This window comes from Emydura macquarii, unplaced genomic scaffold (assembly GCF_026122565.2).
Source record: "Emydura macquarii macquarii isolate MOO-44397 ecotype Brisbane River unplaced genomic scaffold, CSIRO-AGI_Emac_v2 contig_1253, whole genome shotgun sequence".
Lineage (NCBI taxonomy): Eukaryota > Metazoa > Chordata > Testudines > Chelidae > Emydura > Emydura macquarii.
In genome coordinates this window covers 72,174,776-72,235,723 of record NW_027131390.1, presented here as the reverse complement: position 1 = coordinate 72,235,723, position 60,948 = coordinate 72,174,776, and the positions used below count along the sequence as shown (strand labels likewise).

The following is a 60,948-nucleotide window of genomic DNA, read 5'->3' as shown; positions in this document are numbered from 1 at the left end:
GCAACATTGTGGATTCTCAGTGAGTGATCGTTATTTTGGCTCTGACTTGGATTATGAACCTCATTTAGTTCTGACCACTGGTACTGACCTTGGCCTGGGAAGCTAACTTTGAATTGCCTTCACATCTTTCTGCATGGAAACCTGTGGCTCTACCACTATTAAATGGGATTGCAGGGTGGCATCCCTCCCTGTTTCCAACTATCATAATGCAACAGGCCCAACTGCATGCACAACTGGCACCTGCAAGACACTTTTTGGGTGCCTGTGACTAGTGGCTGATTAAAGGGACGTCAAACAACTCCTTCTAAACTGATGTATTGTCTGTTTGTCCAAAGATGTGCAGCAAGCACTGAGAAAGGGTTAAACCTGCCACAGGCCTCCATGCCTGGGCTTGTCTGCACCTCATCACCTCTCTCTCAAAGCTTAAGTGAGCCCAGCTGTCTCAGGCACATCCTGCAGAGTCCCTGCCTTAACTCTGCAGCCTTGCTGCTTACTCTGATATCTCAACACCTCTTCTCAAAAAGCTGCTGTCTGTTCGCTTCCTTTTTCTCTGTGTTGGGGTTTTTACCGTTGTGTGCTTTCGGTGGCAGACTCAGGGCTTGGAAAGATGCTGGTCACCTTCCTGGATTTCCCAAGGACTAGCTCAGCCATTTGTTTCCCCTGAAGGACCTTGGTATTTTCCCTGGCGATATCTTCTCTCTGTCATTGTTCATTTCCTGCTTGCTCCCCCCAAAGTCTCCTTTGATTTTATATTCAGCCAGGGTAATATAAAGCAGGTAAACTGAGGCACATAAAATACTCAAAATAATACCTGTGATGGGATAGACAATCCCTACCTGGAGAAGAAAGAGGTAAGGTGCTGCTTTGGGCACAGATAGCCCTGACCCTGCAAATCTGCACAAGCTGGAGGGAGAGCTTAAAAAGAGAAGCTGAGTAGCAGGCCAACAGGGAAGGTAGCTGACCTGTGCTTTGAACTCCTGGGAAGAAGCACCACAGCAGCTCTTGTAGTCTGAGCATAGTGACCTGAACCAGCCTGCAAAGGAGGGACTGGTGATTTTTAAAGGTCAGAAACTTTTTTTTTTTGTTCAGTTCTTTACTTTACCATGTGGGAAGAGGGAGTGTTGGTAGCCCATGATCCAGGGGGGCAGCTGCCTCACACCCCAAAGTGCAGGGCTTAGCTGCCTACCATTGGGCCTGAGATTGTAGCCCATGCTCCCCTACCAATTCCTACAGAGGAGACAATAACAGAAGTCTGTCCCTTGGCAGGGAACCTAATGGGGAAGACCCTGGAGGTACAAGCATCCAGAATCCAAGACCCTGACCCTGAAGCCCTTGCTGATATCTTAAAACTTCCACATTATTGAAGACTTTATGTGTACCCTGAAAGGGGTGGACTGGAATGTGTGACCCAGCTGGAGGGCTGAGTCACTAAAATGACAGACCATCACCGGTGGAGCTACCATGGGAAAAGGGAACACCCCGGGGGTGGGGGAAGGCAGCCTGCCCCACCCCAGCCTGACCATTTGGCAGCACCGGTGGTGAGTGGGGCCCTTCACATGCCTTAATTCTCCTCAGCATATTACAAGACTGTCTCCTGCTTTACTCTTTACTGTAGTCAGCATACATGTCATTGAATGGTGATTTTTTTTCTGTTGTAATATCTTTTAATTCCTCTCTCTTTTCCAGGTCATTGGCTTAGCTTTACTAATGAATAAATCTTGACTATGACACATTTTGAAAGTGATTTGTTTCATAACTTGGTATTTCCTTTGCTTTTTTTCGAACGAGAGTTGGACCCTGGGGAGATGCAGTGTCAAGTATAACCCTTTACGGTTATAATGAAGATAAGACAGAGCTGTTCCTGCTCTTTTTATACTCCGTTTTAGATATGGGAATATATTTTAATTCTAAATGTTCTGCTATTTCATATATCTGTGTCCAAAGGTAAGTCAGTATTCAGCCTTTCCAAAATATATGGAAGGGTAATCTTCATTGGCCAGTTTCTCCAGTATAGGTTATAGTCAATATTCTTCATTTTATATTTAAACTTTGGAAGCACTGATGGTAGCAATTAGGAGCTATGGGCCAAACCTTAACATATGAAGTCAATTTTACTTAGTCCTTTTTCAGACTAAATTGTTGAAATAGAGATCAGAATTTGGGATTTAGCCCATTTAAAAAGAATGGGGAAAATTCATCTCTGATGTAACTCCATTGACTCAATAGGAGTTACACCTGAATTGATTATTCCCCAGTGTACTGCCATTTTTGCCTTCAGTCAATAAAACATTGTACAGTAAGGGGCTGATTTTCAGAAATACTGTGCAACCACAAAACCATCTGAAGTCAGGGAAGGATTGGAAAAGGCCAAATATCTAAACCTTCCTCTAAAGAAAATAGAGAATGAAGAAATAAATGAGCAAGGGGACAGGAAGAAAACATGATGCATTTAGATACTGTTTTGCATTCAGAAAATGCTATTTTTGGTGCTTTTAAAAATATTATGAAAACCCTTTTGAAGTCCTAGCATACACTGTTGGAAATGCTTCAGCATACCTTACCCTCTAATTGATTTAATCAATTAAATACACACACTGTTCTCCACAAGTGCAAAGTGGCTAGAGTGCTAATACCCCTCAACTATTATATTTTTACAGAAGCGTGTTCTTAGAAATCATACGTGGTCCTGTATTTACAAATCAATAGATAAGTAGTTGAACTGTGCTTGATTAAGGAAATGATAGTAAGGTAGCAATTACTCACAAAAACACAGGAAATTTGCATCTCTTACTTTTAATGTAAAAATCTATTGAAAAAATACATTCAAGCTTAGAAGCAGTAGAAGCCGACCCTTAATTTTCACTCTAGGTCTATCCAACTTTTTCTAATGAGGTTGTACTTCTTCCCTGTTGAAATCAATGGGACTATATGTGTGATTAAGGGGTTTGGCTCACAATCCCTGCTTATGCAAAACTCCCATTGATTTTGACACTGCTTCTCATTTTAAAATGCCCAAAGGTGGTGGTTAGAACAGGTTGACAATTGCATATTTATTTATTTATTTATTTAAACATGTATTGAGTGTCCACTTAAATCTGTTAGAACATTTTAGCCCAGATTCTCCACATACCGGCTGCTTTACATATTCTGCAGGCACACAGCATCCATAAAGCCAGCGTCGCCATCCATAAGAGGATCACCCCAATGCAAGGGAAATTTCTGATGGCAGTGTCGCTGGACGGCTAACCGTCTTCCCTGTGCCTGCCATAAAGGGTAATGTTGGGGGAAAAGGGCATGGCCAGAATTTCCTTGCACCTCAGTGATTCCCAGTTGCCTCAGTGACCCCTTAGGGTATGCAAAGAAAAACCAGCACAGCAAAGAAGAACCAGGAGCTGGCTCGTGCTAGCCAACTCCAGCTCACAGGGCTTGGGCTGCAGGGCTGTTTCTTTACTGTGTAGACCTCGGGGCTTGGGCTGGAGCTCAGGCTCTAGGACTCTGAGGGGTGGGAGCGTCTCAGGGCTCCAACCCCAGCCCAAGCCTGGAAGTCTACACAGCAATGAAACAGCCCCACGAGCCTGAGTCAGCCAGGACAGGCCAACTGTGGGTTTTTATTTACTGTGTAGACATACCCTTAGGGGCCATTGGCTGCCAGCATAATTTAGAGCAGTCTTTTGGATATTTTAAGGCTCAGCTCCTTAAAGATATTTAGGCTCCTATTTTCCACGGCCCAGATCCTCAAAGGTATTTAGCTTCCAGTGGGCCTAAGTTATTTGGTGGGATCAGAACAGTAGTAGGGGAGTGCCATGTTGGATGGTTTGCATTCTCTCTGTCTCAGAACTCTCCTCGGTCGCTATCAGGCCTGGTCTCTAACACAACCATGTTACAAAAGTAGCATGATTTCCCATATTTTCAAGCAATATTGGGGTAAAATATTCTTTTAGTAGAAAGTAATCAGTTAGTCATTTCTAGACTGGGCCATAGCTATCAAAGCTTCTACAGCCTTTCATCAAGGTTCAGTTGCCATCAGCATGCTGTGTGGAGACAGAATGCTGCAGCATAGTTACGATATACCGCTGACTTATTGGAAAACTGCTGCCGCAGATCCTGAAGAAAACCCTAGGGGCCTACAAAGCTGCATGCAGCCTGAGCTAACTATAAGGGTAGGTAGAGAAGGGCTGCACCTCATCACAGGACTGCAAGACCTGGTAGCTTCTGACACACAACAAATGCATTCTTTAGTATCAATTAATTTTAACAGTGCTTTCAATATGTGAAGAGCTATCTTATTAGGGTGTGGGTATTAGTATGCACACAAAAATGGATTTAGATTAATATGTGTTTTTTCACACTTTAAAACATCATTTTGAAGCACAGTAGAACTTAAACACTGAGCAGCTATCATCAAACCCTTGCATCCTTTGTTCTTTGTTTTGGTCTTATTGTGCTGTCCATTTGCCAGCCAAACTTAAGAAAGCCCAATGATATCCAGTGTGATGTAATATCTTAAAAACTGGAGCAAACTAAAACAAACAACTCCCCCCAATCTTCTCCCCCCTACATACTTAAGCCTCCAAATGCTATCTGTGGAAAAATTTCCACTTAATGTAAATAGTATGTACTGTTGATAGCAGTTCCCGTATTTGTTCTATAAACTTTTTCATTAAATATTAATAAATAACAAGGGAAGAATGATGAAAATAATGTTCAATAATGTAGGTGTTAAAGAGGCAGTTTCATGTTCTAAATATCTAATTCTGAGAACAGCCTTGGGATTCCTTGGCCACTGGAACAGTCCTTAATCTAGCTCCATTCTGACATTTCAAGTGATGCAAATATATAGAGCTTGGACCTGCTACTATAATGGTTCAGAGTTTTAGACTAGTCATTAACTCCTTCATTGGCAAAGATAGCTCCTGTGGAGAGCAGAGGTCTGGAGAGCGTTACATCCCATCTCTTTGGGCTTGTCTACACAGGGAAATTGACTGGCATAGCTCTAGAAAAGCTCAAAGTTATATATTTGTACTGTGCCTAGCACAATGGGGCCCTGATCTCTAGACATTACTGCGATACAAATAATAAATAATCTGGCTCTCTTAAACCAAAAAAATAGTCATGACAATGTAGAGTTCTGAGAGAAGAAAGCAAAAACAAGGTTTGCAGGGCAGGGAAATTCTTAGGGATTCAAACAGGGGAAAAGTCCCCAGCATATATACTCTGTGCAACTTTACAGTTTTCAATCTTCATTTTGAGAATATCTTTTTCTTTGTAGTGAATTCTCTTTCAGCATGTTCTAGACAGCAATCTTGGTGTACTGCAGAAGTGTACTCCAGATACTGTAATACCTTCTCAGACACACAAGTGCTTGATTTGTAGAGAAGATAAGAACCCAACATTTAGATTAAATCAGTGGGAGCTGTGGGGCTCAGTACTTGTGCAAATTGGGCCCATAAATGACTAATCCCTCTTAAATTCTTGGCATTTATGGTGCCATAGATTTGTTGTTGCCAATTTACAATTTAGAGGCACTTTCTCAGATATCATACTTTGTGTCAATTAAAGGCTTTCACTACTTCTTATTTTATTATCTTAAAATGTTTCAGCAGAAGTTGATACACCCCAGAGATACTCTGTCTCTCAATTTATCTCATTTCATGTTCTACTTCCAGTATTCTCATTCCTTTCTTCAGCTCTCTGGACAGCTCAGGCAGTTTTCCACTGAGTTTTCCCTCTCTCTTTCCTTTCTTGTTATGATTCAGGTCACAATGTGAAGTTAGCTGAAATATTTCTGCTTAAGACTTTATATGATTGGTGTTACCATAGATATGGGTCACCTCCCTTCTTCCTCCAGACAAATGTAATGTGCTTAAGATAGTGCTAGAGCTCAGTTCTGCCCTTTGAGTTTACATTAAAGCAGATGCTCAATATTCAAGTCAGTATTGAAGTCAATGGGTCTTGCATCCTAGCATAAGGTGTTATCCCTTTAAAATCAGTTTCAATGGAAGCTAGGAGCCTAAATAACTGTGAGAAACTAGGCCTTAGTCTTTCTTTGCCTCAGTTCCCCATCTGTAAAATGGGATTAATAGCACTTCCTCTCCTCACAGAGGTGTTGCTAGGATAAATACATGAAAGCTTGTGAGATGTTCAGATGCTATGATGATGAGGGACCATACAAGTACCATAGATAGCATGCCATGCTACAGTGATAGTGCTAAGAAACTTCCTTTAATAACAATGCTTAGTGCTTCAGTAGCAGTTGTCATTTGAAGACTTTCAAGCACTTTGCAAATATGAATAAAACTCTGTATTAGTTCACAGCTATCTTGTAATGGTTATCAGCATAAGAAGTTTAAGATCTTGCCCTACAAGACTTAATAGATATAATTCCTTTCCCTAGCCCTGCCAGTATGTTACCAGACAGGCAGGAAGAGTGAATAAAGCAAAGATCCAGGCCCCACTACCCTCCCAGAGCCAATGGGCCTATCCCTCCCAACTCAACCAGTAGCAGATCCAAATTTATTTTAAGGACCCTTGGAAGTTCATTCCTTTACGGCATCTATCAGCCATGGACTCACGCGCAAGGAAATTATAGATAGTTTAAGATAAAATATAACAGTTTATTTAACAAATGAACACAGACATAGACCAGACACCCAATCAGCCTAAAACCCAGGGAACCAAACCACACAGTGTCCAAGGGAAAAGGTAGAGATAATAGTAATCAACAATTAACGGTCATAACTCTCACCCTCTGGGCATGGACAACACAGGTTGACAGGTGAACACAGGATTGGACACAGGAGACAACAAGGAACAGATGACAGGAACCACAGCAGGCGATGGAGGAGATGGGAACAGATAATAAGAATTGGAACGGATGACCGGATACAGGAACACACAAGCAGGTAAGGCCCCTTGATCTTCTCTCTCTCTCTCTCTCTCGATCCGACATGACAGGGAAAAACATGGACTGCCACCTGGGAGGACAGCACCTTGCCAGGGCTGCTCAAAATCTTATATACCAACAGTTCATCCAGTAGGGTGGTTCTATTTTCCCACTTAGTGCACTCAGCACTCAAGTTTGTACACTGCACCTTAGCGCGGTGCACATGGCACTACTAAGTCTATTTTGCACACGATACCAAATGTTTGCACTCAACTCTATACATGCATTCATAACTATAGTCCCTAATCTGCATTTACAAATTTTTCCCATCATCAACCAAGAATATGCCATGCCCTGTGTTATGTCTCCTAAAAATCATAAAAATCTATAACAAGTAGATGAAGTTTAACTTGACAAATAATGAGTTATTTCTTACTAAAGTATGGCTAAAAAAGAATGGGGATTAGATGGCATGGCAAAATAATGTAACAGTCTTTCATATCTCTATATCTCTATTATGTCATCTAAATAACAGATACACAATTGAATATTATGGCACTTTTTCAAATTTTACATATGCTCCCTATTATCAATGTCAGAATAAAATAAATGAATGTTAGCTGAACAGTAAGATGTATATCTTAACACAAGAGTCTTTTCTTATAGAGATCTTGACATTAGACCCTTCATGAGTTTACTTAAGTAAAGTTATAATATATCCTGTATAAGACACAAGTTGGAGAAATGTCCTTTCTTAGGATCTAGAAGCACTTATTAAAGTTAGTAAAGTTCTTGAGATCCTCAGATGACAACGTGACAATCTGGGGATCACCCAGGCCAGTAAGGGGTTTGGTCACCACCTGCCTTGTAACCCTGGATGTCTAGTGGCTGCAGATTATTGGAGTCAGAACTCTGGACCAAAGCTACACAGCCACAAGACATTGAAAACACTCTGACCCTACCCCCTCTAGGCCTTGAAATGCCTCCTCCCACCTTCTATGCCAGAGAGGGTAGTATAGAGCTAGCTATGCTGGCTTTCCCCCAGCTGAATATATCCCCATGACAGGGGGATTTTTGGCAGCCCATTTAGGGCATTATTAAAGTCCTTTTGTGCTGCTCAAGTGGTACAGTGCATTCCAGCCCCTGAAATGCCTCTTCTTACCATACACTTGGATCAGGATTATCTTCTAAGTTTATAATATGTTATATCAGGAAGGAAGACTTACGTTGCATATCCCAGATACAGGGAGCCCACACACTTATCTCATTTTCATACCAGAAACAACGTTAAAGTGCCGGCAGTATTTCAAAAGTCAACCATATTTACACTGTTGAAGGATTTTTCATCAGTCATAAGTTATGCAGTAAAAGTCATCACCTCCTAAAGATACACTTTACTTCCACTTACTGGATAGTGATGTGGTTAATATTCTAACCAACAATCCATCATAATAAACAGAATTATGATATATATTTTCAAACATTACATTACTGGCCAGTGGTTTTTTTATTCTACTAGATTGGTTCTAATTTTTACTTGGCTCTCTTTGTGACTATATGCCTACAATGAAAGAGTTATTATCCCCAGGATAAGTCTGCAATCATTTCTCAGTCAACATTTCCATTCAGTGGAAATTCATAGGAATTTTTCCTGAGTACAGGTTTACTAAGAAGGGTGTGATATGGCCCAATGAACAGCAGCTATTTTTCTGTTATTGAAGATATCTTTAAAGGATGCCTTCTTCCAATCAATATTTCTATTTTAGTCTTTTCAAAACTGTAATTTTGGAGGTAAGTAAATGTTCTATTTTGAATTGAAACAAACATTCAAAAACAAACCAAATACATTCTGCAACTGCTATACTTTCATGAGGCAAGACAGGTAGGCTTGTTTTTGTAGAGTCACTAGCTCTGTATTTACTGATACTCATATCATTGATGAAACATGGAATCTTGCTGCAGAATGATGACCTTCAATGTGCTATATATATATCATTAGGATTTTTTAAAATATGAGTTTTTCTGTTGACAGTACATGGCTGTACACACGCTGAATTTTGTGCTACCATTGTACACTTTAAGTAAAGCATTTTTGTTTGTGATTTTTGATGTGATACTTATGAATGGATAAAATCTAGAGCCTGGTTTTTTTTCTTAGGGCATCAATTCAGGGACAGAGTTAAGGTTGTTTGGTGCCCTTAATTGTGCATTTCAATATTTTCAAATGTTTGGGTTTAAATTTAGCTTTAACTGTGAAGTTCTTGGGTTTCCAATGTTAGCTCTGTTTTGATAACTACAATATTCCTGCAAGGTGTATGTTTTCCCAAACCCAATAGGTATTCTCAGCATTAACTCCAGCCTACTCAAGTTTGTCTGTGAATTCCTTTACTGTTTGTTTTTGTCTTTTGGTTTTGTTTTAAATTGGGACGTTTTACTTTGCCACATGTAGGTGAGAGCAGAAGACAGTTTCTTCACTCCTTTTGGATCCCCTCCACTGGGCCAGAGGAGCATCATGATGCAGCAAGTGAGAGGGAAAGAGAGTTCTTCCTGGGACTCCTTTCTCCTCCTCACTATACGGAGGATTCTTATTGGGCTCTTCAAATACAGTACCTGATTAACTTAATTTGGCTTGTCAGCCCTGTGAAGGCTGTGTTTTCTGCTCAGCTTCTACTTCCTACCAGCATTCCCCCTCTCCCTCCGTTTTCCTCCTCTTCCTGAGGTTGCCTCTACAATGCCTACACCCAACCTTTTCCAGCTACCAGGTTCCCCTCTTCACACCCCATTGTCTCCAGACCGCCACAATTACAAAGGAAGTAACAGACAGCTATGAGCCTGCCATCATGATGAAACAGGCATGTTTAGCCTGATTTCAGGTGCTCTCTATGGCTGTACCAGCTAAGTATTAAAATTTCTAAATAATTCTTCTCTGGACAATGCCTCACTCCCCAAGCCTGAAAAGCCCTATCTGTGTGTGCCTTTTGGAGCGCTGAAAAGCTACCAGTGCTGAGCACACGTGCAGAGCTACCAAGGATCATTCATTGTTCTCAATGCTCATATCTGCAGTGCTCCAGTTGCACAAGCAAGCAGCCCAGCTGCCAACTACTCACTCATCCAGCTGTAGGTACAAAGCAGAGTTTCTGCTGCAGGGATTCCTCCCAGCCAGCGGGGCCACTGTGCTGCCAGAATTGAAGGCAGCTAGGTGGGCATTTTATATCCCTTCCAGTGTGCCTGCTTCCTTCTCCACATTCCTGCTTTGATGCCACCATGGAGGAGCCCACCACCAAGCGAAAAGGAAGCAGAGGTGGTTGGCTGCCTCAGCACACTGCTGGCTGGAGAGGTAAGGGTCTAGTGGAGGGGAAGGGCAGAGGCAACTAGTGGGCAGGATAAGGAAGGGGCTAATGGAAGGGACAAGGGTTGACTAATAGGAAAGGACGGGCCATGGTTTGAATGAGGTGACAGAATGTGGTTGGCTGAATGGAGGGGGCTACTAGGGTGCAGAGGCACAATGGAGTCAGCTCTGTCCCCTCCCAGGCAACCTCTGTTCCTGGTGACTCCATGCTCATCTCACACACAGCAACCAGTCCAGGATCTCTCCAATAACCTCCAAACTCCCTCTCACCCAGTAATCTGCCAGTGATCCTCTGGTTACCTCCAGCTTCCCTCAAGCTGCATGTGGTTCCCCAAAACCTACCTTCACACCCGCTCCCGATTCTCAGGGAAACCCTCCGAGGGAAATCAGCGATTGTTGTCACCAGTAATGGAAATGTTACATATGGAGCTGCACAAATCTTGGTAGCTATGCAAGTGGACCCAAAATGCATAAAACACTGTGTTTTGTTTGATTTTGATTATTTGATAATCAATATTTGATTAAATAGCAAATAAATATATTTAATTTAGCACATCTCAGAAAAACATCTCCTACCTTATCATCTCCTTTCCAATGAGCAAATAAACCATTTAATTCTAGTAAAAAATTAGAGGGTGAAAATAGGGTATAGACTGAGTATAAACTATGGCATCACTAGTGATGTCTACGTAACAGTCCAAGGTCCCAAATACCCAAATAACCCCAAATCACTGGGGTTGGTGAAGGGCTGTAATAAAGGCAGAGTTTAAAAGTCCATCTGTTCATGTTTAAAGAGGATTTTAATATCATACAGAGCCCGCCTGGGCTAGAAATATAATTCTGGTTACAGACCTAGTTACAGAAAAGTTTACATTTGCATTGGGGATAACCCCTAACAGTACTGTAAGTGGGATGTGTCACTCAGCTAAAGCATAAGGGATGTTGCTTTGTGTGTTACACTTCACTTTCTCCCTCTGTAAAGGATTGTGGATTTTTACTATGTGTATTATTCTCTCTCTTTCTGGGGAGATTTTGCCACATGTACACTTTCTGCCTTTGTAGAGATGGGGAGTATTTTTCGGTGTATATTGTACTTTCACCGGCTGGAAGGATGGTAGGTTGCTAGGGATATCATTGTTCTCTCTCACAGAGCCCTCTATAAGCAGATGGTTGAATACACACTGAGTCATCTACCCAAAATAAGGCTGATTAGAGAGACAAGTGGATGAGATAATATCTTTTATTGTAGTGGTTCTCAATCTTTCCAGACTTCTGTACCCCTTTCAGTAGTCTGCTTTGCTTGCATACCCCCAAGGTTCACCTCACTTAAAAACTACTTGCTTACAAAATCAGCCATAAAAATACAAAAGTGTCACACCACAGTGTTACTGAGAAATTACTTCCTTTCTCATTTTTACTATATGATTATAAAATAAATCAATTGGAATATAAATATTGCACTTGCATTTCAGTGTATAGTATATAGAGCAATATAAACAAGTCATTGGCTGGATGAAATTTTAGTTTGTACTAACTTTGCTAATGCTTTTTATGTAGCCTGTTGTAAATATCTAGATGAGTTGATGTACACCCTGGAAGACCTCTGCGTACCCCCAGGGGTACATGTACCCCTGGTTGAGAACTACTGTTTTATTGGACCAACTTCTGTTGGCAACAGACAAACTTTAGGCTTACATAGAGCTCTTTTCTGGGTCTCGGTCTTTGATAATTAAGGACAATCAATTGTGTGGTGTGGTGTGTTAAAGGGACATTTGTTCATTGTACTTTCACTGCGCAAGGTGGGAAACTGATGCAAAGTACACCGCCCAATGTACTGTGGGTGTGGGGGTGTTTGCCTATGCGTACATGCTTTTGAAGCATTGTAGTAGTATTTTCCCAAATTAACTCTGGATTCCTTTTCCCTTTTAATAAAAAATGTATTTTGGTATACACATACTCAGTGCTTGTGAGTGGGGGAAGTAGTCCTTCTTGGAGGTAGTGTGGGGCGGGTGGTGTTTAGTTTTCCCAGATTACTGGGAGGCAGCTGGAGCCAGTTCAGTTTTTGTATTAAGAGGAACCTCTAAATATTGAACTTGGCCTTTGTTGCTGCCAACTCCCTCTGCCAGAAGGGCTACATTTTCCCAGACCCAAAGAAGAGGTCTGTGCAGCTCCAAAGCTTGTCTCTCTCACCAACAGAAGTTAATCCAATGAAAGACATTACCCCAGCCACCTTGTCTCTCTGATATCCTGGGACTAACATAGTTACAACAACAGGGTGCACAAAATAAGGCTTTCAGTGCAGATGAGACTGATCCCCAGGTAACGGAGCCTCTGTCCACAATGGGGCTTAATGCTATGCGTGGGGGTGTTTGATCCAGATCCACCCAAGAACTACCCAGACTGAGATGTGGTGCGTTGGGATTTGAGCCCCACTCTACGGGCGCCTCTGCTGGGCACGGGGCTGTACAGTGGGTGGGGTTTGATCCTCAGCGTAGGACAGGCGTCGCTCGGTGCCGGCTGCCGCCAGGGTCCTGCTCATAGCGCCTCGCCCATGCTGCCGTGAGGGGAGGCGCTGGCCGCACCCACCTGGGGACTGCGGCGGCGGCGCGCTCGGCCCTGCTCCGGCGGACTACGAGGACTGGGGGCGGGCTCAGCAGCGGGGGCGGGCCCGGGGGGCGGAGCTGGCCCCGGATGCACTTACCCCGGCGCTGCCCGGCCGCCGGCTCCCCCACTTCCTGTGCGTGCCCTTAACCTTGTGGGGCCCGTGCCGTGTCGTGCCGCGCCGTGCCGCCCCCTCCCCTCCCCTCCCCTCCCCTGGCGGGGCCGCGGCTGTCGCTGGTGCCTGTGGGACGCGCAGAGCGCGGCGGGCCCGCCCGGGATCATGTCTCTGGCGGCGGAAGCGTTTGTGACTCAAATGGCAGGTAATGGGGGGCAGGGCAGGGCAGGGCAGGGAGAGGTCGGGTGGAGAGGGACGCGGGGTGGCGGAGGGTGGCTGGGTGCGCGGGGTGCGGAATGGCGCTGGCGGGAAGCAGGCAGGGACGAGCAGGCTGGGGCGTGGGGGCCGGATTTCGAAAGCCCGCGGGCCCTGCCCAGCTGCCCATACGCCAGGAGCATCCAGCCGCCAGAGTGGGACCCGGCTCTGGCCGCGCATTGCCAAGTCTTGCAGCGTTACCTGCGCGGTGACCATCACTGATGGCGCTGTCGCAGGTCGTTTGGCGAGGGTGATTAAACAGCGGGGTTGTTTATTGCTGGGACTGTACCACGTGGCGCCGTGCGGTCTCTCACTGTGTATGTTGTGCTTTGGAAATGTTGGCAGGCAAACCTCAGAGTCTTTAATGGCCTGGTGTCAACAAACTGTGTATCCTACAGTGGCCCATTGCAATGATCTGTTGTTTGGATGTGCTCTTTTTTTAACATGCAAGGCCATTTTCCTTCATCAGAAATTGAAGTTCGTTTGTGTTTTATAAGGGGTCGAATGTGTTGTTTGGGAGTTGCTATACCATCACTTTAGAGGCCAACTTTTCCTCTTTTTTTTTTTTTTTTTGTTCTTCTTTTTCGTTTTCTAAAGATACAGACAATTTGAGATCTGTCACCAAAATATCAAGGTCACTGTTCCATTTTCAGTACCTAGAAAATAGATTTATTTTGATTTCTAGAAATGCTAAAAAGGTGCTTATCCATATGTTCTAACTGCCCTTGATATAATTAACTGCAGCAATTATAGATAACCCACAACAAATTTCCCTCCCTCAACAATTCCTTAGCCCTTCAGTTACAATCTTTTTTCCATTTTCAAATATAAGGAAGAAAGATGAGCTTTGCAATGAGCATCTGATTTGGATGTTTTTGGACTATGTTGAGGAGTGAACCTAATTTGTGACTTTTTTTTTTAAATCCATTAGATTTTCATGTACTTTCTCTTGTTTCCTTTCTCATTATTACACAAATCTCTTAACACTCTGTAAGTGTAATCATTTTGGTGGTCCAATAGCTACAATTAAGATAGTTTTCATATTAAGTCAACTTCTGGCACCTCTTTTTTTTCCACCATAAGCTTTGGGTGGGGGGACCATTTTTTGGGGGTAGGTGATTTGAAATCTTGCATATTTAGTCTTAGTCCAGATGATAATGTCTTGGGCAAATTGGAAGTTAGTCAGACAAGTTGTTCACAGTTTCAGATGGGGATTTGTGGAAGACATAGCTATATGGCTGTGCAAATAGCTGAAAAACTCCACTCTTAGCTAAGGTGTTGCATAAAACTCAGCACTAAATGAATTCCTCAGATGGCTACCTTCCTGCTGTCTTCCATAGCTTCATAGATGTTTAAGGGCAGAAAAAGCTTACGATCATCTAGTCTGATCTCCAGCATAACACAGGCCATAGAATTTAACCAAGTCTCTCCTGTTTCAAGCCCATAACTTCTAGCTGAGCTAGAGTGCATTTTTTACAAACACATCAACCTCGATTTAAAGATTTCAGAGGGTGGAGAATCTACCACATACCTAGGTAAATTGTTCCAAGGGTTAATTACCCTCTCTGATAAAAATGTGCACCTTTTTTCTAGTCTGAATTTGTCTAACTTCACCTTCTAGTTCATTAAATCTCATTATGCCTTTGTGAACTAGATTAAAGAGCCCTCTATTCTACTTTTTCCCATTTAGGAACGTCTCCTCCTTACTTTGTCTGCCTTCTATTTTAGGAGGCCTACAGAAAGGGGACTGTACTGCTGGCTGAGAAAGTAGGGTATTGGGTTATATCCTGCATCAACAGAAGAGGCTTATGCACTCTTGTGGAAGCAGGTAAAGGCAGGAGGAAGTGTCTGCCATGTATTGCTTCTAACATCTGTCAGAGCAGAGCTCTTCCTTCTGTGAGACTGGCAGCCCCAAAATAACAACTGCCTCTCAAGGTAGTGCTTCAGGCTCTTTTGTTTGGTTGTTTTTTTGGCCCCCTCAGTTTTGAAGCTGGGAAGTTTACCAAGCAATTTTATAATCTATTAAAGCTGACCTGACTCTGTGCAGTTCTGCTGCGTGAAATTGGAGGACCTCATCATAAAATACAAGGGGTGTAGGTCATCTGAATTCTTAGAAAGGGTTTCTTTTATTTTGTTTACAGGGAGAAAGTATATTGCACTCAAATAGGTTAGCCTAAGGAGTTCAAAATTGTCATAAACATTCTCTCAATTGAAAACTCGCTCTCTCTGTCCAATTTACAGATCTTTAGTGACATCATTGGTTTTTCTCACCACAAAAACTATAAATTTGGAAAGATATAGCATGTGATGATCTCTGTGAGCTCCAATGCAGGAAGATGGAGTGTTCATCTCCTGGGTGAGACCCTCCCTTCACCCAGTACGAGTTCTAATGCAGAAGTTCTTGGTGAGATGGAGTTTCTAACTGATGCATGTTGAAGGCCTAGACCCAACCTTCCCTCCCCCCATATTCTGGTTGCCAAAAAAAAAAAGGCTAGCCAGGATTGCCACACCACTCCTGTTGAAACAAATTATATGGCTACATTGTGAGATTATAACATAATCCTTCAACCCAAGAATTTGTGGAGTTCACAAACTCCAGTAATATACATCAGCCCCAGTGGTGTTTAAGTTTCATTGGCCAATTTGCCTCAGGATCAAGGAGGTTATGATCTCTATCAGCACGTTCAATTTTTGTGATGACAGTTTATGGTCTCTGTCAGTGTACTTATTCAAGTATTTACATTGATTTTATGTTTTAGTGAATGAAATATTGGTTGTAAATTATTGTATATTTTTATTGTGGTAGCTACTATATCTGTAATTGTAGTAAAATAGTCTGTTTCAGCAAGTTATCACTTTATTTTAAAGTACTTTATTAAAAAATAGAATATTCCCAAACACAAAACTTCATGAAGATGACATATAGACATCCCAATTACTTCTGCAGGAAATGTGGTTGGTTAGAATGTTGTAGTTTAAAAAAAAAAAAAAATCATTGCAAGTTACCAAAATTATAAATAAGGTTAAATGTAGGGGAGGAAATATACAAATGTTTGAAAATCTGGAAACTGTAAGATAGGAGTCCGCAAACAACCTTAACTCTTTCCTCTCCTTGTATGCCCAGGCATCCTAGATAGAGCCTTACACTTGTATGCAATATGTATATATTTCCAATGCAATCTCTATACTCCCCTGGTAACAGCCAAAATGGATTTTCACTGTCAGAGCTACCTGCCTGCTTTTAGACCCACTTCCAATCTATTCTTCTAGAATAAACCAGTCCCACAACACCCTGTATGTTACCTGTCAGGTACAGATAAGTACAGTTCATATTCTGACTGTAGTTGAGTACTGCTGGTACTTTGTGCTATCTACAGTTATGCTGTCCTATCTATACAGAATACAAAAAGCTCTATGCTTATTTTATTCTTCCTTTTTACATATATTTGATACCTGACTACTCATTGTGACCCCAAGTATTGTACAAATAGTAGTGGCAGACTGCAGTCTATTGAACCTTATTCTACAAAATAAACTTATGGCCTGTCTTTTGCTTTGTCAGAAAGTGCTTAGTCTGAAAGCATTTATCTGTTAATAAAATGATGATAGATATTTCAGCAATAAAAAGCTTTGGTTTTCGTAGCTGACCAGTGACTACATTACATACTGTACAGTTGTAGACTGAAAGTAAGTTAAAACAAAAACATGTATTTTGTTCATATTGGAAGATTTTCTGGAGATTAACTCATCCATATCCACTACTTTTCTTACCTTTCTCAAGATGTTACACAGTAAAGAAGGCCCCAAGGTATTACCTTCGTAATCTAGTATTTTAGAAGGGGAGATTTTAAAAAACAAAATAAAAAGGCTCAAATATGCTCCCTCAGATAATGTATGCTGAGCCATCTGAAGAGATAAAGTACATTCTTATGCCAAAGACCAGCAGTTGTGCACACATGTAAGAATATGTTTTTGTAGGTGGAAAAAAAGTGCTATATTAGAAAGAATACCATTTCAAATTATGATTGCTTTAAGATGTTCTTGTTTCCTTTGTTTCCGGTTGCGAGGACTGGTTTCCTATTATGTGTTCATGGGAAGGTAATCATGCCTGAGAATTTTTTACATCAGTAATAAAAATGAAATTTGATTGTTTTCATGAACAGGACCCTCTATTATTAGCCAATCATTTTGTCATGGCAATTCCAATTAACTCTAACTGCCCTAGCAATATAGCAGCCATAAAACATGGTTCTTTTCACATGTGCACTTAAATAGAATCATCCCAGCATAGTTTATTTTCTAGAAATGTATTAGAAGCAGAGGATTTTTTTTCTGTCAAAGAGTGTCATAACTTCTCTGAGGATGTCAACTTTTTTTTAAGTATTGCCTATCCTCACCTTTACTATACTTCATGCATTCCCATCAAGACTGTGGGTACAGCAGCTCATATTTAATCACTTGCCCACATGCTTGCATATCTGCAATATTTCAGCAGTCTGGTGAATGGTAATTTCTTAAGGCATTGGCATCCACTCTGTGTGAGTTGCGTCCATTTGAACATGCTGAGTGTAGTCTGCTGCTCTAATGCACTAATGATTAAATATAAAATGATGACCAAATCACTTATGAAGCTTTTTATGGTAATGTTGGCTGGGTAATGCTAAAACCATTCACTTACTCTTTTGAATATACAAGATGATGTTACTCTAACCCAGAGAAAAATAGCATTTTTCGGTAGCTTTATGAACTGTAAGTATAAATGTTTCATGCATGATAGATACTGCATATGCAAACAAATTACAGTAGTGCAAATCTATTTCTGAAATATATCCAACAATATATCCTCCCATGGATATAAAAGAGAATTTATGCAGAATAATCCTGCATCAATCATAAAATGAGTTCTTATACCATTGCAAAGTTTAGGAGCCAGCTTTGAAATGATGTAAAATATTACTCTCTTAACTCCAGCTGTTTTTGTGAAATATCAGATGCTAAAATAATCTAGGAAAGACTATTTCAAAGATGCTTACTTGATTTTCCAACCACTGGTTCTAGACTAATGTCTAGATTGTTAATTGCAGGTGAGCTTGTACCCAAATTCTTAGTCTAATTTTAATACTGGAGGAAATTAATATAGTTTGAAAAACATGTTCCCTCTGCCTCTATCTATTTTACACTCCCAAAAAGTCTACTCCCAGTGTAATAAAGGTGTGTGTAAAAATGAATAATTTATGTGCGTCTTTTATGTATTAAGGGGAGCCACGATTTTGCCCAAAACAAATATATAGAGAACAAAATGTGCCATATACATTGTTCTTACAGATAAAAATCCAAAGTCTAAATAACAGTACACCAAGTAGGCATTTTGTATAACAGAAATATGGGTATATGTAAATTTTAACAGTTCAAGCTTGTATATTGCAAAAGAGTAGTTGTACCTGCTTCAAACTAGATTTAAACAGTCTGTGCTTTAGTCAACATCAATGAAAGCTCCTTTAAAGGGGCACTGCCAGGTTAAATGTCACTTTTAATAAACAGGTATCTTACAATGCTAGTTTACAGCACTGTAGACTTGTGTAATTTCCATATGTTTTATAGCTATGTTTGAACCAATTGCTTTGTGGATTACCTGTCAAATTCTTCTAGGTCAGAGGAGAAATAATTTACTTTCTTTGTTTTGATACAGTATGCATTTCACCTGAGGTAGTGTTATTTCCTGGTTTAAGAGGTAATACAATTACAGCTCATAAATGTAAAATGCTTCCTGAGTTGTTTCTGGATCCATTAAGACTAAGCAATCTTTCTCTAATTGATATTTACTGTCTTGTGTTTTCTGTTAAAGTAACAGCTTCTCTTGTCTCTTGACAGACAAACTTGATTACTTTTAAAAATATAATTATAAAATTAGTAGAAGTGGAGTAGAGTAGATATAATATATTTCTGGATGTTAGTAACATTTGATACTCTCTTATTTGATAGTTTTATGAAAACTTACTTGCAAAATTAGGTTTTAGTTTTAAAAAGGCCTGGTATGAACAGTGTGGCCTTGGAGTTGAAAACAGGCAGAAAACTGCAACAAAGGTCAGCACTAGTCCAAAGTATTTTTAGAGAGAGAATTGCTTTGGGAAGGCATCTAGTTTTTCCAATCTCCCTTCCCCAATTTCCCCCTTCTGCCCCTTGGTGTACATACATGCACCTCCCCATGAAATTCCTATTGGTGGGTGTTCTTAGCCCTTTTCTCTTTCAAAACTAAAAGAACTGGAGTGGGGTGGGTGTAGGTATGGGAATTTTATTGCTGCCATTCCAAGATCCAGTGCTGTGGGCACTGAGCAGGTGCCACATGCCGCTACACTGTTGGCACATTCCTTGGACTGGCTTTCTCAAATTGTAATGAAAGATAAACAGTCATGTGCAGAGTTGGAGTGTGTATATATTGGGGGTGAAGGAAGCAGAGGGATGCAGGAGAGAGAGAATGTCCTGTGGCGTTCTATGGGGTTTGATTTTTAAGTCTAGTTGTATTTAACATCTTTATTAATTATTAGGAGGGGGGTGTAAATAGCATGTCAATCTGCACACTTAATTTTACTATGAACTGGAAGAAGGTGCGAATAACTGGTAAGACAAAAAGTGCAAAATGGATCAAAGAGATTAGAAGTGTCAAAAGAAAATAACAAAATGAAATTGCAAAGAATGTAGGGAAAAAATGGAAGCCTCATTTTGGAGAAAAATGATCCAAAACAGAGGTATTGAATTGAAGGGTGAAACGTGATAGGTAGAAATGCTGAAAGAGGTGATAAGTATTCCTAGGTTTCACTTATTAGCCTTTCTAGCTGTTGTATTGCAAATTTGTATCCCGTATGACTTTTGGAGACCATAGGTAGACACGTTGTCAGGTTGTCCTAGAATATTGCATTTGTTTCTTGGCACCGTATTACTAGAAAGATATTGACAAGTCGGAGGGTTTTCAGAGAAGTGTTTCCTCCCTCACCCCCAGAAATGATCAGGAAGCTGCAAAGAATGATATAAGAGGAAAGGTTTAAAGTACAGTAAAAGTAAAATAACTTCATTAAACTGAGATTTGGTCATTTATTAGCCAGGTATTTAAGTACCTGAATAGCCCCATTGATTTCTAGGGACAACTCATATGGTTAAAATTACACACATGTTTAAGTATTTTGCTGAATCGTAGCCGAAATGGGGCAGGTGACAGAAGTCTAAAGCCATGTCTACACTAAGGCCTGACCTATACTTACAGGGAAATTCGGCAGCAGTCGACGGGAGTTATGCAAGCTACCTAGAGTAGCTTGGGTGTAACTTACATTGACTTCCTAAATCCTCTTCTGTGCGTTGGCGCAGTGTAGTGGAAACGACAGGAAATGCATACCCATCAACGCAGCGCTACGCTTTTGGGGAGGTGGTTTTACTGAATCGACTTCTAGATCGATTTGAGTGGGTCTTCACTTCTGCTCAGTCGAGCTGGATAAATCAATCTAATGACAGCGAATTTGCTGCCATCAATGAAGAAATACCCTAAGTCTAGCCAGCTATGTTGCTCAGGGGTATGAAAAATTCATCCCTCTGAGGAACATAGTGAAGTCAACCTAATCCCCTGTATACACAGTGGTAGGTTGACAGAAGAATTCTTCTGTCGACCTAGCTACCGCCCCTCGCAGAGATAGATTAACTACCGCGATGGAAGAACCCCTCCCGTCACTATAGTGTGAGTGTCCACACGGAAGCGCTGTAGCTGCAGCACTGCTGCTGTGCTACTGTAGTAGTCACTCCCAGGAAAAAATTTAGATGTTGTTTTAGGAGCTGCTTATATATATATGTACTTCTTTTAATTTTGGGCTGGTCTTATCCTGACTGGTTTTGGTTCTTCATCCTGTCAAATACTCCTGTGAGGTGCTGAGCACACGCACTCCCTATAAACTTCAAGTGGGAGATGAGGAGACTCAGCTCTACTCAAAAGACTTCAGCATGCTGTAGGGTCAGCCCTCTACCCTTGCAGTAAATGCTAGCTAGAATGCTCAATTCAAAGATGGTTACTAAAGGTCACACTTATTTAGACATGTGCTGTTAGCAGTCTTTTTGTAGGACAAAATAGCAAATTCCATCACGTCAAATGTCTGCAAGAGGTTTTGTATGTGACACTTTTATACAAACCACTGGCAGCCAAAGTTCCAGAATTGCTGCTGAAATTGGGCTTTACCTTTGACCAGGTTGCTGATCAATATTCGTTGAACATACATGATCTATCTGTATTGTAAATTCTTGGGGGGAGGGGGCGGAAGAGTTATGGGCATGGATTTAACCAAATCATGTAATTTCTTGGTATATGATTTAATGCATGCACTTTAACTTGAGGAAGAATGATGGGTATTTGCACAGCTATGAATCCCTAGGATAACACATTTTTTCCTTCAGGTAATTAGTGTTCATTTTTAGCAGAGCCATGGAGTTACTGACACTATGAACTTATTTTCTTACCCTTGTTAGCCTACAATATTAGGTCAATTTTATGGAATTGATCCAAGTACCTTTTTTAAATTGATCTGTGTCTTCACATAGGTGGGTTGAATTGGCTGGTATTCAGGCAGCTAATTCATAAGTTGGTTATACATCTGATCCATTAGTAGTGATCAATAAAGGAAGTATCTTTTAACTGCTTTGGGTCCAATTTGACTGCAATATCACTGCATTAATCAAGGTTTATTTTTGCATTTTTTTGTTAAGGCAGATTTAAAAATGTATCAATTGCCAGCATTTCCATATTTATACTTAATAGTCCAACACCCACTAGTATCCTCAAAACTTAAAATGTTTACTATCCCTTTATGAAAGGAGAATAAACTGGTAAACTGCCTCCTTTTGATGTATCTTGATTAGGAAAGAGACTGACAATGGGGCTTTCTTTGGGATGTGTAAAGCTAGAAGATTCTAACTGGAAAGCAGCTTTTTCCCTGTGGCACCAACCTCAGCCTGAAATTGAGTAGGATCACGAGCAGTCTGTTCTACTGTTAAGTGTCAGCGTGGTTGAATGTTCTGATGTTTGTGAACTAATACTTAGAGAGTAAGATTGATTGATGTGGATATTGTCCAATTTTACAGATTCATTACTTTTTAGTGTTTGCATTGTTGTGATGAAATACTCTTAAGAAACCTGAGAGAATAGTATATAAGTTCACTTATCTCACCAGCTGCAGTATCTAAACGTTAAGGTGAATTAAGGACAAAATTGTTGGTCTTAATTCAGAATATTCAGCCTCTTGGCAATTTTAAGACAGGCTTTACTATTATGTGACCCTAACTTCTTATGCCTAATTGTTAACATACAGATGTTTTTCTTTTTCCTACTTTTTTATGCAAGTGTGCCATGAGAATATGGCAAAAATATATAAATGAGAATAATTAATGCAACCACTTCTTCACAGAGAAGGAACATTATTTTCTGTGCTCATTCTTTCTTCATTTGAGAGCTATGAACATTACTTAGTGCTTAGGAAACTATACTGGTTGAATGCACATGCGCCAAAATGACCAAGGGCTAGAATCTATCCTCAGTTATATAATTGCACGCAGTGAATCACATGAAATAGTTCGGTAGCTCACTAAGCAACTGTTATTTACGGAAGCAGAAGAAAGAAATTCAAGTGTGAATTTAGCGACATAATGGAAATATCAGCGAGTTAGTTTGTAGGCTTTTGGGGGAAGGGATTGTTTTTATTTGCATCTTGTTTGGCAGAAAGCGTAGCATCGTCACTTAACAAATAATGAATGTGCCAGAGGACAGCAGTGTGGTTAATTCTTTACCTTGATTGTAAATGGAGCTGAACTAGTGTGTAAGTAGGCACTATCGTAAATATATACATATTTAATAAAAACATTACATTTTTAAATTATATTTTGGTCTGCGGTGTTATTAGAAGCAAGGAACAAATCATTTTCAAGTTGGAAGTATTCTGTAACAAAATACCTTCTCTTCTTACTACTTCTATCTCCTCTCTGAGGTGAAGATCTTACAGGATAGATCTAGAAGTCTCCCAGGTTTAAGATATTTATAATATAAAAGAACGCTACAGTTGGGAAGTAAATTTTCTGAATGGGTGGCTGAGCAGCAGGCAAGCCATGCCACATACTATGGTATCTGACATTAGTTATACATGGTTACATTTTTCAAGAAAAATTATAAAATGGTGGTCTAGCCCATACTATTCCTCACTAAAACTCTGAGTCGTATTAATATCTTGTAGTTTCTTAAACAGTTTCTTATTTTTTTAAAGTAATAAAAGGAAACGAATAATTGTAAATAGTTTATGGAAGAGAATTGCTGCTAATGCTGGTTGGAACATGGATGAAGTTTTTTTTCCTTTCCCTTCCCCATTCCATGTCCATTCCATTTTGCTGGAAGTTTCCACTCTTGCTCATGGTTGCAGGACTGAAAATCCAGCGATTATTTCTCTAGTGTCAGGAGATACTTCAAAAATGAAAACAATTGCACTAAAAATGAATGGTCTAGAAAGGGAAATTCTTGAGCCCGAGACACTGGACTTGGACTCGGAATTTGAATTCAGGTTGCTGCTCTTCCAGACATTTTGGGTGAACTTGGGTGAGTCACCACACCCGATCTCTTTAGCTGCTTTTGTGTAGCGAGCACACACAAAGTCTGTATATCCCTCAAAGGCCCACTTGAACTCTGTTTTGAAAGCTTAATTGGGATCTGAGCATTGCATAGGGTTCATGTGGGCTCTCTGCACAGAGGTGAATTTCATTTTCTGTACCTGAATTTTCTATCTGTGCAATGGGGATAATACTTCCCTACCTGACAGGAGAGTCTTGATTATATTTACACAAGTGCTTGTGAGTTGCTCCTGTTATGGCAATGGGACAGGGGTATATAAGTGCTTAGATAGAGAAACTGTATTCTTGAACTGAAAATTGGAAGTGACTAGACATGATCATTTTAAATCTAAAAGCGAATTGGATAGCTGAACCAACCCTTAATGCTTCAGGAGTAAAATGTTCCATTACTGAATCTGAAAAGTGCACCGAATGCAGTATTTTTCCAGCAACCAAGAATTTGACAAGACTTTCATGTCATGTTGATTTATATGGATCCTTGTTTCTATCAAAAATGATATCAAGGAATGGTTAGGACAATATATGACAGAAGAGGAGCTGGGAATCAACTTAATATGTAGCCACTGTCCTCTGTAATTAAAGCCTCTAGAGTCATCTGATGACACTTAATTTTCAGGATTTTTTTCTGGAGAGTTTAATTTGGTACTCATGACCCCTGCCAACATATGTTAGTTCTATATGCTTCTGTTTCCCAAACCCACCAGTGATGAGTAAACAACTGAGATGGTTAATATGACATACATGACGTTTAGCAAAGTTTTCAATAACCAAATTTTATATTTAGTCTTTTTCGAAACCAAAGAAGCTTTTACATGTCAGGACTAACTGCTGTTTAGCTTCTTTGATCGTTGCAATGCTCCATCTGCTGAACTGTCCGTTTTAACTCCTCTGTTATGTCCATGTTCCTGAAGTTCAAGAATAGCTTGCTGTGCCTAAGGTATATGACCAGTCCGTTATTTCATACTGTAAGCTAGTGATGAAGACGGCTGTCTGTTCTATTGGGTCTGAGGCTGTTGAGACACCATAAAGTTCATCCTCTGCAGAAAACTTTGAAATTCGGGTATATGTCATATTTGTTGCTTTTCCTCTGCCCCTACCACTGGTAGGGTGGCCGTAGTTAGCAGGAGAACTAACATCTGCAGACCAAAAGAATCTAGTTCCTGCAGGATAAACTGGATTTGACTTCATTAGTGCACAAATGATAAGTTTATGTAGAGTTATTATAGCATTAATCAATTTGATGGATTGGAAATATGACAGAACTGAAGCAGCATGTAATATTAGTGCCTATTATTCTACAAATTATGTCTTCACCTACAGAAGCCAGGAGTCATGCTGTACATTAAAAAAAATACTATATCCTCTCTCCTCTTATCAAGACACATGGCATCTCTTTAAGGATTTTTCCTTGCTGTCATAAAATGGGCATCTAGTCTCCCTGAGCAGAAGATTTGGGCTTATGACTAATTTTAAGTAGGCTTTGGGACTCTAATAATACCATTCTGAATTAAATTTCCATCTTTCATAGCTGGTCATTTGTCAGATTTATATTGTGGTATTAAACCTCTCTCCAAAGCAAAATGTGAAATGATCATATGAAAGTATGAAATGATTACCTACATGATACAGAATGAGTAATAGTCAGAGTAGTGTATAGGTGTTTAAAAACATAATTCCCAGTCAAGTTAATGAGAATTGTGCAGACCTTTGAGAATGTACCCTTTGTATTGTAGTTTGGCTACTCTTCCAGCAAACTAGGGTCCAGTGTGTGAGAATCTAAGATAAATATTATAATATGGTTCTTTTGGGATATAAGTAATAGAATATGGAGCCCTTGTTCCAAGTTTGCTGTTTGAAATCTGGCCTAGGATAATCATGACCAAAAGCTGTTACTGTCCGATGAGTAGTCCATGTGAACTAAATTGCTTCCCTCCAAAAAGAAGTCCAGAAATCTGGCCAGGAAACTGAAAAATGGAAAGCCTCGGCTGCAGGCCTACAGAACCAATTGGAAATTCTTAAAAACATGTTGAGAGAATCTAGAACTCAAGAGAAAAATAACCTCGCAAAGGAAAATGAGCATTTAGAAAAAGAAAATCAAATCTTACAAAAAATGATAAAGAAACTAACTTTAGAACATGAGAACCCTGTTGATGAGATGCTAGTGAAAATGGTTGATATCTCTTTAAAACCTAGTCCAGACTGGAAAGGGATAGCAGTTAAGCGTCTGGGAACTAGTGAACTAACTAGTGGGGGTGTTGATGCATACTACCTGCCTGACGGGGGTGGGGGGAAGATCCACCCATAGCTGTTTGCAAGAAGAATTCCTCTCGGGTGTGGCCAGCTGAAAGTAAGTTGGGTGTGCCTGGATGGCTCTGCATTGGAGCCACATGTGGAATGAATCTGTTAGGGCTCAACAAAAAAATGTTTCTTTGGAGGGGGCCAAAGTGGGGGCCCAAAGCCTAGTCTGAGCAGGAGGGTAATGTAAATGTAACAGAACAACCAGTGGTGAAGTATGTGTCACCATTGAGCTAACTACACTATTATAACGGTTTGTAAAAAAACAAATAACATTGTTACCTCCATGATGAACCTTGCAAGGAAAAAGCCTGTTTTAACTAAACATGATTTTGCTAATGATATGTGTGCCATTGTTAAGTCTTGTAGTTAATTTGTTAGTGCGAGAAATGTAAAAATGTATCGTGTGCCTGATATTATGTAAAAGCCTTGAAACATGTTAAAAACTGAAGAGGGAAAGTTCCTATGATGCACCCCTTTCTGCATCAGTTTTGTGTGTGGGGGGGTGTCACACTGTCTGGATAAAGGGGGCCCCTGAGGTTTATTCAGGAGCTCCGATCACTCCTTTCTACACCAGTCTCACGTTGGGGGTGTCACGCGGGCTGGCTTGAGGGGGGGGGGGGGGGATTTTGTATATTGGGTGACATCAGTATGGCAGAATCATGATAATGCGTGTCAGATACGTCATGTCAGATACAATGTTTACTTGAGCATGTTTCAGGTATCCCTGTAAGGAGCTGAACTTCATAAAGTGTCCAGTAACAAGAAAAAGCTAAGCATTCATACCTGGATCGCCCTCCACACACCCTTATGGACAGTCTCAGTACAGTAACCTATTAACAAAAAGACATCTCTCCAGCGCAAGCGTTTCTTTCTCTTTAGGTGGACATCAGCAGCAGAGATGTGGACACCATTTCTGGGGCTACTAGTGCAATTAATCATTATAAAAACAACCAATGCGCATTGGGGAATCCAGTGGTTTAATTTCACCACATGGAACCAAATTGAAATAATACCTGTATATAATAACATACTGCATGGACCAATTCAGCTAATCACATTACAAGTATGGGTAAATATTACACCCAGTGATCATGATTGTGTATTTGAAGTAAGCACCCACATTGGACCTGTAACAGATTACAACCGTGCGTGTCATCCTGTGCCTCCTGGATATCATACAGTGTCACAACATTTCCATGAGCCTGGACTTCTACTGAATTAAAGAAATATAATCTAGATCGATCATTTTAACAATTAAGTCTGTGGTGGTAGGTTCACTGTGGTGTCTTCTTTTTTGTTAAATAAATAGAGTATACTTCATCTCAGATTTTTACTCCAGGACACAAACTTTAATGGATGGGTTTAAAAGCAATAAATGCTATAGAAAACATAAAACACTGTCATGACATGGGGATGTGATTACTTACCTTCTCATGCCCATACTGGTAGTTTTTTTGTGCTTGATGTTAAGGGTAGTGACCTTTGCAAGATTGTAAAGCTTGTAATAATGTATACACAATCTTGTCTGACTGCCATAAAATCTAAAGTTAACAGTGCAGTAGTAGAAGTAAAGAATATGTTAATTACAAAATCATGCAGTATTTTTCTTAGTGTTCTGAAGGCGAACTGACACAAAGAATGACCTCTTCTTAGCCAGTGGCAAGCTTCTGTTTTGCAGTACATATAGTCATTTGTAGACTTGAATGTTTTCAAAATATTTTTTTATGTGAGGTGGAATGAATTTTAATCAAAACAAGCCAATTTGGTTGTTACAAAAAAACTTCAATTAACAAGTTGAATTAAAAATGACATCTAAGATGTATTTAACAAAAAAATGTAATAGTTTATTGTAATGTCATTTTGTCTGTTATCTAATCTATATTAGTAATAGTACATCGGTACTAATGATTATTTATGCTACGCCAGAAATTCACATGGTGAATGATAGATTAAACACAGAGATTCTCATTTGGAATATATTGCCTTTTTTGAACGAATGATGATAGTCTTTCAAAAGAATACTGACAATTATCCACTTCAGTGCTGTCCCATATTGTGTGAGGCAAAATAAACCTCCAGTGCTACCTCCTGCTTGGTGAGATGCCTTCTGAAGTGCCCAAATACTCAGCTAGGTGATTCTGTTATAGAGGGGCTGAATCAAGAATCGGCATTCAAAGAACATAAGATTTTTTTTTTTTTTTTGTCCCAAAACAAACTCGTAAGCTAAGTTTTGTAGGTGCCAGTTGTGCCATCTCTCGTGTGTGTATGTGTGTGTGTCCTGTTCTTAGCAGAATTCTTTATCTTACGCCTTTTAAATTACTTGTCTTGTGAGTGGGCAGAATGGAGTATGGTGTGTTATGATGGGGTGTGTACAAGAACTCTAACAGTTAGGAAGAAGTCTGCTGTTATGGTTTTATAGCTGTAAGACCACCCTTTGGCATAGCTTGAATTTAAGGAATATTGCAGCCTTCATTTTTTTTTTTGGGAGGAATTCAATTTTCTTCCACCTCCTTCCATTCCCTTGGAAAAGGAGAGTAGTGTAAATAACAGGTCAAATTTTGCATCAGTGGGTCTACAATTCTAATTTCTGCTCTAGGTAACATTCATGTTCAGTTCACGTCCGCTAACACATGGTTGGTTATTTGCTTAATTATGAATTCCTTTTCTTTCCACAGCTGCAGAACCTTGGCCTGAAAATGCTGCGTTGTATCAGCAGCTGAAGGGTGGGTACATTATTTTCTGCAATTAATGATTTTATTTTTAAAAACATTAAATATACAGTAATAATTAACTTCAGGGAAAATAGAGGCTGTTAAGAAGAGATTTTCCTTTGTGTTTGTCTGGTCAGAGGTTTTAGCTAAGCTTGCATCTGCCAATATAAGACAGCTATTCATGGCCTATAAGGTCCTTGGTTTATTATTGACTCATTATATTGGCTGCTGTAGGCAGTGTAAAATGATGTGGTTGCAGGCACCGTTGGCAGATTTACTGCACCAATAGCTGAGGCAGCAGATTTTTGAAGTCTTATGGTAAAGTGGGCTCTCAGTAAAAAGGAACTGTTAAAATGTATAGGCTAGGATGGTTCAGGCTCCCTTTAGCAGCTCTTCATATATCATCAGATCACATTATGGCCCCCATTTGGGGCTCAGCAGCCTGCTACAGTTGTCAGAAGACTGCAAAGTAATGAAGACTAATAGGTAGCAGCCCTAGTCTTCTAAGCATGGAATTTTTATTGCAGCGAACTTGTCATCTTTCTTTTGTGTGACAGACCTAGACACAGTGTGCAATATTAACTGCAAGCTGGGTTTTTTTTTTTTTTTTTTTTTGAGGATTCTGAATGCTTTTACTTTTTAGCTGGAGAAGTATGAACATGCTATTTTACTTTGATTAGGAGAGGAATAATTGGCTTAAAATTGAGAGACAAATTTGTTTTTAGTTGGGGTTTCTAATTGTACATCTCTGTTAAAATAAGATAAATGGTAGAGCATTTCTAGAATAGATATTCCTGGTATATATTTGTATTCATATTTCAGGTTTTGTTGTCCAGAACCATAACATAAAATTAATGTAATGGTGCATATATTCTCTGAAGTTTTTGCTTTTTTAATTTATATACAAGAGATTTAGCACAGAATGTTATACAGTTACATATCAATCACTAAACAGGAACTATTTCTTGTAATTGTATTCTTTCATTTTCTTTCCACAGAGGAGCAAATTTTGCTTTCTGACAATGCATCGTCTCTTGCTGTTCAGGTAAAACATCACCTTTTCTCAACTACAGAGATGTTAATTTAATTTATTTCTCTGAAAGATTAAATCTTAACTAAATTACATTAGAAGTCTTCAAATGAATTATTTAGACATTTTCCAAGTACTTTTTAGATTCAAATTTTATGTTCTTGGACACAAGATAATTTTCCAAGTTGAAATAACTCCTGTTAGTCTTTATAATCCAGGTGTTATAGATTTTTGTTGTTGTTAAGAATCCTGATATTAGTGCCTGTGCATGTGTTCATATTTATGTCTGTCTTACCTGTTTATAATAGGAATTGAACACACTGCTGGCAGCTCATGTTTGACCTTTAGTTTTATCTTTTCTGCTGTAACCAGTCTGGTCACCTTTTGGGTTGCTTAGGAACAGGTGACCTCCCAAAGACCACTCCTTATATGCTTACTGGTCACCTAATCCTCAAAGCCAATACCCCCAAAACACAAGGAATCCAGTTCCACCATATGTAAAGAGTTTAAAATCCACTGTATATTGTACACTCCAGTGTATGTTAGAGGTATTCCACGTAATTAACAAATTTAAGGCTCTAATCTACTTAAAAATGCCTTGTGGCTGGAAAGTCTGTGTAAACTCCATTAACCTGTTAAGTTCAGTAACCCCAGAGGCTGCTCTTCATTCTGAAAGGACACTTTCCCCCATTAGTAGAGAGGAACTGGCTGGCAAAAAAAGTTCCCCATCCTCCAAAGCAACTCTACTACTTCCTGTGGAAGAGGGTTGCTTTATTCCCTCACTTCTACTTGCTCCCCTTATGTGGGCTAGTCCATTGCATAGCTAGTTCAGATAGCCTTTTGGAGGGCTTATGTACCCCAGAAGGCTGCATCTCTTTTGGTCTGAGTGGGACCATTTGAGGTATCATCATGTAAAAGGTTCACTAACCCGTATTTTGTAAAGACGCCAATCAAAAGTTCATGATTCTTTGGTCACTCTACCAATCCTCTAAGGACTCTATTCTATCCAAGATTTTTTTTGGCTGAGAATCTGGAAAATATCAGTGTTCCAAGAGTTAATCCTTTGGTAGCATGCCAAAAAAAAAAAAAAAAGTATCTTGTTTCTTTGATAGATGGACAAGTTTTCCATTTATTTTGGAAAACAGATGCTAGTGTTTTACCCCTGTTTCTCTGTGATACAGTATGTTTTAAATCATTCTTTGCAGTGGAAAGAAATAAGGAGTTTTGTTGAGCATTTGATCGCTTGATCTCAGTGTTGCTTTAGCTCCAGAAACCCTTATTTTTGTAGTTCTCATGAATCTTCTCTCCATCCATCAGGGTCACAGGTGTGGTTTTGGTCTCTTTCCAAACAAAACAGAAGTTTCTTTTTCTAATGTAGCATTTTGCTTGACCATTCCAATTCTATTGTTATCCTGCACATGTCACTTAGATGATATATTAACCATAATATATTAAAAATGCCTGTTTTTCTTCAATATTCTTTGGCTTGACAGCTGATAGTAGCCATGACTATAAATATGACTTTGGCAGATATCTGATTTAAACTTTATGGAACAATTTTCTTCTGTATGGGGGAATGGTATCAGTTTAGAAGAACCTGTATAAGGAATACAGTTGTGATTTCCCCCTCCCCACCCAAAAAAAAAAAAAGTAGCTGTCCACAAAATGTAAATTTTATTAGGATGTGTAATTTAAAAAAAATAACTTAATTTTAAAATTGCCTGATCATTAGCTTACCTGACACATGTTGCATTAGTCAATGTCAAAAACAGGAATAGTTGTATCTTTTTCTGATGAATATTGGGGGGAGGGGGGAGAGGGGAGAGGTTTAAGGGTTGATGGATGGGTATGTGTTGGGTGGAAAGAAAGGAGGCCAATACCTGGTACTTCTTTTTTCAATATATTTTTTCACTCCAGTATCTCTCAGCCACTGACCTATGGCACATGGATTTCCCATAGAAAAGGCACTCAAGTTGTTCATGGCTTGTTTGGGCTTCCACCCGGTGAAGATACATCACAGTTCTGTCTACGTCTTATTAAATGGAGTTGTAGGGGTGGCTGCTTCAGGGAAGAAGGCTTAAATAAAACCCTCCACTTGCCATAATTTGGCTGTCACCTACACCAAATCCTTCTAGAAATCTCTTTTCCATCATAGTACCTCTTTATGACGTCTGCCTTGGTTGACTCGCAAAGAAAACGTGGGTGGGTGTGTGAGAGAGCACAACAAATAACTTACTAAGCAATTACTTAAAATAAAAGCTGACCACAGTCTTTATAAGTGGTAACACTACCATGCATCTAGCATGTCAATTTCTGTTTGGCTGTGGGACAGATACTGTGGAAAGCAAAATAAGTTCTCCGTGTGTGTGAGTGAGTGATCATTGGAGATGTTTTCTTATAATCATCGGATAGTAAAGGCTAAAATTTCAATGTAAGGAACTGATTATGTAAATTCTTTTAATATTGATTGGAGTCACATGCCCTATTCCTTGCATACTGCAGTGTGAATTTAAGACTGTGTATATGTGATTGGGGGTAAGCTTTTTAGAAAGTGATGTGATTTGTAGTAATTATACTGAATATTAGTGCCTTCTTATACTTAATTAACAATTCCTATTGTGGAACTCCTTTGCTGATCCTGCTAGGAATTTTTTTTATGTAACCTGCAGTTCCTGAAAATAGATTTAATTGTGGAATCCCTTAATCTTTCAGTGTTCAGGTTTTGTACATTTGCTGAAAATGCAATGTAACTGCAAACACACAAAATGAGTCAATGCGTTATCTGTAATACATATTTCACCACTTGTCCATTAACCTAAAGTAGCACATTATACAGTCCTATTGGAAATGAAGATAATTTGATCATATGCTGCAAATTCTTGATATCCAATGTCCATTTACTTTCACAGCAAAGAAATTCATATAAAAGGAAAATGGTGTAATTTCAGTAATGATTATCTTGTTACAGGGTTGAGAATGTTATATGTAGAATAAAGTCTCTTTTCTTCTCATCTTATGTGCGGTCTTACTCCCATTAAAGTTAATGAAAAATTTCATGCACATTCAAGATAAGTGACATAACTCAGTGTTCCTATCATCCTCCCACCCTAGTCATTTCCCTCCCTTTATTTATAATGGAATTTTCCATTACTCAGTATTTTTTTCCTTCTACTCAAAGTTCCTATAAAATCGGTATCTCAATAGCTAAACCTCGGTATATCCAAAAAGGAGTGGATGTAGTTAACAATTAAAATCATTAACAGAATATTAATCAGTGGCATCCTAAATATATACAGTATTGTGTGTGCATGCATGTGCACACACTTTATACTGTATTACGAAGAAGTACATTCTATACTCCCTAGATAATTCCCTCTGGCAAACTGCAAATTTGTTGATTTTTAAAAAACAAAACAAAACAGTGGTTTTCTAATATTTTTTTTATTTTATTTTCTAGACCATTGTATACATGCAAGATTCTCTCCGCCTGCCCCAATTTATTTCATCCTGTGGGCAAGTAGAAAGGACTCCACAGACACCAAGCAATAAAAATAAAGATATAATGTTTGTTGTCCCCCCCAAAGCCTTCCCCAGATATGAAACTTGCATTTAAATGCCTCAAATTTTGCAATTTTTGCCTGCTGTATTCTGTTTACCGTAAACACACACTCTGATTTTGGAAGAAAAGTCTTAAGGATTTGACAAAAGGATTTTGTGTTGGTTCTTTATGGTATCATATTGCTGTGTTTGTGGGAGAGAGCAGCAAAATGGAAATTATAAATACTCGATTTTAATAACATACATGATACTATTTAAATAACGCTTATTTTTAACTATAAGCTGTTCAGGATGGTCTTCCTACATGTTCACACAACACCTACCACGTTTGGGCTCCAGTCTTTATTGATGTCTTTGGACACTACTGCACCACAAAAAGCAAAAGATTGTGTTTTCAAGTTCCTATATTTTATTTCCTTATAACAGTCTGTACGCTCTCAAGTCAACAAGGCATTTTACTGGTGAATCATGTATCTTATCCATGTAATGACTGAAACATATAAAAGAAGAGAAATTACAGAATTAAAACCTGACTGAATAAGGGTTATTTCAGTAACCTTTAAGTCTGGAAGCCAAATTTATTGAGATCTCTGTAATAAAACATTTAGCAGCCAGGGAGAAACCAGAAGTGGGGTAACTGGATCTGTACTTTTTTGGCCTTAAATAAGGTGACATGGAGGGCCTGCAGATTGTATTCCAACTTGTAGGATGGAATAGCAGACAGATTGCATTGCAGTTTGCCTGTGGACTGGAAGTAGATTCTGTCCCCACAGTCCCCATATTGTTTTCCACACAAAGTTCAATTACTCGAGCATTATGCTGGAAGGAAAGGGAGAGAGAATTTTGCTCAAGGTGAACCAGGAATTAAGACCTCTAGTATTCAGTTCTAAATTCCAGAAGTGAATCTTCTGTTATGACCTTATATAAAATGTGATGCTGAATATGTATGTATTGCTTTAAATACTGTGTATTGTATAACAATGATTCTCTGTTTGTTTCCTAACTCTGTAACACACACACACACACACACCCATATATAATATAAAAATGTTGTGTACACAAGCCTAAACATGTTGATACTTCAAAACCATCAGGCAGGTTACTACATAGTGGGCCCCACTATCTTGTGGTTCCAGAACCTGTACTAAGTGATAGTAAAATCCAGTATCAGTTGCAGAAACCATGCATTTGGTCTATATCCTATATTGCTGCAGGAAGGAGGTTAAAATTGGCTATTAGTATTGCATCAAAGAGGGATGTTTATGCAACAGATGTTTAAATTGCTCAGGCTAACTGCTTATTTGCACAATTATTTGATAACTTGTTGAGGTAAATCACCCTTGATTGATAGTTTTTACAGGCTTGTAATTTTAGCATATGAATTATGTAATTTTGTTTTTGAAACTAAACAGTAAACTGAATTTTAAGTTGTTTCCCTACACAAAACAAAGATTCAGTAGTGAAATGAAAATCTGACAATCCATTTTTAAACAGAATAAAAGCTAGAATTCTTCATGATGAGAAATATAGTATCAACATAATCGATCTACCGGCATTACATTGTATCTGAAAATACACTTAAATCCCTATCCATGCAACTACTGCATTTGAGTGAAACATCTTTCATATAGTTCTAAAATTAAATTACCCCTGAATGAATAGCATCTTCATTTATCTTCAAAACCTCCTCTGTGCTACCAGTGAATCTACTCTTTCCACATTCTACAACAAGAATTACATTATACCATTATAGCAGTGTTCTGCTGCAGTGTAAAATAGATTGTTTTGGAAAATGAACCTGGCTTTGCTATAAATTACATTCACAGGTACAAAGGAATTTGTTATTTTGTTTATAATAGTCACAAATATAATTAAACTCTTAATTTATGTTAAACTACAAATGTGGCCATTACCACAACTGGATTAGAAATTTAATCTGTCACTCAAAGAATGATACTGAACAGTTTTCATTTGTAGCCTTAGACACTATTTCAATTACAAGGTCTGCAGCTGTTTGATATAAAAACTGAATTATTTTGTAGATTTGTTCATGGTTTTTAGTTTTAAAACATGTCCCTTCAATAAGGCGAAGAATAATTCTTCAGTTGTCATCACAGATTCTCCTTTGTGTCTTGATGAAACAGACTAAGAATGAAAACACAAATCTCTTTCTTCACAATAGCATTCTGTGAATGCTTTTCAAATACAAGTCAATGAGATATTACTTACAATGGTTTGGACTTAATTATGAAATGGATAATGTGTATCTCCTCTGAAAGAAGTTTGTCATCTGAAAATAGGGTTTCTCATATAGGGACATAGAATGTGAACTGTTGGAATTCTGAAATAAGTAGGCGGGGGGGTGGTTCTGACCTTAAATACTAAAATCTTGATATTCTTTATATCCAACTGGAATTTATGCTTAGAGTATTGTGCTTAGTGGGTGTGTGTTCTGATTTGAGGTGGAAAAACCTAATGGATGATTCTCTAAGAGATTCTCTAGAGTTGTATTCACATTGTCAACTTGAAAAATAATATTTCTGCTTAAATTTTTTTTTGTATCTACTAGAATTTCAAGTAACACTTAGGATGACTAACTGAAAGGCTAAAGAGAATAAATCTTCTATTTTGTTTATTTTATTTTGTGCATTTGATAGCAGTGAAGAAGAGCTTTGTGTAAGCTTGAAAGCTTCTCACCAGCAGAAATTGGTCCAATAAAAGATATTACTCTGCCCACCTTGTCTCTCTAATAGCACTGTATATGGTCATTTTCACTTCCTATCTCATGCCCTAGTATGACATCAGTCTGTTACATTGCTTAGAGGGGAGCTTCCACAAGCAGCAGCAAAGGTGAAAATGGCAGGCATGTGTGAGCATACAGAGAAAGGAGAGGGACACTGAGTGAACCCTGCCATGTCCTCTTGGGCCTACCCCAAATCCCTTCTGAACATTAGCAGTGTGAGCGGGAAGAATAATCTCTGTTTAGTTTTAATGCTATTTAAAGGGAACTCTATAAGAAAATTGGATTTTCTGAAATTGGGGAAATAAAAAAAACAAGAAGTTGGTTCTCTTATTTTAAGCAATGTTGTTGTTTGTTATGCTTTTAACTGAATCAAACTGAACTTTAGAGCCCTGCAAATCTGCAGATATCCACTTAATATCCACAGATCATTTTTGTGGATCAGATGCAGATAAAAATTTTGTATCCACGCAGAGCTCTACTGATCTTGTGTCCCATTCAAATTCTGTCAAATAATATAGACTCATGTGCTTTCTTAGTTAAGAGTTTTCATCTAAAATCAAACTAAATTTATAGGTAAATCCATTTTCAAAAGCTCAGGGGGAAGCTGAAAATTTACTTTTTTCTGATTATTAACATTGTGCCACCATGTGCCCAGTAGCTTGACGTTGTAAGGCAGTATATAGGAGCATCTTAGAACTGACTGACATGGGTAATAATTCTGTTTTGCCAGGATGTGCCCCGTCCCTTGATTTAAATCAAAAGAGGTTTATTAGTTTCATAACACGTGTCATGTTAAAGCTTGACATAAGCCCTTTCTGCATATCTGCTGTTAGTTCATACTCTTGCAGTTAAAATGCACACTTTTTGAATCTCATTGATATTCAAAATAAAGTAGATACTGCTATTAAATGGAACCAAAAATGCATGTGAAGTCAGCAAATGAAGACCCTGTCTGGAGTACATTGTGCTGTAGGAGATGGGTTCTTTGTCTGCCACGAGCTTAATAACTTTATCCACAGAGAGCACAACATACCTCCAGTTTAGGAATAATTTTAAATAGCTTCTGAATCAATAGATTCTATGTTGATCATAGGATTTACCATATTGGATTGCATTGCATTGCAGGACCAGGTTGTTTGACGTTCACCTTCTGGCCGTGGGCAATATCATTGCTTCAGAAGAGAGTTCACTCTGGTCAGATGGGTGGATAGGGAAGGAATTCTTCTTGACGCCAGTGGCAATAATCTTATACCCAGAAATGTGCGATTTGATTACTGTTATCACAGCATGCTGAACTATAAATGCAAGCCATAAAATTATTGATTTTATTTTTTAAAACCCTGCCAGAGTGTTTGGATTGATACCTTCCTGTGACAATGAATTCCACATTTACTCTCATAGGAAGTTTCCTTTATTTTTATAAGCATGCTGGACACCAGTATTGTTGCTACCGTCCCTTGTTTTTGTTATACAGGCTAGGGAAATAAGGAGAAGGCTGATCAGTTTTCACTTTATTCTTCTTGATTTTAAATATTTCTGTTAATCTAGCTCATAAATCTTATGACCAGATGCTAAGAAATCAGAAAAAGACATTTTGTCCTCTCTAAGCTACCAAATAGGAGTTCAGTTTGTATTTTGGAGCTGTTCTCCTTTTTCTATTGGTATTCAAGTATTTTTGGCTCAGAGGATGATTTCTCTAGAGTGGGACCTGGAAGGCTATGAACATTTTTCACAGCTATTTTAGTCAGGAAAACTTCTTCATTTGAAGTTATGAGTAGCAGATGTGTTGCAAGGGGTGAATCTGCATTGTCTCAATTCGGAGTAGAGTGTCTCCCCTAAAGAGCTCATGGGCAAGATTGCTAAGATTTGGCTGCGGCTTTGGTAGTAGATCCATGCTGAGGTCAGTGGATGTGTGCAAATGCTGCATTTTTTCCTACATGAGGTTCTGAAGGCCTTGGAGGAATGCTAGGTTGTGGCATGCAAACTGAGCCACTCTTGGCTTGTAAAATCATTTATGGGGAAGTTGGATGCAATTTGATGTTTGTCGTCTTGCCTGTATTGCCTAGTTCCTAACCTTTTGGGGAGGGCGGGGGGTGTGCTTTTTTTTTTTTTTTTTTTTTTTTTTTTTTTTTTTTTAAAAGAAGGATTTGGCAAAGCAACCTTTTGTGTCATCTAGAATCCTCTAATTTCCTTGGCCCTTTTTTATTCTGGTTTTAGGCCTGAATATAGGACAGAGACTGCATAGGTTTGGCTGACTGATCTCTGTTGATGGATACTATGCCAATAGATATGTCTGCCTTTGCTTCCATTGACCATGAAGTGGAGTTGAGGTATTTGTGGACCTTAGCTGAATTGAGTTGGAGTGATTCCAATTTCTTCTTTGAAAAGTTTGAGAGTGTTGGGTAATCTCTTATCTGCTACAATGGCTCTTTTGTTAAGGGTGAACCAGAGATCCACCTGGTCACCCCTTCTGTTCATCATATAGGTAAGGTGCCATGGGGAGAAAATGAGATCCATCAATAGTCTATTACTTTTTTGTTCTCGCTAGGTATTGCAATGCATTCCAGTTTAGTATCATCTATAAACTTGGTGCTGTTCGCTCCTTCTTAGTCACTAATGAATGAAGATGTTAAATAAGATCAAGCCTAACAAAGATCCCTGCGTTGTCCACTAGACCATTCCTTCCAAATATCCCTAGTTCAATACATTGTTGCTTATTGTGACTCTTTGTTTGTGGTCTTTAGTCTGTTTTCTTTCCTCATGATTATTCAAATCCAAGCTAATTTTGACTAATTTTCCTGACACTTTATCAAATGTTTACTAGAATCCAAATATATTAGTCTACTGCTTTCTCTTCATATAGTAATGTTTACTGTATCAAAAAAGCAGTCAACATTTTCTGGCAATAAATACCTGTAAACATACGTTGCCTGTGATTCCCTTACCCTCTAATTATCTAGAGGATAATGTAATTGTCATTTGGCACTAACTGTGCCTAAAATGTTATTAATTGTGGGTTTTGGTTAAGTTTTTAATGCTAATAATTTCCCAACCCTGACAATCGCATTAATACAGGAGAATGTGAATGTTATGTTAGTGAAATAAATTGTCTAAGGCTATTTCTACACTTAAAATGCTATAGTGGCACAGCTGCAGCACTTCCATCATTATGGCGATGGGAGGGGTTCTCTTGTCTCTGTAGTTAATCAACCTCCCTGAGAGGCAGTAGCTAGGTCAACAGATGAATTCTTCCATCAACCTAGTGCCGTCTACCCTGACGGTTAGGTCAGTATAGCTGCTTCATTTCAGGGGTGTGGATTTTTTTCACACCTCTACGAAGCTATGCCTATGCAAATTTTCACTGTAGACCAACTCTAATGTTTATGAAGGGCTGGTGGAATCTGGGAAATTGTATAGTCACCCCCTTGACCTCAGCCCTCTCTGTGGCTGGGAGTAGTGTTATTCTTTACCAATTGTCACAGTAGGCACACCACACATTGTCACTAATGCTTACTTTATTTAAATTGTTATGTTTTGGTCAGAACAAAGTCCTAGAAAAAATATTTAAGAGGAATCCAAGATTACCACTTTGACATCACTGATGATGTGATAAACCTTACCAGTATTTCCCTCCAAAAAGAAACTTTGTTGAGATGCAGTGAAGACTGATTGATAGCTCGTATCCTTGTTTTGGGTGTAAATTTACCTTTCAAGAATATTGGTAGGTTTTGAGAAGTTGAGAAGTCCACAGATTATAGCATTGTTTGTCAAATGTGGAGACAACTCTGTACTGGTGGAGCATGCAGGTGGAATATAAAAAAATCTGCAGCACACTGAGCTGTAATAGGTTTTATATCCATCCCTTGTAGGCATGCTAGTTGTGTCTAATGGCACTTGATTAACTGGTTAGCACATACAATAGGAGCTCAATTCTCTGAGGTACTGAGGGTTCTCAGCACCTTCCAGGATAATGCCTCTCTCCCGTCGGCTTAGAGTGGCTACACAAGCAATCTTACAGTGGAGCAGCTGCATCAAGGAAAGCTGTGCTGCTGTAAGATCGCTAGTGTAGATATGGCCTTAGTTAAATCTTGTCTGTTAGCCCAGTTCAGCCAGTAGTTTGCCTGAACCATTGCAAATCTCTAGCACAGGCAGAGAAAGCAGCAATTCACAGTGAGTGAACTTACTCCAGTTTCAAGCAGGGGAAAACATTACCACTGTAAATCACATTTCTTGCCTATGCTAGGGATTTGTACCAATGAAGCTATTCTGATGATTCTACTCAAAGCTAATTCCAAGTGTAGGTATAGGCAGCTGGTGAAAATATTCTTTGGACGTTTTGAGCCCATCCCTCGGTCACTCCAAGGTGGCGGCTTCTGTCCCACTGCGCTGGGCCTGGCTCCCCACTTAAGCCTGTTGGCTTTCAGTGTAGATTTGGAGGAACCTGTCACAGTGTAACTTGACATACACATCCTCAAGCAGATGGGGCCCTTCCATTGTGATGCTCCTTTCTGGCTCTGGTGCCACTAAATATGGGGCCTCATGGTCTCTCCCTTCCCCCAGGACTCTCCTTTGCCATCCTCTTCCTGGCCCTGGTACAGCTGAACAGAGATTTGGGGGGGCTGAGCCTTCTCTAGCCCTAGCCAAGTGAAGTGAATCAAAGGAAGGCCTTAAGCTTGTTGGGATCTGATGATCCTGTTTACACTTGTATAGGAATTAGTGAGCCTACTAAAGCTTAGGGAAGGAGGAAACTATAAGGCTCCTGAATGAATCCAGTAAACTTTATCTGAAGTGATTCCTACTTCAATTCCTCCAGCTAAGATCTGGCAAAATGAGCATTAGAAGAACTTTCTAATTCTGATGGCCATTGCTGCTTGTGTGATCAGTTTAATTGTGTAGAAAAATTCTTCTTTCCATTGAAAAATCTCCTTAATCATTTGGCTTACATTTGTGAGGCATCTTAGTAAGGAAAAGACTCTGGCTTGATCTACACTACCAGTGACATAGTTATATCAACCTAACCCCCAATGTAGACAGCATTAGGTTAATGGGAGGACTTCTGCCATTGACATCGCTACCCCCACTTAGGGAGGTGGAGTAGCTATGCCAATGGAAGAAGCTGTCCCATCGGTGTAGGTAGTGTCTTCACTAAGCGCTTCAGTGGTACAGCAAGTGTGGACAAGCCCTCAGGCTCCGATCCTCAGAATGAATTTAGGCTCCTGAATTCCATCAGTGGAAGTTAGGAGCTTAAATACCTTTTGAGGATCTGGGTCTCACTTCTTAAAAAAAAATTCTTAGGCTTCCAGCATTCATCTGACATTCTTTTAACTCTACTGGAGCTAGCTTGCCATTAATGTTTTACTATTCAAAATCTTTATCTTTTTAAAATTAGAATTAATTCATTTAATATTTGGTCCTGCACTTGATCTCAACTAGGAAAGTCTAGTAAACTAAATCTTTTCCTTTTTCCTTTTCTGAGTTTCGTTCATAGAAAGTGGCAAAAAAAAGTTAGAATACCCTTATTTTTAGGCTGTCCTCATAGGAAGTTGTTGTCCAAATCACTCCACACTGGGTCAGAGGTTGAGGTAGAATTTTTCTGCTGAATTGAATCATTTTAAGGTTGATATTCATTTGTTTGTGGATTTTGTAGAGATAAGGGCCAAAATCAGGCTTTCAATGGAAATTTGTTTGCAAGTCCAACTTACTTATTGAAAAGATAAGGTGCCCTTGTTTTTTCTGAGAACTGTAAGGAGGATGATTTTTTAATGGCTTCTTCAGTAGCAAAAAATGACAACTTTATTATCACTATATTGAGGACCACATTTTTAATCAATCCCCAAACCAGTTTCAATAGTTATCCACTATAACGATGGCAGGGGGAACATAATACATCCCCAAATTGTTTTCTGTAAGCATTCAGCTGATGTAGTTTAATATTTCACATTAATACCTAAAAAGTTCAGTGATTGTTCTTTGGCATACAATCCTATCCTTTCATATACCATACCACTACATTTAAAAGCTTTACAATGACTTGCTTGCTGCACTAACTCCAAGATAATAACTTTCTTTTGAACCAGCATCGAGAACAGCACATGGCAGCTATAAAAATTCACCTCCGGCTAGATGTAGAATCATGAAGTTAATTTAGTGCCATATGCAAAGAGAATTACTGTGGCAAGTCTGGACAAAATTAAACTCCAGCTACTCTTCAAGAAGGAAATAAACAGCTAGGGAGTAAGAACATGGATTTGAGTTGTAATAAATTAATTTAAGAATGTTTGTTTGTTTTTTGCTCCTGAAACATAGTCTTTCTCAAAGCTGTCATTTGAGATGTACACTGTTAGTACTATAATGCTGTGTTGCTGATTGAATGCTATTTACATCTCTGCATGCCCACTGGTACAGCTTTGAAACCATGCAAATTTAGTAACCTAATTATGTGTATATCACCTGTATATTGTGTGTAGAATTCTGTATGTACTCATACTCTACCACTACATAGAATCTAAAACCAAATTTACCAAATTGTTTTTAATTATTTCACATGTATCTAGTACATATGGGGCCAAAACGGTCCCCAAATTCAAGAGTGTTTGTATTTGGGGTTACATTTAAGGCCCTTCTGTAGTGGACCATGCATATCTGGTTTTTTAAAGTATGTTAGACACCAGTCTTTTTAGAAGACCTTATGGAGAGATAATGGGAAAGGAGAACCAACCAGCGGGGTCCAGTTGTATACAAAATTACTTAAAACAAAATACAGAATAACAAAGAAAGGAAATTCAAAGTTCAAACCAAATTCCCTCTACGTTAAAGGCTTATAACAGTTTATTTGGTATTGGAAGGCTTATGCTGAAGGTTTCCAGCAGTTTTTAAATAAGTTTTTGGGGATTTTTTTAAATCTTATTTCCCAGCCATTGCCTCTGCTTCCTGGTTGAACACAGGAATTAGGAAAGGATAGAGCAGAACCAGTATGTTTAACAGACACTATCCCACCAGAAGGGGGGGTGGGATGAGACAACAGTTCTGATGTCATTTTATAGGGAGTGGAGCTGAGTGCGTAAAGGAAAGCAGGTGAGGACTGCCTTTGACAGGCAGCTGAGTGACTTTTCTTTTTTTTTTTTTATGATGATGAGAGCAAGTTGGTGAAGATATTTTTATTGCTGAGGTAGGAGTGTTGCCATATAAGAGCTCAGTTCCCTCCTCAGAGCTCTGCAAGGCAGAAGGGAACCAGTTAAGTTTAAGCATGCTGATTCAGTCTCTTGGAGTAGTGACCAAGGAAGAAGTTGGTTCTTGGACACAATCCCAGCTCCTGGCTGTCCTCCTGCTGGGGATAAGAGGTTCTTTTTCCTGCTCCCTACTCAGCGTGACTGGAGAAGCAGTCAGCCCATATTCTATGAGGGGAAACCCTTCCTTTGTGTCTCATTCAGTTTCTGTGCTTTTCCTAACTTTCCAGTGGGTTGCTGGTTATCTTCTTTAACTTCACTCTTACCCAGTCCTATCAAAGATCCTTGGTCTAACTTTGTTCTCCCTTCCCAAGCTAAACTCTTGGAGGAGATTAAATGAAGTGGAGGGAAGGAAATGCCACTAGTTTAGATGGTGTTTTAGCATAGTCTCTACTGCTTGAGACTGATTTGAAACGTACTATTCTAAGCTCTCTGGCATCATTCTAGCCCCAAAACATGAGAGCAAAATTTCCTCAACCCCTGACTTAAATCAGGAGAAAGAAACCAGGGCTTGGAATTGTGTTCTAAAATTAATCCTAATTTCAATATTTTTACTAAAGTGAAATTATAATAAAGAAAAGAGTTGTTTGGCCAAAAATATAAAGCCGTGTATTAAACTTGCCCCTTAGTGCCTGAGTATTGCAGAATATTTGGTATATCAAATCACATACTGATGGTGCACTTGTGCATAGCAGACAACAGGGCAAGTGTCAATTTAATAGTTGAATTTTTCTTGATTTATGTGACAAACTCAAACTAAAGGTAAGATTATTTTCATGTTAATTTATCCTTTAATGCAAGCAAAATTTCATTCAGTAGAGCTGAGAATTGCAAAAAATGTATATGCCTTTCAGATTGGGTTTGTTTCCAAAATAAAGGTAGAAAATGGCCGTTTTTCTTTCCTTGGGGGTTGGGTACTTTGAACCAGAAATAGCTCATTTCAGCTTGATCAATAAGTCAAAGCTGTTCTGCAGTGGCTCAAGACCATGAGTACCAACCTCTGGGCAGACTGTTAAGAACTTGGGCACAAACCCCAAATTGGTTGTGAGTTCTATAATTTCACCAACCAATTATCAAGCGTAAACTTGCCAGGCATTGTAACAGCCGTGACTCCATGTTCCCTTGGTTACTCCGATCTGTCTTGCCACCCAGGTAAACCTACCTTTGTGATAGATGGTTCCTTACATCAAGGATCATAGCAATATGATGACTTCCAGTCCCAAAGGACCAGTCTGTTACCCCTGGTCAATTGCACCTTAGGTCTTACACCAAAGACAACACTTGTAGACAATCCTGTAATAAACTATCTGCAGATTTATTAATAGGAAAAGGAAATGAGTTATTTACAAGATTAAAGCAGATAAACATACACACACAAATGAGTTACAATCTTAAATTATCAAAGGTAATAGAAGCTTCTATAATAAGCAAGCTCTGTATGTCCTTTGTGGCTAACCCAAGCTAAGCAGCTGGGGATTCCTCCCTTATTCTTAGAAAACCTTGCCCCCTAGAGTCCAAGTAGCATAGAGATACAGTTCCTTCTTGTTAGGGGTTTTTATTCTCTTCCCTCTATGTACTCTGAGCTGCAAACTCAGCTGATGAGAGGAATATACTTGTATGACTCATCTTCATGGGCAGGGCAGAGTGCAGAGCATCAAAATCTTTTGTTCTCTTTAATGTTCCACAATAATCTGTATGTCTATGGGACTTCCATGTTGGCCAGGATGTAACCTCTTCTGTTGGAGACCAACACTTTACACTAGTTAATGTCTCTCTCTTGTCTGGTAATTTACCCAGGCATGGAGGTTTACAATACAAAGTCTTAAATATTAATTTACAATATAGGATAAAGATGCTACAAGTGAGATTAATGCATGCAGCAACTCACAAGCCTTCAATAAAGTTTAAACAAATTCTTACAATCTTAACACCTATTTTACCAATGCTAATGCACAGTTGAGCCAGCCTGATTGCAGCTATTTTTTTTTGTCAGCGTTCAGTTGAGATGTGGGGATCCTGGCATGAGCTGGCATCTGGTCTGCCAGTGTCACACAATATAACAGATAGACCCTAGTGGTCTGCTGTGTCAGTGAAGCTGTTGTGCATGCGTGTTAAACCCATATACCATCCTTAAAATCATAATGAATCTTCTCTTCACATGCAATAGATTCTCGTTAAAACTAATTTAGTTGTACCTGCCTTTGTTCAGAGAGTACAGAAGGACTGCAGTCTGGATTAATAGCTTTCAGATTTGGAATGTGAGATTTTTGGTCTTTTGCTGGCAAAGGCGAATGCCAAATACATAGTAGGATTTAACGTGTTCCTTACCACTGAGTTTGAGAGGTTATTTACGCTTGCCAGGCTCTTGTTATCAAACGTGAGCGTTATCTTGTGGCAGTTATTTCATTCCTACACAGAAACATTCTTAAGTATTTTATGATGGCTGCTGCTGACAAAAATTAGTATCCTGTGGAACAGCTTTGTGCAGGGTTACAAACCGATACAAAAAAAAAAATACTATACCCTTGGTCATTATACCTCTAATAATTCCAATAAACTCCACAGGTAATAAACAGTCTTTTAATCTATCCCTATTGCAAATCAAAAATTGTGAAAATGTTGGCTAGTGAAAATATGGAAGGACTTACAGTATGTGGAGTTTTTTAAATATGCTAGAGATGTAGCACATGCTGGCGCTTGTTCTGTAAGTTATCTTGGTTAGTCAACAATAACCACAAGATATGTGTCCCAATGTTCAGGTTGACAAAATGTCACTTAGACTGATTACTATTGACTTACAAACATCAGTAACTTTGGTGGTCAAATGCCACCATCAAATGGTTTAAAAAAAGATGTAATTTGGTTAAACAGAAGAATTCTTACTAATGATTTTGGACAATATTCTTATACACTACTGTCCAGGGAAACTTCACATTTTTCTCTTTCCTTTTCTATTTTTCTCTAGAACAGAATACAAATACCTGTACTTTAGAAACATTTTGCTAAGTACTAGTTTAATATATTTAAAACAGATCCGTGTTTTGCCATCGGATAATACATGTTTTCCTTTTTCTGTGCTTCTCTTTGTTTTCAGGCCTTTTTGCAAATGTGCGATCTGCCAGTCCACGTGGTTTGTAGGGCAAACGCAGAATATATGTCCCCATCTGGTAAGTGTGGTGTTCATTTAAATTACTTGTTAGTACCTATGTTTGGATACCATGGCAACAGCACCTCATCTTGCAGATACACTAGCACTGACTGGCTGTTATGTGGATTGCCTCTTTATTATTTTTTTTCCTATTCTACTGCCATTTTTGTCTATAGAGAGCGAGAACAATAAAATACAAATATTTAAGAAGTCCTTTTTAAAATATACTGTATTGCACATTTTTAAATGCAGGGGTTATACTGTGAATTCATGTACTAAGTTGCAAACTGACTCAGAAGTGGTAACTCTCTCAAAAATACGTAGGTGCTCTTGGCCTTCTCAAGCCCAAAGATTTCTGTATTGCAGAAGTCTTTCTGCTGGTCTCCAGGGAAATACCCTGTTGGCCAATGAATTTTCCAGTATTTTAAGGGTGGGAAGAAATGTCATTTGTTACCTTAGCTGGCATGTGATTGTCAGCAAGTTAATAGTTGGGGATAGGTCAGGGATAAACTGTCAGTACCAAGAACAGGGTGGCACTTATGTCCTCTTCTGATTCAAAAGACTGTTTGCAAAAAATGCAAATTCAGTATTTGATGTGTATGGTATCCCAGATTCTGTTGGAGATTTCTGTACACTCTCATCTAAGAGGTTACTAGAAAAGAATTGCTGAATGCACAACATAAAATTCTGATATTCTAAAATTCTTCATTGCATTAGGATCCATTTGTGTGAATTAAATTAAGCTGCTTCTACAATTTTCAATTGAAGTATGCAGCAGTAAAAATGTCTGCCTACTTGGGTCTTTATTTGTATGCTGCATGGTTAGCTCTGCTTCTCCTTCTTGATGTTATGGGAAATCAGCTGGAATCCTGTCCTTTAATGGTTTAAAAATCAATGATTGGTATCACTGAAAAAAAGTACAGTTCTTGTAGCAAAACCAGGATTTATTTTGTATCAGTGTTCCAAAATAAACCCAGTTGTTTGGAATGCTGACTCCCTTGCAGAAACAAGGTCCTGTCTTACATTCATGGGAACAGGAATGGTGTTGCTTGTATTCTCCACAAACACACCCCCACCAGCCACATGGGCTAATATCTAATACCATTACTTTTCTGAAGCTTTTTTCTATATCACTGGCTAAATAATGTGCAAAGGCACATGATTGACATGGGCTGATGACAATTACACTGTACTGATCACATCTAGCATATTCTATATATCATACTGGTTCCGTTTTAAATATAACTCGGAGTGTAAATGTAGCAGTTTATTCATCCTCCTAAGAGCCCCTACTATTTTTGCATGGTGTGCTATTTGTTTTTCTGTTTACTTTAACATAGGTTTAATAACATTAAAATTAATCCCAACCAAACCAGGCTATTAATAAATGTTTTCATTCCTGGAAAAATTCTCAAACTGATTTCAGTGGTTCTCAGACTTACGTCTCAGCATTTGTGCAGGACACTTTGAAACAATGCTTACTTTCCACAACTAGAAGATCCTTCTGAGGGAGTCAAGTACTGAATATGGATGTAGGAATACCAAAAGATAGTCTTTATATGCTGGCGATGTAAACCATTGAGCTTTTGCAATTCAGAAAACCTTGCATTTCTTTCGTAACACTCTATCATATGGATGCAGATGAGGCTTTTGTTGGTGCAGCGCACCTCATCTGTTATCCTTAGGCTGACTGCGAATCAGAGAGGAGTAAATCTCATGATAAAGACCATGACTGAACCTGCTGTTACTGTGAACTCCCTTTGAACTAGGTATGGCAGTAGCTTCTTTGCATTTGGAATAGGATTGCACTTCTTAATCTTTTCATGAATATCTTTCCAATTATATTACTTTTAAAAACCCTGTAAATAATTTTGACTTCATTTAGTTCTTTTAAAATATTCTATGAAGACGCACTTTGCTATCCTCATTTTTCGTGTCTCTCCATGAGAGCCTATTGCGTATTGTAACTTGTTTCATTTATGGGCAAAACTCCGTTATTGTCTTATGTCAACTTCAGTGAACTATGTTTACTAATGTAAAACAAAAAACGCCCAACATCTCCTTATCCATGTTGAGGTGATTAAACAACGACATATAAAATACATACAATTTCTCAAATTTACGTAGTACTGTGTATGTACCGGTGTTTAAAGATGACATCTGTCAAATAGGTGTTTCATAAACCCAGCCAAATGTTCCATCTACTTCTCTGGATTTCCACAATTTTCCTTTGAGGAAACACTGAAGTAACAATCTTCCCAGCAAAGCAAGTTTAATTATTATTGGGTTGAGACCTATCAGTTTGTACCATAACTGTAAAAAATACACTTGCAAATATTTGTTAGAGTGAAAGCAAATTAGTGGGGGAGGTTGTAGCTTAAAAGTGTGAACTAAAGAGATACAGGATGGAGAGACACTATTTGTGAGTCTCTCTCAAATGAAACTGCTTGTTAACTGTCATATACAATCTGAATGCCATAGTTTTTCAGATGATATACTTTGTGCTGAAAGAATTCAAAGCCATGATTTCAACAGTAATTATTTGCATGTATAGAAAGCTTTAATTTATTAAAAATATATTCTCTCTCTCACCACAGGCAAAGTACCCTTTATTCATGTAGGAAATCAAGTCGTATCTGAACTTGGCCCCATAGTCCAATTTGTAAAAGCCAAGGTAAGGGTATTAAATGCACTTGATCAGTAACGGATAAATAAGGTAGTTACTCTTTTTAGCATTTGCAATCATTTAACTTCCTTTTATGAAAAGTTACAACATTAGTTTTAAGAGAGTAAAGAAAGTAGGAAAAACCTCATATGAATGTAAAGGTATCTGCATTTTTACAATGTGGCAAATATTTAAACCCAAAGGGAGTAGCCTTTTGCTTAAGGAAAATATGGTGAAATGAGAGTTTGTGATTGTATGATGAGGGGAGGTATTTTCCTCTGGCATTTATTCAAATTATAGAAATCAGCTGTAAATACAGGATTTCGTCATGTTAACAAGGATTGGAAAATAACCTAGACCTTGCAATTGCACTCCTTTCTTTGCTCCCAAGTATAGTACTCTTAAAAAAGACACACAATGTTTGCTTAAGTCTTTAAATTTCAGCTAATATATATATTTATATTTGCTTTTATTTTTTTATCCTTGTAAAGCAATGTCTGTTCATTGCGTAGCTTATTTTGATAAACTGTGTCTTCAACTTACTTCTTTACACAGAAGAAATCATAGTAATAGTGAAGCCATGAACAACATAACATTTTCTATTTAATATTTAAGGTAATTTTAGTATAGAAGGTACTTCATAGTATTTACCATCTATTTTATGATTTAGTGAACTATATAGGGAGATCGAGACCTGATTTTAAAGCTCATTGACTTCTGTGGGCTTTGGCTCAAGCCCTAGCTGAATATTGCAATATCCTTTCTTACAGGGTTGTATATTCTTTTGCCCCTCTTAGGGCCATTCACTCAGTGATGGGTTGGATGAAGTCCAAAAAGCTGAGATGAAAGCCTACATGGAATTAGTCAATAATATGCTATTGACAGCAGAGGTACAGCAAACCATAATAATTCGTTGACTTTGTAAGTAAGTGATAAGTGGGCAAAAATGAATTTTTTTTCCATATGAAAAGTAGTTGTATTTTATTTTCAAGTTCTTAGATTGAGAAATAGTTCATCAACTCATAGGCTAGTGTCCTGACAAGAACAGAACTCCACATTCTCTGTGGTCTCTTCACATAGTCATATGAAAATTTCATGAATGGGGCGTTTACTTTTGTTGCACAGAACAACAGTGAGTTTATGAAGACTAACCATGTAGCTGTAAAGGAAGTTGACTCATAATTTATATAGCATGTTCTGAACTCCATCTTAATTTCAAAACTGATCTGGTGCTATTCTGAAGAGAACTAGCAACCAGGCTTTTGTCTTGCAAGTATCATGAACTTCTCTTCTGTGTTCATAGAAGGTATTTTAGACTTAAAATATTTGTGGGATATGCTGTTAATCTAACTTAAAAGAAAGCATCAATAGTTAGAAATAACTATCTGTGCAGTTTAACTGAAATTCCATACTAAAGTTTTCTTTTTCCTAGTTGTATCTTCAGTGGTGTGATGATACTACAGTAGAGGAGGTGAGTGGGTCTGCAGCATTTATCTTAATTAAAATTTAATGAGAAAACACTTTTGCTCACAATTGCAAGTCCCTACTCATAAATGAAACATTGAGGTTCATACCATTAATGATACAGTTTTTCATTTAAATTTTGCTTGCATATGCATTTTAGAGAAGCTGTGTGTCATTACTGAATGTAGCTGGCTGTAAAGTAGATATGTTTTTATATATTTTTAAGGTAATAGAGTAAATGATTTGTTTTTCTTTAGCCTACGAACTATGATTTTCTATGTAGAATAACTTCTTAATATTTTACAAAAGCCGATGTAATATCCTCTGATCCATGGAAACCATAGCTAATTTGTAAATAACAGTATGAAGTCTTACTTGCTTTTTTAAAAAAAAATATTTTGTTTTGTAACAAAGATTACTCATCCAAGGTATGGATCCCCTTATCCTTGGCCTCTTAATCGCATTTTGGTTTATCAGAAACAATGGGAGGTCAGACGTAAGATGAAAGCCATTGGATGGGCTGGCAAGTCACTTGAACAGGTCAGTCAAATAATAGCCAGAGTGGAATTCTTCATTCTGGGGTTGTTTTTTTTAAATAACCTCCCTGCAATGAAATATATATAAATAAAATATAAAAAATGTCAAAATTCTAGAGAAGCAATATTGTATTTCCTATGTTTCATAAAATAAATATATTGTGCAACTCCATACATTTAAAACAATTGTCTATGGAATCCCTGTCTCTGGCTACAATAGCAATAAACTTTAAATCTCACACACAATCGGAGAAAAATGAAATATGTTTTCTCATGAATATGTATCTCTGTTCTGAATCTCTGTTTGTCAATTTAGACCAGGATCCTGAAAAGGGATTAGCAGCCAGGGACTCTAATTCCCATGTGAAGTTAATGAGGTCCCTTTGCAGGGTTGTGGCCACTGATCTTGAACCTCCAAGAAAAATACAAAGAAGTTCAGTGATAAAAGTTTAATGTATTAATTTTAACCCAGTTACTGACAATAAGGAAATTTTAACAACTTTCCTTCTGTCAACAATATACGTGTCATTTAAAGTCTGGCCATAAGATTTGTAATTGGAGTCTGTGTAATACCTGTGGACTATATAGTAATTTAGTCATTTATTACAAATGTCAACAGCAGTTATGTATGCAATAAGGGGAGCTACTTTGTAGATAATTGTGTTCTCCTCTGCCAATTTAGGTACTAATCTGTTGTGTGTTTGGTTAGGTGTTTGAAGATGTAGATCAGTGTTGTCAAGCTCTCTCTCAAAGACTGGGAACCCAACAATATTTCTTCAATAAGCAGTAAGTTACTTTGTATGGAAGTGTAACGTACTGTAGGGTATATTAGTCTCCAGAACATAGCTAAATGTGGAGTATTTTTGCCTTATTGCCTTATGAGTAGCTAAGGACCATGTGTGAATGAATCCATAAATTGCATATATATGAATTTCTGAAATTAGTAAAGTAATTGTAAATGCTAAAAAAAAAAAAACTTTCTATAAAATATTTCATATATTTTCGCTAGTGTTTTTAGTCTTACACCTATTTTTCACTGACTTGATACAGAATACACAGTAATTTGTCAGTTAAAAACATATAATGTAAAAACAGAAACCTGTAGTTCTAATAGGTAACTAAACAATAATCCACTTAATTACATTAGCATATGTTGGCATTTCATAGATGAAACCCAGTGCCCTAATACATCATAGGCAGAATGACTCATGTATTTTGATCAAAAACAGGTTAATTCAAGTGACATAGTTGTGAGGGAGGCTATGTCTACACTGCAGTCCAAGGTGTGATTGCTGTCCAGGTAGACATACTGTGCTAGCTTTAAAGATGCTAGCACAGCCAAAAATAGCAGAATTGGCTGTACAAGCCCACTGGGGATGCTGAGTAAGTACTTGTGTTGCTAGCCTGCGCCTTCACAACTATGCTACTGTTTTAGCTTTGCTATGGCAGGTAAAGGTGGATAAGTCTACCTGTGCTTCAATCAGACCTTGGATTGCAGCATAGACAAACTCTGAGTTGGATTAGCACGAAGATACCTGTAAAGTCACATGATTGCGGGGAAATGCCGGTCTTCTCCCAACAAAGGATTGATTATGTTGTAGCAGCTATGATTTGTGTAAGATAGTACTGTCCTTGGCTTTTGCAGAAAACCCAGTGTAAACCGAAATCTGACATACACAAGATGTCTTTTGCTTTTATCAGTCACTTCCAGTTGCAAATGTCTACTTTCCCAAAAATATTCTTGTAATGATGGTTGATTTAAACTTACGTTTAATATATTCATGTCCTACATCATCGCCATGGTATATGAACCATGAAGTTATGTAAAGACTGTACATTGCACTTTGGAATGTATGTGACTTTTTAAAAAGCTGCCTTTTGTGTTCCCCTGAGCATGGCAATTTCTGGGAGCCAGTTTTAGGTATTTTTGGTGGGGTGACAATTCATGGTGAAATTACAAAGACACTTAAATAAAATTAGCTAATGACATTACACACAACAAACAGGGAAGGTGTTAATGAAAGACTTCTTAAAGCAGGGATATCTAAAGGAGTCAGTGGGATTCTGAGGGTGGGGAAAGGAAGCAATTGTCTTGTCCAGCCTTGCTACAGAATCAGAAAGCAAGAAGGGGACAGGGAAACTGAATAACTGTGTATTGGAATGTTTGGTTTTTCCCATAGCTTAAGTTTACTTCAGCTGTCAACTTGTTGGTTTGGACCAGGCTGAAGAAAGCCCAGTTTCTGTTTCCTAGTACACTAGGTGGGGATGGAGAAATGCCTTAATTAGCAGGATGTAATACTTGGTTTCTTGCCTCTTTGCCCCCAAAGGTTTTGCAAAGTTAAGGTTAGTTGGGCAATGTCTATGGATGAGCCAGAGTGCTGTAGGATTACATAGCAATACAGAATAAGCTGAAATTGGATTGCAACTATTCATTTTGAGACATTCTGAACTGTCTTTTATGAAGGTGTAGCCTGATTTTATAGTTATTAATTTATTGAATAGGGTAATAGGTTTGCCAATTTCTTTAATTAAAGGATCATGAGGTTCGTGTCCTAAATCAGGCTTCAGGTAAGTTTTATAAGGACACCGGGTACAACACAGGAAGAATTCCAGTGATAACCAGGATTTGTATAATTTTATAAATTTTATTAAAACAACACAAAATAATAAACAAATGATTACTATAGAGAAAATAAAATGAATAATCAAATTGATAATAGATTAATACAATCTTAAAGGTAAAGACTTATTTGATAGATATATTTACGATATGCTTTAAACTAGTATACTCACACCCTTCCTGGACTTGGTTGAAAGAGATGTCTAATTTCTCAAGTTGGAGTTGAGTGGAATAAGAGCTGCTTCAAAGCTAAGAGCTATAAGCTAAGACTAACATTACAACTTTAAGAATATAAAATAAAGAATGAATCTTAACACTAAATAAACTTCAAGCAGGGATAGCTGACAGTCGACTGCTCCGATGAGCTGGATTTGATCTTACTTATACCCCCCAAGAATATGTGTCCTTCATCCGGGCCCATACTTGGCCTTTCCACCTTCAAACTTTTGGGGTACATGTTGTCTATTGGCTACTAGGTTCGTACGTATTATTGACGTATCCACATCCTTCTTCAGGTGGTCTTTTATCTCACCTTTGTTATTTCTAGCTTATTGTGGGTTCTGTGGTGTTCTTGTGAAGTTTCTTGGTAACCGGGACAGCCCCTTCCCCTTTTAATGTCTCTTGACTTATCTAGGGTAAAGGTTATGACTATATATGTCCTATCCTGTCCTACATTGATACTTATCTAAGCCAAAGGTTGACGTGACATGTCTAGGGTAAAGGTTATGACCATATATGTCTTATCCTATTCTACATTTATCTAAGCCAAAGGTTGAATATATATATATATCTTAACAGTAGCTGTCATCCAGGATGTGGCCTGGAAGGTACCTTGCATTACAGCTGAATAAAATATCTAATTTTATTATTTCATCACACAATCATATCAAAATATATATGAAAAATATCTCTAATAATAATAATGCAAGCAAGCAGGCTAGTTCTATAGGCTACAAAGGTGATATTTATTTGTTTCTTTGTTTATAAAAGAAGTGCTATTGTTTTGGGATGTTAGCTGGACTCCACAACCTACATTGTCAATACATTTTTTAAATCTTTTTTTGTCTGTAAATAGTAATGGAGAGTTTCTCAATAATTAATCTAATAAAATATTCTTCTAGCTCGTTGATATGTAATATGTAGTTCTTGGATATTAGTGAAGAAAAAGCTCTACATTGTTAAATATACTTAAGGAAAATATTTTGTTTGGGGTTTTTTTTGTTTTCTTTTTGTTTGCATGCAGACCAGCACTGCAAAAAGTTCACTAAGGTCAAGCTATGAAAGGCTTATACACATAGCATGAGTATGACTGCAGGCTTATTCAAGAAATCACTGTTCTCCTTTGGGTTGTGGTGCCTTTAGTTATAGTGTTTATTTCCATTTGTTTAGTCTCTTTAACTGAAAAGAGATGGCCCAAAATGCTACTACCACGTAGTTACTTTTTCTCACTAGTCAAGGAATTTTTGGTGGCTGAAAAGCCCAGGAGAGATGTGGTTTTCTGAAGAGAACCATTCTGTTCGAAGGGGTGGTTTTGTTATGCACAGTACCTGCAGAGGAGGCTGGGAAAATAGACTTCCTTCCCTCAAAAGTGAAGAACAGTTGGTGCTGGACAAATGAGTCTGTTAATGGGAGCACTGAGCAGCACATTGAAAGTGCAGGCCAAAATTTGTTAGTGCATATATAAAATATTAAGGTTTTATGCATTTTGTTAAATTTTGAGTTTTATTTGGTTAAAAATGGCCTGTTTGATTACTTTGTGAATATACTTGGCATTTGTTGATGAGTTAATATTTTAAAAAGAAAAAAAGTCAGAATACAATATGATTTTCTTGATAAGGTTTTTGGTGTTTTTTGACTCCCAGAGGCCCTTTTTTTCCCCTGTCTCTTTCATAGGCCAACTGAGTTAGATGCTTTGGTATTTGGACATCTGTTCACAATTCTTACTACTCAGCTGACCAGCGATGAACTCTCTGAAAAAGTGAAAAACTACAGCAACCTCGTGGCCTTTTGCAGGAGAATAGAGCAGCACTATTTTGAGGATCATGGTAAAGACAGCTCCGCAAGTGCTGCATCCAGATCCTCAAAGGGTTATCTACTGAGTTAAATGCTTCATTTGGTGGTGGGGAGACTTGGTTTCTGAAACAAGTTTAACAGATAATGGTAAATGAAAAAAATGTGATTTAAAACTTCTTTGAGGCTGCCAAAACACTCTCAAGCAAGAAAAGTTCGAACTGCATTTTGTGTGTTGTAGAATTCACTCTATACATTTGACATGAAATGATTTTGAGGTATTGCTATTTAAATGCCATACAGGCTATTGAATATTAAACTAAAGTGACCTTGGAACAATATTGTAATTGTATTAAAAATAAAAATAAATGAAAAACAATGATTTTTAAAAGTTTCTCTTTGATCTCTGCAAAAGCCTTTTGATAAGCTTTATTCATATATAAACAGTGTTTTTAGATCCTCCTAGCAGAAGGACAAAAGGAAAGCAATTTGCATTACATGCTGTAAGATTAACTTGTTGACAATGATATGCTAGCGCAAGTAATGGGAAAATTGCTCTTTTCAGGCTTCAAAAAGCTTGCACTTTGAAAGTCAGTGTGTTTACAAGGTGATTAGGTCCTTTTAAGAAACTAGCATTTGAAACCAGATGGATAAATAAAAAGTATGCTTACAGCTTTATCAAATGTAGGGTGCCACTAACTTTAAATGAAATGGTAACAATGCAATAAAGTTAAAGCAACTTTTAAGATCTGTTTGTATTGTCTTGAGAAACTAAAAAAAGAAATTAAGGTGACTGTAAATACTTGTGAAAGGTGGAAAGTAAACAGCTTTGGAGAGTGCAGACCTCTTACCCATGCTGTAACTGTTCTGAGCACTGATATCAGCCATGCAAGCTTCCAAACACTGTCCCAAAAAAGTGTCTCAGAACAACAAGTTCTAGGGAAGAAAAGGACTTTAGTCCTTGACCTCAGCTATTAAAGATGTCAGAAATTATTTTTGTGATTTGGATATAAAAACTGCATTGAGATGATTAGCTTATTTTTGATGGCATCTGATAGGCCATTTCATGGTGTTGACTCTTTAACTCCAAACTGTTCTACTTTGAATTACTGAGCTAAAGGTGAAAGGATTTATTTACAGTATCTTAATTATTTCACCTTCACAAAAGCCACTCTACTTGGGACCTGGTGGCAAAATGGCTTTCTAGTTTTGTGGCAACCCACTGATTAAAAACTGGTAGTCACATCAAATTTTACAGGAGTCAGTAATTTTTACTGCATCAATCTTTAATCTGGTCACTTCTTATTTTTCATCTTTCATTGCTTCTTATTGGCTTTTTTTTCTTGATCTCTTCACTTTTGTTTCTGAATTTTTTATATTTTATGTTTCTTCCATTTTTCCTTCTTTTCAGCTTGGTCTTGTTCTTCCTCCAACATGTTAATTGTTAAGACTTAAATGTCTGTCCAGCTGTTTCCAGCCTGACAGTATGCTCCCAAACTCTGAAGCACATAGTGTGGGCTTTTTTTCCTTTTTTCCTCCTCTCTTAAGTAGAAGCACGTGGCTGTCTTTTCTCTGGGTGTATTTTTTCTTTCTTCCTACTCCCCTTCTCTCCCTTGACTCCTGGAGGTTTTTTGATGCTCTCCTATGGTAAGTGTAGGTGCATTAATATTATAGTAAAGCACTTCAAATTAAGTATCCCATTATGATATGCTTTGCTCTTTTGCTTTTAATACAAAACCAAACTAGATTTAGAAATCAGTTTTGTTCTCATTTCTTAGTGACCAATACATTAGAAAGCAGGTTATTCTTTGGACTTCGAAATCCTCAAAAAGCAATCTGGTGACAGATTTTCTCCCACACTATTTGCATAATCCTAGCTTTCATCCCCCTTACTTCACGTGGTATCTTATTTCACAAGTAGTCCAACTCATTTCAATGAGGCTACTTGTGAAGTTACTTAGCATGCGATTTAGAGCTCCTGCTTGCCTTCGGCTACATCAAATAGTAGCATTCCTGTGCTATTTTATAAATTCAATTGAGTATGGTATTTTTCCAAAACTTACGTTGAGATGTTGCTCAGAGGTGCTGACCAACACAAGAAAAAGCATGGTTAAGGCAACTTGCTGCCAAAAATCTATAGCAGGGGTTTTCAAACTTTTTTTTTTCTGCTGGGACCCCTTTGAAAATATTTCAGACTGTGACGACCTCCCCAATGCCGGACTATGCCACTCTTACTTCTGCACGGTGCTGGGGGTGGTGCTGCCTTCAGAGCTGAGCACCCAGCCAGCAGCCGCTGTTCTCCAGCCATCCAGCTCTGAAGGACTTGAGCTGTCCGCCTTGCATATGGTGGACAGCCAGAGCTCTGGCGTGCACAGGGGCTGACCGTTCATGACCCCTCCATAGTAACCTTGTGACCCCCTGAGTGGTCGTGACCCAGTTAGAGAACCCCTTATCTATAGGTTCAATAAACCTAGGCACTGTGAGGCACTAGCTTAATAGCCTGATCGTTGGAACTGCTTCATGGACGTAGAGTATGAGCTCCACTGCATTAGGAAATACCCTCCTCTGGCCACATTGGCTTGCCATTCTCAATATCAAAATAATGATGGTTTTGATTATTTACACATTAATCATTAGGTTTTCACTTACGTTCCCTTACATAAAGCTAGCAAAGACCAGTGCCCATCACATGTCACAGCTTCATCCAGCAGGATACCGTTTAAGCTAATTATTAACTCAGATCTTGTTGCTATTAATGTTACAAGTTGCCATTATTACTTGGACAGTTGAAACGTGGTTACTGAATTCTTCAATCCTGTACCAGAACACAGGATTTCTTCCAGAGGAGTACACAAACATGAGTGATACTCCAGTCTAGCATTTGTTCGTAACATAGCAGATCAAGCTTATTCTAGCTGGAAGATGTAGCTTCATCCTGCTTCTGGTCTTTGAGGGATTTCCCAAGGCTGCATTTTGGCACAGTATTGTTTAGAAAACAAAAAACAAATCCTTTTAGTACTATGTGGTGAGATGTTCTATTGTCAAAATGTTCATTATAGCTGTTACACTGAAGACTCAGATATCCTGCTTTCCATAAGTCGCATGAATGCAGAAACAAAATCATGGATGTGAAGGGTTTTTTTAAGTCAGTCTGAGGAAAATGAAGTATTGATGATCCCTAACTAACACATTTTTCCTTTTCCTGAGATGGAGCAACAAATTTCAGATTTGACTATATCCTGTGTAAAATCTTGAGTATCCTATTCAAGCAGTGATTGCCATATTTGGGGTCAGGAAGGAATTTATCCCCAGGTCAGATTGCAGAGACCCCAGGGTTTTTTCACCTTCCTCTGTAGCATGGGGCATGGGTCACTTTCAGCTTGAAACTAGTGTAAATGGTGGATTCTCTAACTTGAAGTCTTTTAAATCATTATTTGAAGACTTCAGTAACACCGCCAGAGGTTAAGGGTCTATTGCAAGAGTGGGTGGGTGAAGTTCTGTGTCCTGCAATGTGTCAGGAGGTCAGACTAGATGATGATGATGGTCCCTTCAGGCCTTAAAGTCCATGAGTCCAGCCTGCCTTCTACCATCTGCTGAACACAAATCAGCATTTGAAAGGAGAGGTTTTAACTTGGCTTAAATTGTTTGGCCATTCTTCCATTACCACTAGACTGATCTACAAGTATATTTTACTCAATGGATTTCCAGTGTCTTTGATACATGGACAGTAGCTTGTATGGAACCAGCTGCAGCTCATAGGTACAAAAAGCTGGGCACATAGACCACTTGTCTAAGACTTTGCAGTGGCTGCTAGAGAAATTCCATATTGGTTGCAAAAGTTGAGTGTGCTTTGAAAACACAGTGGTGAGCTCTGTAATCTTTTATATCTTAGCAATAACATGCTTCAGGAGATAGGAAGAGTATTAGTAATGCAGCACTTTGGATGTGGAACTCTTTCTTCTGAAAGAAATTAATCCTAGTGATATGATTTGGCCTTTTCTAATATGTGAATGGATGTCTTTTTAGAATAGCTCTTTCTGAACTGCTGCCAGCCAGCCCTCCATTTCCTTTTTGTACAGCTCTCTGACCATCTTTTGTGTGAAGGTTACTATACAAACTTGTTTTTGTACTTTTTGTACGACCCTCTCCTTACTAATTTGAAACAGAAATGACTGCAAATCTTGTTTGATAACATCTAATCAACCTCTTTAAAAAAAAAAAAAAAAAAAAAAAGTCTGAAATAGCCATATGCATTAACTCACTTTAAATGTCCCTTCCAGAATATAAATTCAAACTCTATGGAAATGGTTGGCAAAAGATACTGATCTATTATAAACAAATAAAGCTTGTGTAAATCTATTTGAGCCACTCAGACTGCACTTAAGGATGCAGAGAATAGTGAATTAGATTGAAAACTCAATATTAAAGTAAGATGAGATGCAATACTATAAGACTTTGCAGCTAAATTAAATAGTTTCTGTAACCTTTAATCACCCTTTCCCCTACCCTTTCTATTGTTTTAGTAATCAAGTTATCAAAATTCCCCATGAAGTTTCAATTGGAAAAAAGTATTTTCTGCTTCCTAGCCTAAACTGTTGTGTGGTATTCTTGAGCACTAGTATAGTTGTTGTGTTTACCTCAGAGTTAGCTTCATTTCAGTGGCACATTTCTAAGTGTGTTAGGGTCCCTTATGTTGATATATGACCATTATTAAACTTAACCAAACTGCAGTATAAAATCTGACTGCACTATTAGATTTTAATACGTCACTTTTTTTTTAACGTTAACCCTGTGAAATTGTGTGCTCACTAATACAACAGATTTATCACTTAATGAGATTATCGACCAATTTTATAATCTCATTAAAAAGATATCAGTAAAGCTTAATAGTGTTGATGTATAAGGCATTTGATTTGCTATAGCACAACAGTTTGATTAAATACAAAATCAACATGGCATATATTAAATGGATTAAAAACTGGCTAGCTGATGGGTCTCAAACTGCAATTGTAAATGAGGAGTCGTCACTGAGCATTAATATAATCAATGATATGGAAGAAAATGATGATTTTTATCACTGATACACTGATAT

General features: G+C 38.3%; 1 protein-coding gene and 2 long non-coding RNA genes across 3 annotated transcripts; all 3 read left to right on the top strand.

Moving 5' to 3' along the window:
- The first annotated feature begins 306 nt into the window (after window positions 1-306).
- Window positions 307-1,730, top strand: LOC137154149 (uncharacterized). Its single transcript, XR_010920112.1, has 2 exons — window positions 307-1,063; window positions 1,267-1,730. It is a non-coding gene; the product is annotated as an uncharacterized lncRNA (long non-coding RNA).
- Window positions 1,731-3,189: 1,459 nt separating this feature from the next.
- Window positions 3,190-9,774, top strand: LOC137154150 (uncharacterized). The gene is made up of 3 exons (XR_010920113.1): window positions 3,190-3,273; window positions 6,768-6,902; window positions 9,333-9,774. It is a non-coding gene; the product is annotated as an uncharacterized lncRNA (long non-coding RNA).
- Window positions 9,775-12,995: 3,221 nt separating this feature from the next.
- Window positions 12,996-56,235, top strand: MTX2 (metaxin 2). The gene is made up of 10 exons (XM_067549190.1): window positions 12,996-13,153; window positions 28,821-28,868; window positions 29,855-29,901; window positions 46,508-46,580; window positions 49,159-49,235; window positions 50,024-50,116; window positions 50,659-50,697; window positions 51,105-51,230; window positions 51,936-52,012; window positions 55,740-56,235. The coding sequence occupies exons 1-10, from the start codon at window positions 13,114-13,116 to the stop codon at window positions 55,948-55,950; spliced, it is 831 nt and encodes a 276-aa protein (XP_067405291.1). The 5' UTR covers window positions 12,996-13,113; the 3' UTR covers window positions 55,951-56,235.
- Window positions 56,236-60,948: the final 4,713 nt, after the last annotated feature.

Excerpts from the sequence above, each read along its gene's own strand:
- MTX2 (XM_067549190.1), top strand. The coding sequence starts at position 13,114 with ATGTCTCTGGCGGCGGAAGCGTTTGTGACTCAAATGGCAG. Across the intron at positions 28,869-29,854 it reads GTTGTATCAGCAGCTGAAGG|AGGAGCAAATTTTGCTTTCT; the intron begins GTGGGTACATTA and ends TTCTTTCCACAG. Across the intron at positions 29,902-46,507 it reads CATCGTCTCTTGCTGTTCAG|GCCTTTTTGCAAATGTGCGA; the intron begins GTAAAACATCAC and ends CTTTGTTTTCAG.